The 72089-nt window shown below is 40.1% G+C and overlaps 5 protein-coding genes across 5 annotated transcripts in view; 3 read left to right on the top strand and 2 right to left on the bottom strand.

The window, feature by feature from the left end:
• The first annotated feature begins 20616 nt into the window (after nucleotides 1-20616).
• LOC125378517 lies at nucleotides 20617-28878 on the top strand. Its single transcript, XM_048393924.1, has 3 exons — nucleotides 20617-20728; nucleotides 27726-27924; nucleotides 28794-28878. The coding sequence occupies exons 1-3, from the start codon at nucleotides 20638-20640 to the stop codon at nucleotides 28876-28878; spliced, it is 375 nt and encodes a 124-aa protein (XP_048249881.1). The 5' UTR covers nucleotides 20617-20637.
• A 388-nt stretch (nucleotides 28879-29266) lies between these two features.
• Nucleotides 29267-33346, top strand: LOC124136256. The gene is made up of 4 exons (XM_048393927.1): nucleotides 29267-29429; nucleotides 30284-30473; nucleotides 32056-32144; nucleotides 33209-33346. Exons 1-4 carry the CDS (start codon nucleotides 29288-29290, stop codon nucleotides 33316-33318), a joined length of 531 nt encoding a protein of 176 aa, XP_048249884.1. The 5' UTR covers nucleotides 29267-29287; the 3' UTR covers nucleotides 33319-33346.
• Nucleotides 33347-37575: 4229 nt separating this feature from the next.
• On the top strand, nucleotides 37576-50276 carry LOC124136200 (translation initiation factor eIF-2B subunit gamma-like). The gene is made up of 12 exons (XM_046502060.2): nucleotides 37576-37721; nucleotides 38397-38594; nucleotides 39519-39676; nucleotides 40872-41037; nucleotides 42448-42553; nucleotides 43058-43147; nucleotides 43535-43662; nucleotides 44877-45067; nucleotides 46513-46596; nucleotides 46906-47054; nucleotides 48619-48722; nucleotides 48939-50276. Exons 2-12 carry the CDS (start codon nucleotides 38447-38449, stop codon nucleotides 48989-48991), a joined length of 1377 nt encoding a protein of 458 aa, XP_046358016.2. The 5' UTR covers nucleotides 37576-37721; nucleotides 38397-38446; the 3' UTR covers nucleotides 48992-50276.
• A 132-nt stretch (nucleotides 50277-50408) lies between these two features.
• LOC124136201 (sterile alpha motif domain-containing protein 15-like) lies at nucleotides 50409-53819 on the bottom strand. Its single transcript, XM_046502062.2, has 4 exons — nucleotides 53665-53819; nucleotides 53136-53234; nucleotides 52127-52214; nucleotides 50409-51438 (listed from the first exon to the last, which is right to left on the bottom strand). Exons 1-4 carry the CDS (start codon nucleotides 53782-53784, stop codon nucleotides 51275-51277), a joined length of 471 nt encoding a protein of 156 aa, XP_046358018.1. The 5' UTR covers nucleotides 53785-53819; the 3' UTR covers nucleotides 50409-51274.
• Nucleotides 53820-61274: 7455 nt separating this feature from the next.
• LOC124136198 (coiled-coil domain-containing protein 25-like) overlaps nucleotides 61275-72089 on the bottom strand; it is a 16451-nt gene continuing 5636 nt past the window's right edge. The window contains exons 4-8 of the mRNA XM_046502059.2: nucleotides 70178-70229; nucleotides 69588-69663; nucleotides 66172-66275; nucleotides 65639-65887; nucleotides 61275-63847 (exon numbers count right to left, since the gene is read on the bottom strand). Coding sequence (XP_046358015.1) covers nucleotides 63815-63847; nucleotides 65639-65887; nucleotides 66172-66275; nucleotides 69588-69663; nucleotides 70178-70229 — 514 coding nt within the window. The 3' untranslated portion in view covers nucleotides 61275-63814. The remainder of the gene's footprint in view (nucleotides 63848-65638; nucleotides 65888-66171; nucleotides 66276-69587; nucleotides 69664-70177; nucleotides 70230-72089) is intronic.

Below are 72089 nucleotides of genomic sequence, written 5' to 3'. Positions count from 1 at the left end.
AACGTACATCCCATACACACTCACATCCTTCAGAATGTACATCCCATACACACTCACATCCTTCAGAATGTACATCCTATACACACTCACATCCTTCAGGACGTACATCCTATACACACTCACATCCTTCAGAACGTACATCCTATACACACTCACATCCTTCAGAATGTACATCCCATACACACTCACATCCTTCAGAATGTACATCCTATACACACTCACATCCTTCAGAATGTACATCCTATACACACTCACATCCTTCAGGACGTACATCCTATACACACTCACATCCTTCAGAACGTACATCCTATACACACTCACATCCTTCAGAACGTACATCCTATACACACTCATATCCTTCAGAATGTATATCCCATACACACTCATATCCTTCAGAATGTATATCCCATACACACTCACATCCTTCAGAATGTATATCCCATACACACTCACATCCTTCAGAATGTACATCCTATACACACTCATATCCTTCAGAACGTATGTCCCATACACACTCACATCCTTCAGAACGTATGTCCCATACACACTCACATCCTTCAGAATGTATATCCCATACACACTCATATCTTTCAGAATGTATATCCCATACACACTCATATCCTTCAGAATGTATATCCCTTACACACTCATATCCTTCAGAACGTATGTCCCATACACATTCATATCCTTCAGAACGTACATCCCATACACACTCACGTCCTTTAGAACGTACATCCCATACACACTTATATCCTTCAGAACGTATATCCCAGAAACACTCATATCCTTCAGAACGTATATCCCATACATACACATATCCTTCAGAACGTATATCCCATACACACTCATATCCTTTCAGAACGTATGTCCCATACACACACATATCCATTACATCCAATATCCAATACACATTTCCATAATCCATACTCCATAAAAGATATACACTTCCATAACCTGTAGTCATTAAAGAATATACACTTCCATCGTCCATAAACAATACACATGTACACGTCCATAGTCCATAGTCCATAAACAATTTTCACTTCTATAACCCATAATCCATAAATGTTATACATTTCCATAATCCATAGTCCATAAATGACATACACGTCTATAATCCACCGTCCATAAACAATTTTCACTTCCATAACCCATAATCCATAAATGTTATACATTTCGACAATCCATAGTCCATAAATAATATACACTTCCATAGCCTACAGTACATTATTAGTACTGTTATCTATAAATCTTTTTTTATAATTGAGTTAGTAGATAGTAGATGAAAATAAGAAATGTGGACTGAAGTGATTTTAGTCAGAGATGGACAAAACGATAATATATTCATACCCAATTGCTCTTAGTTGCAGATGACGTCACATTGATTGATGACACTGTAATAGGCCTACAAAGAAAACAGGATATGTTGAAATGACATTGTGACAAATGGGGCTTAGAAGTTCACCGAGATAAATCATGTATTGTTGTTTGCGGAAATGTTGTTGAAATCGTGGAAAACATGGTGTTGAAACATCTATGTATTGTCTTCACATTCAGATTAATTTGGTCAAAAGCGTGTTCAACATAAGCCCTACCAGCTAGAAAAGCTTTATTTCATATCCTTACGTTATTAAGGGATTATCCAAACATTTCTCTAAAGGTAGCATCTCCAATATTTGATAGCAAAATAGTTTCCGTTTTGTTATAGGGCTCGAGATAAAGGGTTACACTTGTCGTGCAAATATTTAAAAGATTACTTCTTTTTTAAATACATTTATGTGTTAATAGAAAAATATCTACCAATGATTTACTTGGTGAAGTAGGTATGTGTTAATCATTTTAGTTATTGCATATAGTAGTGGTGCAGGCTTTCGTATATGAATGGTTATCGATACCAAAAATCATGTTCTGATATGTTAAAATCAAACTGGTTTTACATATGTTTGGATCGTAAATGATTGCGGCAATATATAAAAAATTATACAATGTTTTGAGTAAAGATGCAAAGACATAGAGATTCAGAATTGGCATGCTAAATTTACTTCTTCATCATTTCTAAAACATTATTCTACATATGTCTGTACTCGAACCAGAGCAATGCAATATGAAGGAATGTCTAAATAAAGATCTTATCCGCATATTATGTTATGAGACATAAGCTTCGTATTCAAAGGTTTCCTTACAATGACAAAGTCAATATCGATTTCCTTAAGTGCAATAAATGTTTTCATAATACAATCGAAGATGAATACCATTTCCTTCTAGTTTGTCCATTGTATACGGAAAAACAAACTGTACACCCCTAGTTGCTATACATGTGTCGATCGCGAACACAATTCAATCAACTATTAGCAACAAAGTATGTTAAGCTCATTAAAAATATTGCTATATATTTGAAAACAAATCTGCCTGCATAAAGGAACATTATTATTGTATTGAGATAATATAACATTGTATAACAAGTGCAAAAGTCTTGACTCATGTATTGTACTCTTCTTCTACTACTGCTTCTTCTTCTACTCCTTCTTCTTCTACCCCTTCTTCTTCTACTACTTCTTCTTCTCCTTCTTCTACTACTTCTTCTTCTCCTTCTTCTACTACTGCTTCTACTTCTACTTCTTCTCATTCTTCTTCTACTCCTACTTCTTCTTCTTCTTCTCCATCATTTTCTACTTCTTCTTCTACAGCTGGTAAGGAAATCAAACAAATGCAAAGCAACGATAAGATCTGGCGCTGAAGGTACGGACGTCGCTGATCTATTGGCACATAATTGATCCTATTTAAATCAATTCTGTTGTGTTTTGCTTTATTTTTTGTTTTTCATATATCACATCAAAGAAGTTGCGATTTTTAATGTTTTCGCTATCATTACGACCCATGTAGCTTAATCTGAATTAAACCAAAGAGATTTTAGAGAGCGAAAATATATGTAGTTGCACTCGTAAAGGAGAGATGAACTTGGCAGGACTCAACGTTTGAGGGTGATGGGTATATAACGAAGTGTCTATAATAATTTCTTACTGTTATTCCTGTGTATTTTTCTTTCCATGTGCTCTCTAATGTCTTTAGACATGTTTATTTTGGTTTTGTTATTATTACACAGCCTGACACGTTGTGACAAAATCAATTCAAACACTGTAGGGGTTTATTTATATTTCAAGTGTTAGGAGAGTTTACCCCAAACCAATAAAGATCTCATCCCCACCATGGCTAACAGCCAATTTAATAACACGGATTCCTCTGTGAAGGTTTCACCCGTTTTTCACTTTAAACTTAAATGCATGCACAAGCATGCTCTTTTTAAAGCATTGACAATAGAATATCGAGCGTGAAAACTAGGTCGATCTTATACAAATACCACTTAGAGTGTTAAAAGTTGAATTGCTGACACAACACTAGCTGGCGATACAAACATAGACAGTCACTCTACAGGGACACGTATTAGGTGTAACTCTAGGTGGAAATATGACCCTTCAGGTGAGGGATTCGATGTATGTAAATAGACAATACACTCAAACCCACCGTATATTTACGAACGGAAACTATTAGGAATACATTACCGAGTGAGTATAAAAGATCTCATTTAGTGAATAGGTTAACTGCATGGGAAAAATATAGTGATTCACTCGCCGTGGTGCCTTTTTATGTTTAAGTTAGAAGTAGGGGGTGAACAGAGGTGTTGTCCAACAGTGTCTGACTGTGTGTGTTGATTGTTAGTGCATCGACGAGATCGACAGCCGGCCACAGTGAACTGTTGTTCTCTATCCGAGATGAACAACGCATTACAGAGCTGAGTTGTCACATGAAGGGGGCACAAGCGGATTCCACGCTCTCACTGACCTCGACACACAGGTACATAGATAGATACACAAGTAGATGGGTGTGCAGGTAATTCAGGTAGGCATAAAGGTGTACGGGGAGCACACGTATGAAAGTCAGATGGGTGTGTTTGTAACAAAGATGGGTGTATGTACAGGAAATACATCCAACACGGGTACACATAATATTGTACATGTAACACGGGTAGACATAATATTGTACATGTAACACGGGTAGACAGGTCAGTGTACATGTAACACGGGTAGACATATATTGTACATGTAACACGGGTAGACAGATAAGTGTACATGACCCACAGGTAGACAGATAAGTGTACATGTAACACGGGTAGACAGATAAGTGTACATGACCCACAGGTAGACAGATAAGTGTACATGTAACACGGGTAGACAGATAAGTGTACAGGTAACACAGGTAGACAGATAAGTGTACACGTAACACGGGTAGACAGATAAGTGTACATGACCCACAGGTAGACAGATAAGTGTACATGTAACACGGGTAGACAGATAAGTGTACATGACCCACAGGTAGACAGATAAGTGTACATGTAACACAGGTAGACAGATAAGTGTATATGTAACACGGGTAGACAGATAAGTGTACAGGTAACACAGGTAGACAGATAAGTGTACATGTAACACGGGTAGACAGATAAGTGTACATGACCCACAGGTAGACAGATAAGTGTACATGTAACACGGGTAGACAGATAAGTGTACATGACCCACAGGTAGACAGATAAGTGTACATGTAACACGGGTAGACAGATAAGTGTACAGGTAACACAGGTAGACAGATAAGTGTACACGTAACACGGGTAGACAGATAAGTGTACATGACCCACAGGTAGACAGATAAGTGTACATGTAACACGGGTAGACAGATAAGTGTACATGACCCACAGGTAGACAGATAAGTGTACATGTAACACAGGTAGACAGATAAGTGTATATGTAACACGGGTAGACAGATAAGTGTACAGGTAACACAGGTAGACAGATAAGTGTACATGTAACACGGGTAGACAGATAAGTGTACATGACCCACAGGTAGACAGATAAGTGTACATGTAACACGGGTAGACAGATAAGTGTACATGACCCACAGGTAGACAGATAAGTGTACATGTAACACGGGTAGACAGATAAGTGTACATGACCCACAGGTAGACAGATAAGTGTACATGTAACACGGGTAGACAGATAAGTGTATATGTAACACGGGTAGACAGATAAGTGTACAGGTAACACAGGTAGACAGATAAGTGTACATGTAACACGGGTAGACAGATAAGTGTACATGACCCACAGGTAGACAGATAAGTGTACATGTAACACGGGTAGACAGATAAGTGTACATGACCCACAGGTAGACAGATAAGTGTACATGTAACACGGGTAGACAGATAAGTGTACATGACCCACAGGTAGACAGATAAGTGTACATGTAACACGGGTAGACAGATAAGTGTATATGTAACACAGGTAGACAGATAAGTGTACAGGTAACACAGGTAGACAGATAAGTGTACATGTAACACGGGTAGACAGATAAGTGTACATGACCCACAGGTAGACAGATAAGTGTACATGTAACACGGGTAGACAGATAAGTGTACATGACCCACAGGTAGACAGATAAGTGTACATGTAACACGGGTAGACAGATAAGTGTACATGACCCACAGGTAGACAGATAAGTGTACATGTAACACAGGTAGACAGATAAGTGTACATGACCCACAGGTAGACAGATAAGTGTACATGACCCACAGGTAGACAGATAAGTGTACATGTAACACGGGTAGACAGATAAGTGTACATGACCCACAGGTAGACAGATAAGTGTACATGTAACACGGGTAGACAGATAAGTGTATATGTAACACGGGTAGACAGATAAGTGTACAGGTAACACAGGTAGACAGATAAGTGTACATGTAACACGGGTAGACAGATAAGTGTACATGACCCACAGGTAGACAGATAAGTGTACATGTAACACGGGTAGACAGATAAGTGTACATGACCCACAGGTAGACAGATAAGTGTACATGTAACACGGGTAGACAGATAAGTGTACATGACCCACAGGTAGACAGATAAGTGTACATGTAACACGGGTAGACAGATAAGTGTATATGTAACACAGGTAGACAGATAAGTGTACAGGTAACACAGGTAGACAGATAAGTGTACATGTAACACGGGTAGACAGATAAGTGTACATGACCCACAGGTAGACAGATAAGTGTACATGTAACACGGGTAGACAGATAAGTGTACATGACCCACAGGTAGACAGATAAGTGTACATGTAACACGGGTAGACAGATAAGTGTACATGACCCACAGGTAGACAGATAAGTGTACATGTAACACGGGTAGACAGATAAGTGTATATGTAACACGGGTAGACAGATAAGTGTACAGGTAACACAGGTAGACAGATAAGTGTACATGTACTACAGGTAGACAGATAAATGTACATATAACAAAGGTAGACAGATAAGTGTACAGGTAACACAGGTAGACAGATAAGTGCACAGTTAACACAGGTAGACAGATAAGTGCACAGTTAACACAGATGGACAGGTCAGTGTACATGTAACATAGGTAGACAGATAAGTGTACAGGTAACACAGGTAGACAGATAGGTGTACAGGTAACACAGGTAGACAGATAAGTACATAGATAACACAGATGGACAGGTCAGTGTACATGTAACACAGGTAGACAGATAAGTGCACAGTTAAAACAGATGGACAGGTCAGTGTACATGTAACACAGGTAGACAGATAAGTGTACATGTAACACAGGTAGACAGATACGTGCACAGTTAACACAGATGGACAGGTCAGTGTACATGTAACACAGGTAGACAGATAAGTGCACAGTTAAAACAGATGGACAGGTCAGTGTACATGTAACACAGGTAGACAGATAAGTGTACAAGTAACACAGGTAGACAGATACGTGCACAGTTAACACAGATGGACAGGTCAGTGTACATGTAACACAGGTAGACAGATAAGTGCACAGTTAACACAGATGGACAGGTCAGTGTACATGTAACACAGGTAGACAGATAAGTGCACATGTAACACAGGTAGACAGATAAGTGCATAGGTAACACAGATGGAGAGGTAAGTGTACATGTAACATTGAAAGTGCTCGTGTATAACAATTTAGGGATGGGTTATCATCAGGTGTTGGCGTGACCCTACCTAGGCGTGGCGTGTGTATGTATTAAATAAACACAATTACAAGTAACATTGTACAGTTCCTTCCGTACAAGCACTGACGTCAACTACCACACTGATTAGCAGCAGCTTCGCTGAGCAGGCTATGTTCGCCTTGTTCAGGTTCATGTATATATTGGGGCGGTCGGGTAGCCTAGTGGTTAAAGTGTTCGCTCGTCACGCCGAAGACCCGGGTTTGATTCCCGACGTGAGTACAATATGTGAAGCTCATTTGTGGTGTCCCCCGCCGTGATATTGCTGGAATATTGCTAAAATCGGCGTAAAACCATACTCACTCACCCACTCATGTATATATTAACACGGATATAATCCAATAACATACACTCATAAAAGAAATATAAATTGCATGAATTTAATATTGTGTAATACTCCCCTCGTTTTGTGTTGATTGTAATATACGTTTTTGTCAAGTATGTTGGGTACGGATGGCTCCGTGGACTAACGCGTCCCCATTTTCTGTGCAGAGTTGTGTCCCTTAAATCTGAAAGGATCCTCTTGTCGTGGCTTTATATCACATATTCTTCCCTCTTAAGACCCTTGGTTTGTCCGTATCGTATTCGTGGTTGAAGGTTTAACCAAATTAGTTAGCGTCTACGACCTGGGCTACAATGGGGAGATAACTGACGTAATGTTTGAACATCGGTAACCTCAATGATGCACTCATTAATTTACTTCACAATAGGTCTGCTAAATACATATTCATTTCAGTTTTAGGTAGTTATGTTTGTATCGTGGGGTATAGACATGTTTCACGAATTGCACAAGTGTACGTCACTTGACCATCGGAAATATATACTGTGAACCTATTGAAGACATCTTTATTTCAGAAGACAGTATTTACAACTCGTACGCACATACAATTGTCTTTCCATAGAATATACCTTTCACTGGTAATGAGTACAAATGAAAAACGAGGTCATCCTACTTTCAGTGTCGAATGAATAAATTGAAATAAATGTTTAATGTTTTTTTCTTAAAAGAAGTTGTTTGTTTGAGTGAATATGGTTTTGTGCCGCTTTTAGTAATATTCCAGCAATATCACGGCGTGGGATTTCAGAAATGAGCTCTACACATTGTACCCATCTGGGGAATCCAATCCGGGTCTTCCTCGTGACGAGCGAATGCTTTACCGATTGGGCTACCCCACTGTGCCGGACACTGTTTGAACAAACATGTAATATTTGAAGCTGACTTTTGTCAATCCGGTCTATGCCGTCGCATTAACCCGTTTAAATTAACGCATAATGTTCACTGAGTTATGTACCTTTGTAGAAACATGCCAGGTAGACAGCAGTGGTCCAGGTTTCCGGAATGACCAGGTTTTGCTGTATAGAAATGATATAGAGTTATTAGCATAATTGTCATACATCATCAGAGTACGATTACAATCAGCTGGCGATCCACGTAACACCTGACCGGACTGGTCAATGAGACAAAGGGTCAGTGTATGCCAGTATACAACACACTGTGCAAGAAGTACTTCATGACCCCACCGCTCCACAGCCCGTACCCACAGTTCACTGAGTCAAACTGTATACATAATATTCTACCTGACATAACGTCGTTGCGAAGTGATAGCCTCGGGCGAGAGAAACACTTCATAAACAAATCATTAATCAAGGAATAAAAACACATCCGCGCCGTAACCTCTTCAACAAGTATTGCGACTGTATTGTGTTTACAAACTTTCATAAAACTGTGTCAGTGGTTAGTAACGGGTGAGGGGGTGGGGAACGGTACCCTCAGGGCGCCGGGGTACAGGAGGCACCTGTCCCCATTGTCTGTGTGACCGTCGCGTGTGATGTACCCCGGCGATCTGGCGTGACGTCACAGGGTGACAGGTACACAGGTGCCATAGCGGCATGGTTGAGTGACCTCTCACCGCACTCGCTTCTCCGGTGTCGCGGTGATACTGATAGCTTTGTCACCTACAACAATATGCAATTACAGGTGACGTAGTGTACAGGTATTGTCAGCCGCTATGCCATGGCCCCACGCTATCATCGGGTCGACAAAAGGTGTTTATTTTCCTCTCGGGTAAATACTTAACAAATCATATCTGGATGATCGATGGTATAATTCAAGTCATAAAGCGACCAACTTGGCCGTGTCTATGCACCATACAACATATTTAATAACTTTCCTGTAAGGTGCGTGTGTGCGTCATATCTTCTATTGAACTTCATGCAAGACGGATGGACCATTATTAACAATAAACACCAAAATTCCCATCCCAGAGTACGAATAACTGCACCAGATGGCTAACCTTATATTATTCAGGGACGCAGTGCTTAAGATGGATGGGGATAAACATGTATGTTTATGATCTAAACGGGTAAAAGAAAGTATACGCTTGAAAATTTCGCTTGACCCCAAAATTACAAACATTATCAAAACGCTACTAGGCTGAAAACAGCCTCCGAAACACTGTCAACTTAAGATACAAAACACATCTACGATACCCGTATCAAACACATCACCTTGGAATAACCATATTTTGTCTGTTTCATTTTTAGCGACCATTAAACATAGGTATATATTTTCTTTTCCCCGTCAGTTTATATCACCTTATCGCACGTGTTACACGTGTATATGTGATGGATGTACCCCCATGTGGGGATTCCAGGGCAGGTCTCCTGCAGCCAAAGATGGAGTACGTGGCGACTGCATATGTGCCTGGAGGCTCTGTGGCTTGGTTGATTACATGAGTGAGTGAGTGAGTTGGGTTTAATGCCGCTTTTAGCAGTATTCCAGTTATATCCCGGCGTGTCAACTTAATGTGGGAGGAAAGCCCGAAGTGATGCAGGTCTCAGACGTTTACCACTTCGGTGAAACCCACGAGCACGGGTATGGTGCTGACAAACCTAGAAACATAATCGGGGCGAACCAGGATTCGAACCCACAATCATAAGGTTTCTGGCGTGCCCAAGGGACGCAACTCTACACCGCGAATCGCGGCGCTTTAGACGACTGGGCCACCCTTGTCCCCTGGTTGATTACGTGCAGCGATGACGTGGGACGTTGCTTATAATATCAATCACTGGTCGGTCAAGTCCAGGCTCGATAATATATTAGTCGACGTCATATGGCTTGAGTGCGGTGTTAAACAACATACACAATCGTTGCTCATCATATCAGTCACCAGTTTGTCTGATTCAGACTCGATAATATATTGGTCGATGTCATATAGCTGGAGTGCAGCGTTAAACAACAAACACACACACGTTGCTCATCATATCAGTCACTAGTTTGTCTGATTCAGACTCGATAATATGTTGGTCAATTTCATACAGCTTGAGTGCGGCGTTAAACAACATACACACAAACGTTGGTCATCATATCAGTCACTAGTTTGTCGGATTCAGACTCGATAATATGTTGGTCGATTTCATACAGCTTGAGTGCGGCGTTAAACAACATACACACAAACGTTGGTCATAACATCAGTCACTAGTTTGTCTGATTCAGACTTGATAATATGTTGGTCGATTTCATACAGCTTGAGTGCGGCGTTAAACAACATACACACAAACGTTGCTCATAACATCAATCACTAGTTTGTCTGCTCCAGACTTGTTTATTTACAGCTGGAACAATGTTGAATGCAGAGTTAAACAAACAAAAGTATTTTGATGCCTTTTTTCTGGTACCTGTGTACAAACACATGATACACATTTTGGTAGCTGCACGAACGGATTCTAAAATATGAATAAACAAGTTGTCATATTGCTTTAATTTCCTACATTAACTGACCGCCTCCGTGGTCTTGTGGTAGAGCGTCCGCCCGGAGAGCGGAAGGTCCAGGGTTCGATCCCGGGCCGCGTCATACAAAAAGATGTTAAAAGATTGTACTTGTTGTTACCCTGTCTGGCGCTCGGCATTAAGGGGCTAAAACAAGGACTGATCGGCTCGGAGTCAGTATACTGTGTCTGAGTGGGGTATTCATGTTAAACTGCGGCATGGTATCTCAGTGAGCTAGCACTATAAATCGGCATCAGTCCGGACTAGTACAAGCAGCCACACACACACATACACGTGCATGCACGTCGCTATATAAGTGAAATAATCTTGGACGCGACGTTAAACCCAATTTCACCTCACCTCCTACATTAACTTCCAATATACCAGGTAAAGATGTGCTGCGTGTGTATTTTAGGGTGTATGCATTTCCCATTTTACATGAACGACTTGAACTATTTCATCGTATACCTACATCTATTTATTTTATTTCAGGACAACCCTGTCCCTCATAGTGCGTTTCTTTTTATACACGTTATTCAAAAGAAAATATATTTCGGTTTGATCAAAAGTACATAGTTTCTAAATCTGTTTCTTTCTATCTTTGTGAACATTTTATTACAATTGTTGGTTATAGAAAATATTGTTAAAGCCTAACCTGTCATAAATCTGTTTTATCTTTTCATCTTTCCTGTTGTCATAACGACATAGATCTCGGATCGCTCTGTGTCTGTCACGATGTTACACCAATCTTTTTAAAGGGAATTTATGATTCATTAAAAATATTTTTTAAAGAAATAATTGCGCAGGTAACATTCATGTATTGATGTAATCTGAGTTAATCACTTGATCATGACGCACATACTTAATACCCTGTATCTTCAACACAGACGGATGCACAGTAACCAACACGATCATCCAATAATCTAAATTGGGCATCTCATATTAGAAATTTGCTGTTTAGTTGAGGCTTCGGGCATGTTTGGATATCCCAGGGAGTTGGTAATGAAGACGCAACGTATGAAACAGCATATACTTGACTGTGCTAAACAAAACTGACATTCACTTCTCACAGGATCGCCTCCGTGGTCTAGTGGTAGAGCGTCCGCCCGGAGAGCGGAAGGTCCGGGGTTCGATCCCCGGCCGCGTCATACAAAAAGACGTTAAAAGATGGTACTTGTTGTTACCCTGTCTGGCGCTCGGCATTAAGGGGCTAAAACAAGGACTGGTCGGCTCGGAGTCAGTATACTGTGTCTGAGTGGGGTATTCATGTTAAACTGCGGCATGGTATCTCAGTGTGCTAGCACTATAAATCGGCATCAGTCCGGACTAGTACAAGCAGCCACACAAACACACACACGTGCATGCACGTCGCTGTATAAGTGCAATAATCTTGGACGCGGACGTTAAACCCCATTTCAACCTACCTCACTTCTCACAGTTACACGATCACTTATATTTATTCAAGCATGAAATCTCAGTTTGAATCTCTGTCCAAAATATTAATGTACTTAATTACAGAAAGGTCTGGTTAAAATTTAGAAGTGGGTACAATACATTTGGTGTTCAAAACGTACATAAAGGTAAATGTGATGTAGGTGATTAAGACTCTCTCTGCTCGCAATGTAAATGACCAGAAGTGAGTGAGTGAGTGAGGTTTTACGCCGCTTTTAGCAATATTCCAGCAATATCACGGCGGGGGACACCAGAAATGGGCTTCACACATTGTACCCATGTCGGGAATCGAACCCGGGTCTTCGGCGTGACGAGCTAACGCTTTAACCACTAGGCTACCCGACCGACCCGTAAATGACCAGAAGATGAAAAGCATGTTCTGTTTGTGTTTACCCTGGTTACCAATACACATACTCGTTGTGAAGGCGGAACAAACAACCAAGCCCACGGTATGATGTCTATTATTAATTACAAATACTTGAGAATATATTTCATCTGTCAAAATATATGTATATTGTATTTAAAATTAGAACGGAAATGTAATGTTATCCAATACCATGACGCATGTGCAATGTGATATAACTGAATGATATATATGTTTGTAATATGAGTCATATGACCTTGAAAAACAATAAACTGACTGATTGATAACAAAGTTTATTGTCATAACAGTTATTATGTCCACAGTTCAGGGGTATATGTTATTCTAGTGACATACCTACTGGCTAACATGGTTCTACAGGGGATGAGAGAGGTAATCATTACGCCACCTTGAACATTATTTATTTATATCACGACGTGTCAGCTTGGTGTGTTGTTTATGTTGTCGTTAACCATTTTGATAATACTTACAAACAAGAAAATGCTGCTGACCAAACAAATATGATGATCGAGGTGTATCTCGGATTCGAACCCATGACCAAAGGATACTGACAGCAAAGCGCGGTTACTCTGTACTGTGGTGCTTTTGACCCTTGTGCCCCCTTTGTCTCTCTTTAGTTCAATAGGAATGATTTAACAACAATGTATATAAAGCGTCCTGTAGTTCGATATATATATAACATATCGGAATATATAGCCGATTTTATAGTAATATTTCACTGAGATACTATGCCTCAAGTTTAACCCTGCTCAGACACACTATACAGAATCCGAGCCGACCAGTCCTTGTTTTTCCCCTTTATGTCGAGCGCCAGACAGGGTAACACAAGGGTTACACTCACTCACTCACTTGACACTCACTCACTCACCCCCAAAACACCCACTCACACACTCGCTCCCTCGCTCGTCCGCCCGCCCGATGCCCACCCACACACATTCACTCGCCCACTCACTCACTCACTCACACACTCACTCACTGCGGGTCCGAATAGATCCCAAATCTTGGGGACCTTCACAGCCAACTAACACTAACTTCAGCCGCCATTATATATCTGAAATATTGCTTAACAACATTCCCTCACTCACTCATTCTAGTTGCTAAGAAAATTATTGTCAGTCAGTTCCTGTATCTGTTGTTCTATTTGTCACCCGAAGTAGGAAATAAAATCACAGCGTCATGAACGTGATGAACCGCAGGCGTGGGTGGAAAGTTGGGGACGGCTATAGCACGTTGTCAGTGAAATCTCATCCATATCGTCGGAACCATGTTTTTTATCAAACACAACAATACACATTAATTCTCTAAGCCTTTTGTTTCCAGTGATAGGGTAAGTGCATGGCCCTAGGTGATACATACATTTTAAGAGAATGTTTACCTTTCTTGTGTGTTGACTCAGGTCAGGTCATCGTAGAGGGCGCTGTGTAGGTTAAAGGTCAAGGAGCTTCCGGGCGCGTGTTGCAGGTATCAAGATTACATACACATAAAGATCATTTGTTAGTGATCACTTTTTATGAGATTAAAACCCGTCACGAAATATCAGAGTCTCCGAAATAAGATAAAATATTTCTCTTACCGAGACGGCAGCCTCTTACCCGGTATTATAATCCCCCAACAGTTATACAAACAACTTCACAATTTCTAATCTCCAGCCATTACACGGAAACCCAATGCAGACGAGAAAATAATTTTATTACTGTTTGTATCGCGTCAACTTTGGATGTTGGAACCCGTGAAGTGAATTGACGTAACCTAACGTTGATTCCTATACGACTTATAGTCCGGCAACCATCATTTTGGCATCCGGTTTTCACAATTATTTTCTATTAAATACACAAATCACGAGACGAAAGTTTGTTATTATCGAATAATAATCATTGACCTAACGGAAAATAACTGTTTTGTGATATTACATGTCTGAATAAAAATATGTTCTTCATTGTTATCGTGTGTAGGCTATTAAGTGATAACTTTCTTATTTTAAACCTCATTCATCAATATTGACGTCACTATAAATTGTCAAATGATGATTGGAGTATAGTTTCAGTAAGGATGCATAATGTAATATTTCTCGGGGATATTTCTCTCAAAAACGTGGAGTAAGAGGGCATTTTTCCACCAAGAATACCAACACACACAACTGGGCACCCAATCAACTCGTCTCTTTATACAACGTAAGCTCTCAAGGATCATTTTATCTTATAAATAACTTTATATTATCATGATTCACGTGACAATTTAAATCTTATAGATATGTAATTTGGGGTAATTTTTTAATTGAAATTTGGTGTAATGTCAATTGGTCATGCTGGTGGGTATTAAAACATACAACCTTCAAATTGTGGGTGTTCTTTAACTTGTTTTGTGTAGTATATAATGCCAAAAATCAACCATATAATATCTCCATCAACCTCCACTGATGACCTAGCATTCAAGCACTATCTGACCGCCTCCGTGGTCTTATGGTAGAGCGTCCGCCCGGAGAGCGGAAGGTCCGGGGTTCGATCCCGGGCCGCGTCATACAAAAAGACGTTAAAAGATTGTACTTGTTGTTACCCTGTCTGGCGCTCGGCATTAAGGGGCTAAAACAAGGACTGGTCGGCTCGGAGTCAGTATACTGTGTCTGAGTGGGGTATTCATGTTAAACTGCGGCATGGTATCTCAGTGAGCTAGCACTATAAATCGGCATCAGTCCGGACTAGTACAAGCAGCCACACAAACACATACACGTGCATGCACGTCGCTGTATAAGTGCAATAATCTTGGACGCGACGTTAAACCCAATTTCACCTCACCTCAAGCATTATCTAACTATAAGTATTATGAACAGACATTGCTGTATCCAAAACTTAATATATATATATTCAAATTTTAGTATTATTTAAATCTTACATAAGATATCCCGGGTATGCGTCTTTCAAAGAGGAAGCTGAAGATGATTTTCCTGACTCTAAGGTTTCTGTCTATTGTCATCCTATCTTGTCACTGGCGATGATCAGTCATAATTTTACGTGCACATTCCTCGATGGTACAAGGTTATAAGTAACAAATAGCAATGACCAAAAAACTGAAATTATCAGATGAATACGCATCTACCGGTAAACAAGAATAATGATAACATCTGTCGTACACATGAGGCGTTTTAGTTTCTATATGAAAACGAGGTCATATATCTTATAAACAACTGTAGCGTTTCTTCTACAAAAGCGAAAATGATTTAGCTGCATTCCGTGTAAACAACAAAGGTTCTGGGCTGCTCTCGTATTTCAAAATTAACTGTCAACAGCAACAGTTAACATCAGAATTTATTAGATAGTAGGATAGTAGGATAGGATGGCACGATTGTGATACACACCATTTCTTAACAATGTGCACATATACCGGCCTTTCAAAACGCCTGCAGCAGGAGAGATATCGATGTCTGCACTAGGCACAGAACTTCTGCCGGTCTAAATGGTGGACATGGCATCCGAGGGGACGTTCGTTTTCACTTCGGCTTCTTTTATACAATGTCCATAAAACATTGCGATTCATACTTCATAATGACAGACAACATGCAAATTATGCAGTCCTTCTGATTTAGCCGCATGATAAGAAGGAATAAAGAGGCACCCACCCGGAATGTAGTAATACTATTTTTCTGTATTTCTATTCAATCCTTTCTCATTTGGTTGGGACATTATATTAGAAAACAGACCTTCTAATAACTTCAACCCACAAATCTTCATCATTTGTGCCACATGAGGTGAGGTGAAATTGGGTTTAACTTCGCGTCCAAGATTATTGCACTTATACTAGTCCGGACTGATGCCGATTTATAGTGCTAGCACACTGAGATACCTTGCCGCAGTTTAACATGAATACCTCACTCAGACACAGTATACTGACTCCGAGCCGACCAGTCCTTGTTTTAGCCCCTTAATGTCGAGCGCCTGACAGGGTAACAACAAGTACCATCTTTTAACGTCTTTTTTGTATGACGTGGCCGGGGATCGAACCCCGGACCTTCCGCTCTCCGGGCGGACGCTCTACCTCTAGACCACGGAGGCGGTTTGTGCCACATGAATAATGTTACTAAAGATGTGTTTGCTCCACTAAACACACAAGGAACTGGATGGGAATTTGACAGTGTCAGTACGTATGGTAAATGGGGTGGTTTGGTAGGCCAGTGGTTAAAGCGTTTGCTCATTGCTCGGAACACTTGGGTTCGAATCCCCACATGAGTAAAATGCAGGATGCACGGAAATCGTGTCATCCGTCTAGATCGGTTCGTCAAGAGGCTTAAATCGCTTATCATCTATTCCAATGATGACACAACAAACTGACCCGTGAAGAGCTGTGTTAGAATTGACCATCAGCAACCCATGCATGTGATAAGAGGCGACTAACGGGATCAGGTAGTCGGGCTCGATGACTTGGTTGATATACATGTATGTTGTCATCTATCTCAATCGCATTGATTGATGCTCGTGATGTCAATGTTAACCATGAAGATCCGAGTTAGAATAGGCCTTCAGCAACCCATGTTCGCCGTAAGAGGCGACTATGCTTGTCGTAAGAAGCGACTAACGGGATCAAATGGTCAGACTCGCTGACTTGGTTGATGCATGTCATCATATCCTAATGCTCATGATGTCAATTACTGGATTGTCTGGTCCAGACTCGATTACTCACAGACCGCCGTCATATAGCTGGACTATTGCTGAGCGCGGCGTTAAACAACAAACAAATACGTCAAACTGGTTGCTCCCCAAAGCCTCACCTACAAATAAATAAAGATAAATTACCAAAACCCATCGCTGTAACAACGAACTGTATCGCACCTCATCAATGAGTTCATTAATATTAAGAAACACATTTCCAAAACGACGCGCCGTTGGCCACTGCTGATTGCCTGGTTACCTAACTGTGAGCTTGTCGCCAGGCGACACTGCCAGATTTATGGGTTCACCGTGTGACAAGTTCGGCAATTGTCTTGTGGCAGTTTGACCTCTGACACGACTTTAATTTGTCTCCAAGCTGTCTCACTGAGTTGAAACAATGGTTGCCTTTTTATGTTGACGTCACAGTCGGCAAGCTGTAACCTTGTTCTGTCTGTACAATGTGTTTATACATGACGTACTTGACGTGTATCTGTGTAACATCGGTTATATCCGACTTGTACGTCACATTAACATATATGTTAATGTAGGAGGACAATAAAAGGTTTGTGTGGAGATCAATGTAGATGAATTAATTATGATTGTTAATAATACCCTTGACACAATCTAAATGATGCATCGCTATATTATGGGGACACGGACGATGATTTATATGAACAGGAAAAACGATGGGTTTATTAAGTTTGAAATACATCTCCTTTGATTTATTTCATAATTGCCTACAGTAAAATTCGTTCTTGTGCATACGGGTATAATACAACAGTGCAGCTATGGAAATAAGGAATTATATTTAAAAACTAAAATGTCGATTTTTTGGTTTAAAAAATGTTATTTACTGTAAAATATGTGCCAATAAATATATCGATTGAAAATGTTTTGGGTCGGCAAGCATTGGATACACGTGATGTTAGCCTAGTGGTTAAAGCGTTCTCCTGTGACGCCGAATGCCCGGCTTCGATTCCCAACAATGATCTGTACATATCTTGGTGATATTGCTGGAATATTGCTAAAAGCGGCGTAAAATAATACTGACTCACTCACTTTATTGATTTGATCACTTTTAAATAACTGGGTTACATTATTGGGCTATACTCCCGCTTTAAGATCAAATATTGTTATTGGGCGGATTCGAACGGTGATCAGGGTATCCTTACTCGGCAACGGAATGCATTTCTACCCTGCTAATTTCGGATCCGGGCCCCTAAACCTAACGAACTGTCAGTTACTTTCCATGCATAAAGTCATAACATAAATATCTAATTGGAATAATCTTCCAGTAGAGAATTTACTTTCATAACAAGCTTATATCAAATCATATACATGTACATTGAGCGTGCAACAATATAATTCAATTCTAGTCCAGTTAGTCAGCTAACGGTTATTTACACAAGCTATTTGTACATGATATTGAGTGGAATAAGAGGAGTGTCACAAATGTCACTCGATCAACTCGGGGTAGGCTGTACCTAAAAAACACAGCCTCGGGAGTGGTCATGAACAAATGAACAGTCAAATGAAATGATATTCACAAGCAACCTTGGCAGTTTGGGTTACTGGGAGGGTCCCTAAGCTAATAATAACGACCCTATCTACAAACGTTACTAAGCTTTAGCTAGTGTACTTGATAACGTGTTCGATGTTAAAGACAATGCGTTGTGGTTAACAAAACAAACATGATAATTTATTGTACAGCCAGTAATGTATTAATGGTTAAATTCATTGATAAGATATTGTACAATACATATGCACTGAGAAGACCTGGCTAAGTACACATACCGTCCTATGTACAGCGAGAACCCCGTTATTACGGACGGTTGTGTTTCTGATTAAATTGTCAGGGTGAACTTTTTTTCCGGATTAACGAATCATAGGTGCGTGGTAGTGAATGTAGTACTACGCATCGCTCGTTGGAATAAATATCGTCGTGCATGTCGCATTTTCGAAGTTAATATCGTCGTACTGTATCGTCATTTATATCGTTTTGAGTAGTAAATATCCTCATACACGTCTTATTCAGATGAATATCATACATTGTCATGTATATCGTATTGCGAGATGAATATCGTCATACCTCGTATTTAGATGAAAATCGTCATACATATCGTATTGTGAGACGAATATCGTCATAACTATTGTATTGCGAGACGAATATCGTCATATATATCGGTAAATATGACATGAAAATCGTCATATGTATCGTAGTGTGAGGTGAATGTTGTCATACATATCATATTGTGATATGAACATCATCATATTTATCTTATTATGAGATGAATATCGTCATATATATCATACACTGAGATGAATATAGTCATGTATATCGTATTGTTAGATAATATCGTCATATATATCGTAATATGAGATGAATATCGTCATGTATATCGTATTGTTAGATGAACATCGTCATATATATCGTATTTTTAGATGGATAACGTCATATATATATCGCATTGTTAGATGAACATCGTCATATATATCGTATTATGAGATGAATATCGTCATATATATCGTATTATGAGATGAATATCTTCATATATGTCGTATTGTTAGATGAACATCGTCATATATATCGTATTTTTAGATGAATATCGTCATATATATTTCGCATTGTTAGATGAACATCGTCATATATATCGTATTATGAGATGAATATCGTCATATATATCGTATTATGAGATGAATATCGTCATATATATCGTATTGTTAGATGAATATCGTCATATATATCGTATATATGGGCAGGTTAATAGTGTCATACGTACAACATCCTGAGGTATATACCGTACAAGCAAATCTTTGCGGAATTAATCTGCACTGACATCGGTACGGGATTCAAATACATATATAATACTAGTACCATGGTATCTGTCACTGTCTAGGCATGCTGTATCTGATGTAATTGCGACATGGCCTGCATATGACATAAATCTTTCTCCAAAACTTAAATCATAGGACCTTATTTCGAAAATAATTATTGTGATATATTTCAGGTTAACATCTCTTTCAACCTTTTGTCTCTGTAAAATAAGTACAGTAAACAACGGTTATAACGAACTCAAAGAGACGACTGATATAAGTTCGATATAACCGTAGTTCGTCATAAGCATATACATGTACACAGCAAAAGTCCGGGACCAAAAATATGTTCGTTATATCCGTCAGTTCGTTATAAGCGTGTTCGTAATAACTACGTTTCCTGTATTTATAACCTCTACAAATAGTGAAAGACTTTATCAGATTATTATCCGAAACAGGTGTCATACGTCCAGTGCTTCCCATCAGTTACTCAATCGGACAATATGGCGGCCACAACAAGTCTGGGGACATTGGTCAGTGCCATCTTGATTCTCACGTGTGGACTAAACGTGCAGGCACTCATAATGTCGACAGGTAATGACGTCAGCGCTAATTGTACCGTTACTACGTTTCAGTTGCCCCAGTTGGTATGTGTTTGTATCTTTGGATCAGTGCCATTCGTGACCAACTCATGTTATTCCGGGACAAGCCGAATAGCGACTCGTGCCCCTCTCATGGCCATTTTTGCGACTAGGTTCCGTCTTAGCGCAAACGGGCATACCTAAAACAATTGTCAACTCGTTGCGTAATGGTTCACATATATTTCCCCATATATTATATATATTTCTGATGCAATCTAAAGGACATCGGGACGTGCGGAATTATACAGTATGATTGAACACATTTAACTGTGTCTTGGGTATATTTTTAGGTGCAAGACATATGTAAAATCAAAAATTTCTGAGGGATTATTTGACAAAGAACTCGAAATCATACGCGCATTCTGATTGGTTTGTCGTATTTTCGCACATAACATTCATCGAGAGGGGGACGAATGGGTCAGTGTATGCCCTGGCACACGGACATCGCGAAGCAGGGGTGTCTCTCTCACATCTCGGCGTTACACGAGAAACAGCAGTTGGAAATTACTCACAAAACTAGTACACGCCTTTATACAAACTCGATAAACCTCCGTACCTAGCCGAGTCGCTGTGAAGGTCAGGGTGACACATAGGCTGGACAGGATGCTTACGTCACGACTTGCACCTTTCGATGAGTTGTTAAGTTAATGAGACAAATGATAGATCTTTTGCGACAAGTATTAGCCATCACGTCATGACTTTTGAGTTTATAATGAGTGTTGTTGACTTGGAGCAGGTGTTGTGGTATAATTAGCTCTGACTTGCAACATGCCATGATTGACGCGATGGGGCCTGTGTAAAAGGCGATGTGGAGTCAGCTGAAGAAGGCTGCTTTAGCAATGAATGAATGACGTCATTAGTCCACCATGTGACGTCGCTAAGCGTCATTGATGAGTGGTACATGAGAATATATTTCTGAATTTTCATTTTACGAAAGATGGGAATGGCAGGAGGAATTAGAATGTATGTGAGTGTGTATGTATTCGTGTCTGTGTCTGTGTGTGTGTGTGTGTTTGAAAGTGTGACGGTTAGTGAGTCTCTGTGTGTGTTTCTGTGTGTGTGACTGTCTGTATGTACGTGGCTATGTGTATGTGTGTGTGTGTGTGTGTGTGTCTCTCTCTCTCTGTGTGTGTGCGAGTGTATATATGTGTGAGTACATCTGTCGGTCTACATGTATGTGTAATGTTTGTGAGTGTCTGTCTGCATGTATGTGTCAATGTGTATGTGTGTGAGAGCGTATGCGTGTGTGAGTATATGTGTCTGTCTGAAAGTATGTGTCTATATGTGTGATAAGTGTGTGTGTCTATATGTGTGTATATGTGTCTATACATGCGTATATGTGTGTTTGTCTGTATACGTGCACATGTCTCTGTGTGTGTGTGTGTGTGTGTGTGTGTGTGTGTGTGTGTGTGTGTGTGTGTGTGTGTGTGTGTGTGTGTGAGTGAATTATATGCTTGTATTCCGAGCAACAAAAAAAGTCAAATCAGCTGCAGTAGGGAGCCACTCCTTGTTCTGTAGGCATGATCACTATATACGCGTATCTCTTGCATCAAAAGGATCACTATATACACGTATCTCTTGCATCAACAGGATCACTATATACGCGTATCTCTTGCATCAACAGGATCACTATATACGCGTATCTCTTGCATCAACAGGATCACTATATACGCGTATCTCTTGCATCAACAGGATCACTATATACGCGTATCTCTTGCATCAACAGGATCACTATAAACGCGTATCTCTTGCATCAAAAGGATCACTATATACGCGTATCTCTTGCATCAACAGGATCACTATATACGCGTATCTCTTGCATCAACAGGATCACTATATACGCTATCTCTTGCATCAACAGGATCACTATATACGCGTATCTCTTGTATCAACAGGATCACTATATACGCGTATCGCTTGCATCAACAGGATCACTATATACGCGTATCTCTTGCATCAACAGGATCACTATATACACGTATCTCTTGCATCAACAGGATCACTATATACGCGTATCTCTTGCATCAACAGGATCACTATATGCGCGTATCTCTTGCATCAACAGGATCACTATATACGGGTATCTCTTGTATCAACAGGATCACTATATACGCGTATCTCTTGCATCAACAGGATCACTATATACGCGAATCTCTTGCATCAACAGGATAACTGTATACGCGTATCTCTTGCATCAACAGGATCACTATATACGCGTATCTCTTGCATCAACAGGATCACTATATACACGTATCTCTTGCATCATCAAGATCACTATATACACGTATCTCTTGCATCAACAGGATCACTATATACACGTATCTCTTGCATCAACAGGATCACTATATACGTGTATCTCTTGCATCAACAGGATCACTATATACGTGTATCTCTTGCATCAACAGGATCACTATATACGTGTATCTCTTGCATCAACAGGATCACTATATACACGTATCTCTTGCATCAACAGGATCACTATATACACGTATCTCTTGCATCAACAGGATCACTATATACGTGTATCTCTTGCATCAACAGGATCACTATATACGTGTATCTCTTGCATCAACAGGATCACTATATACACGTATCTTTTGCATCAACAGGATCACTATATACACGTATCTCTTGCATCAACAGGATCACTATATACGTGTATCTCTTGCATCAACAGGATCACTATAAACGCGTATCTCTTGCATCAACAGGATCACTATATACGTGTATCTCTTGCATCAACAGGATCACTATATACACGTATCTCTTGCATCAACAGGATCACTATATACACGTATCTCTTGCATCATCAAGATCACTATATACACGTATCTCTTGCATCAACAGGATCACTATATACGTGTATCTCTTGCATCAACAGGATCACTATATACACGTATCTCTTGCATCAACAGGATCACTATATACACGTATCTCTTGCATCAACAGGATCACTATATACGTGTATCTCTTGCATCAACAGGATCACTATATACGCGTATCTCTTGCATCAACAGGATCACTATATACACGTATCTCTTGCATCAACAGGATCACTATATACGTGTATCTCTTGCATCAACAGGATCACTATATACACGTATCTCTTGCATCAACAGGATCACTATATACGTGTATCTCTTGCATAAACAGGATCACTATATACGTGTATCTCTTGCATCAACAGGATCACTATATACACGTATCTCTTGCATCAACAGGATCACTATATACGCGTATCTCTTGCATCAACAGGATCACTATATACGTGTATCTCTTGCATCAACAGGATCACTATATACACGTATCTCTTGCATCAACAGGATCACTATATACACGTATCTCTTGCATCAACAGGATCACTATATACACGTATCTCTTGCATCATCAAGATCACTATATACACGTATCTCTTGCATCAACAGGATCACTATATACGTGTATCTCTTGCATCAACAGGATCACTATATACACGTATCTCTTGCATCATCAAGATCACTATATACACGTATCTCTTGCATCAACAGGATCACTATATACACGTATCTCTTGCATCAACAGGATCACTATATACGCGTATCTCTTGCATCAACAGGATCACTATATACGTGTATCTCTTGTATCAACAGGATCACTATATACGCGTATCTCTTGCATCAACAGGATCACTATATACACGTATCTCTTGCATCATCAAGATCACTATATACACGTATCTCTTGCATCAACAGGATCACTATATACACGTATCTCTTGCATCAACAGGATCACTATATACGTGTATCTCTTGCATCAACAGGATCACTATATACGCGTATCTCTTGCATCAACAGGATCACTATATACGTGTATCTCTTGCATCAACAGGATCACTATATACACGTATCTCTTGCATCAACAGGATCACTATATACACGTATCTCTTGCATCAACAGGATCACTATATACGTGTATCTCTTGCATCAACAGGATCACTATATACGTGTATCTCTTGCATCAACAGGATCACTATATACACGTATCTCTTGCATCAACAGGATCACTATATACACGTATCTCTTGCATCAACAGGATCACTATATACGTGTATCTCTTGCATCAACAGGATCACTATAAACGCGTATCTCTTGCATCAACAGGATCACTATATACGTGTATCTCTTGCATCAACAGGATCACTATATACACGTATCTCTTGCATCAACAGGATCACTATATACACGTATCTCTTGCATCATCAAGATCACTATATACACGTATCTCTTGCATCAACAGGATCACTATATACACGTATCTCTTGCATCAACAGGATCACTATATACTCGTATCTCTTGCATCAACAGGATCACTATATACGTGTATCTCTTGCATCAACAGGATCACTATATACGCGTATCTCTTGCATCAACAGGATCACTATATACACGTATCACTTGCATCAACAGGATCACTATATACGTGTATCTCTTGCATCAACAGGATCACTATATACACGTATCTCTTGCATCAACAGGATCACTATATACGTGTATCTCTTGCATAAACAGGATCACTATATACGTGTATCTCTTGCATCAACAGGATCACTATATACACGTATCTCTTGCATCAACAGGATCACTATATACGCGTATCTCTTGCATCAACAGGATCACTATATACGTGTATCTCTTGCATCAACAGGATCACTACATACACGTATCTCTTGCATCAACAGGATCACTATATACACGTATCTCTTGCATCAACAGGATCACTATATACACGTATCTCTTGCATCATCAAGATCACTATATACACGTATCTCTTGCATCAACAGGATCACTATATACGTGTATCTCTTGCATCAACAGGATCACTATATACACGTATCTCTTGCATCATCAAGATCACTATATACACGTATCTCTTGCATCAACAGGATCACTATATACACGTATCTCTTGCATCAACAGGATCACTATATACGCGTATCTCTTGCATCAACAGGATCACTATATACGTGTATCTCTTGCATCAACAGGATCACTATATACGCGTATCTCTTGCATCAACAGGATCACTATATACACGTATCTCTTGCATCAACAGGATCACTATATACGTGTATCTCTTGCATCAACAGGATCACTATATACACGTATCTCTTGCATCAACAGGATCACTATATACGTGTATCTCTTGCATAAACAGGATCACTATATACGTGTATCTCTTGCATCAACAGGATCACTATATACGCGTATGTCTTGCATCAACAGGATCACTTTCTATACACGTATCCATTACATTATATGGTAGAATGTGTCTGAACGACAATTTATTCATGCTCGTACATGGAACTCACGTATGACGAACAAGAAAAAAGCTTTCACTCATGAATGGTTGTGGAATTTAACAAAATATCAATGAAATCGGTTGTTTGACAAACGTGAACATTTTTTAATACATTTCTTTTCCCCCCTAACGGCATATCACATGCTGGTCGTCCCAATTCCCACATGTCGGTAATACAAACAAGTCATAGAAAGGTTTACTTTTTATGTTGATGTAAGTACATCTGTATAGTGAACAATCGTCATTCACCGGAAGGATGACTCATCACACCTGCTGTACCGACTTTCTATTTTGTATGAGAGAAGTTTTCTTTTTGATAATTTTTTTCTTATCCATACAAACCAAAATCCTCTTCTCCTGTTTCTATTGTACATACGTTACACTTGACTCGTCTACAAAAACAGCGCCAAACAGACCCTCTGCATGTTATAACCAATGTCCATCTGTTCAGCTATCTAAACACACGTGTGTTATGGTCAATATGTACCTTACAGGTCAGTGAACGAATGTTAACAACGTAAAGTTTGTGTGTGGACAAATCCATTGCCCCTCGCCATGTTTGATCTCATTGAAATTCTCCGAACCGCTGGGCTGACCACGGCTCCGGTTCTTTATGTCGGATGCTCCCACACCAAGCATGTCCAGTCATGTATAAGGGGGCGCTGTGTAGTAGCCATTACCCTTTGGTCACTCTTGTGTTATATTCCCTGCCCCCGATTGGTCATTGTGTTTAATTTCTTTGGCGTTAAACGGGATTTATTCACGTACAAATATTCCCATAATTTCCGAACAAATTGCTGTTTAAGAAGGCTGCGTATTTCGCTTCGGATCCTATGGGAAAACATGGCGTAAATAATAAACGACTTTTCGCGACAAAAGAAGTCGTAGATTATAATACACTCCTTTTGATAATGTAGCTGCTTCATACTTTATTAGTGGTGTTCAGATAGAATTATCTTAAAGTGCCAGGTTCCCAATCTAGTCTGGGCACGTCGCAAACCAACTGTTCCATCAAGTCCCGGAGTCATGTGTGATCTTAATGTATCTGTTCTTTGTTCCAAATACAGCTCGTCCCACAACGACTTAGTAAACGTATGTCCCAAATCACATTCTCTGTTCCGCAACCTGTCACAACATTATTCCTTGACACAATATGACATCGCTGTTACATTGTGTCTTAACACAACATGACATCTCTGTTACTTAGAGCCTTGACACAGCATGACATACATGTGCCCCAGTGCCTCGACACAACATGACATCTCTGTTACTTAGAGCCTTGACACAGCATGACATTCATGTGCCCCTGTACCTTGACACAACATGACATCTCTGTTACTTTATGTCTTAAACACAATATGACATACATGTGCCCCAGTGCCTTTACAAAACATGACATCTCTGTTACTTTATGTCTTAAACACAACATGACATACATGTGCCCCAGTGCCTTGACACAACATGACATCTCTGTTACTTTGTGTCTTAAACACAACATGTCATACATGTGCTCCAGTGCCTTGGCACAACATCTCTGTAACTTTGTGCCTTAGCACAACATGACATCTCAGTTCCCCAGTGCCCTGAGTCAACATGACAATTCTATTAATCAGTGCCCTGTCCCAACATCGCCACCAACTGCGTCACCGACACTTTCAACGCCGTCATGCCCAACCTGGGGTGTCTGGGGTGTCAGGGCGGGTGTGTGGACGGCTATATGATGACCACCAACCCCCGACATCGCCGCGACACCAACGACACCGGCGGCCACTACACGTACAGGACCGTCCCCATCCGCAACACCGTCGACGTGTACGTCAATTCTAAATGGCATAAGTGGAATTAAGGAATGCACGCTATGTATTGACAGCTGCTTACCAACAAAGTATATGTTAAACATTTCTTTATATTATTTTTTCACGAAAAGAACTTGATATACTGGCAGTGGGGTAGCCTAGAGATTAAAGCGTTCGCCAAAGGCCTGGGTTCGTTATCCAACAAGAGTACAGTGTGTGAAGTTCATTTCTGGTTTGCCTTGTCGTGATTTTGCTGGAATATCACTCACTCACTCACTCACTCACTCACTCACTCACTCACTCACTCACTCACTCACTCACTCACTCACTCACTCACTCACTCACTCACTCACTCACTCACTCACTCACTCACTCACTCACTCACTCACTCACTCACTCACTCACTCACTCACTCACTCACTCACTCACTCACTCACTCACTCACTCACTCACTCACTCACTCACTCACTCACTCACTCACTCACTCACTCACTCACTCACTCACTCACTCACTCACTCACTCACTCACTCACTCACTCACTCACTCACTCACTCACTCACTCACTCACTCACTCACTCACTCACTCACTCACTCACTCACTCACTCACTCACTCACTCACTCACTCACTCACTCACTCACTCACTCACTCACTCACTCACTCACTCACTCACTCACTCACTCACTCACTCACTCACTCACTCACTCACTCACTCACTCACTCACTCACTCACTCACTCACTCACTCACTCACTCACTCACTCACTCACTCACTCACTCACTCACTCACTCACTCACTCACTCACTCACTCACTCACTCACTCACTCACTCACTCACTCACTCACTCACTCACTTTAATGTATTGCCTGACATTTGTCCTTGTAGGATGGAGCCCCAGTGGATCTGTGTGAAGGGCGACCATTGCCTGACTGGCTTCTTCCACACTCAGATGGGCCCGCAGTCGTTGTGAGCAAGAAGGATAACTAACACTATTAACAATTAACACATCTATTGCTGCTTCATATACCTGGATGTTGTTAAGCTTTGCATCTTAACTGCCCGTCAAACGTATACACTTAAAAATTGGATTTGAGCAAAATATTTCAAACGTTATCAAAACGTTACTAGACTGAAAACTGTCACTTCGCACTGCATATTTAAGGTCCAAAACACATGTGTGTTACCCGTATCAATACATCAACCATTTCTTGTTTGTGTCATAAGTAGGCACTATCAAACATGGGTATATACTTTCCTCTGGTCGGCAGTTTAGTTGGGTGTTCTTAAGCCGTGCATCTACAACCGGAAGTACATAAGGGTATCGGGAATACAGATTCTTAAAATACTGAAGAACGTCACACATGTATAGAGCAATATAGATGTATGTTTCTTCAGGGTGCGGTGATGGGTGTTCCACCTGCTCTAGCTACAACAACTGTCAGTCCTGTTTCTGGGGGTACAACATGGTCCGTCACACTCTCCCCGGGGGTAAACAGACAGCAGTGTGCAAACCATCGGGAGGTGAGTGAAGAGATTATGCCTTAATTCCCACTGATCCTTCCTGGGGGTAAACATTGTTCTATCTAAACTCCCTCGGGGATATTTTTTTGGACACCAGCTTAATTGTGTGTGGAGGTAGCATCACATCTGCAGATACCTATGTGGTATGTGGCGAGGTCTGACATTCGTCTGTAGACACACCTGTGGCACGTGGTGAGGTTCTGTCTCATTTGCAGACCATCATTTGGTACGTGAAGAGATACACATCTCGTTTAGATACAAAACAGGCGGTATGTTGGGACGTTCAGTCTCATATGGAGAAGGCCGTATGTTGAGATGTTCAATCATCTGCAGAAGGCTGTACGTATGTTGAGACGTTCAATCATCTGCAGAAGGCTGTACGTATGTTGAGACGTTCAATCATCTGCAGAAGGCTGTACGTATGTTGAGATGTTCAATCATCTGCAGAAGGCTGTACGTATGTTGAGACGTTCAATCATCTGCAGAAGGCGGTATGTTGAGACGTTCAATCATCTGCATAAGGCGGTATGTTGAGACGCTTAGCCATCTGCAGAAGGCGGAATGTTGAGACGTTCAATCATCTGCAGAAGGCGGAATGTTGAGACGTTCAATCATCTGCAGAAGGCGGTATGTTGAGACGTTTAGTCATCTGCAGAAGGCGGAATGTGAAGACGTTTAGTCTCATCTACACCATGTGGAGAGGTAAGAGACCGAACATGTTATAGTCTGTAAGGGGGCTGTTTTTTTTCTGTCAAAGACAGAATAGTTATTTCTGTTCAAACCAGTAAAGATTATTTGAAATTATTAATGAGTAAAGCTCGTCCAGTCCCCCGCCTGTATTCCCCATGTTTTAGTGAAGTGTCCCAGCAAGAACTCCCACTGTTCCTACACCATGTACGTCCGGAGCTCGGTCGGCTGCCTGGGCTGTACGTCATGTGACGAGGGATACCTCCCCACCTTCAACCACCTCTACTACCGCGTCACAACCGACCCCCACGGCAGCTACACCTTCAACAACATCACCATCAAGAACAATAGGGACGTGTAAGGCGATGTTTCCTTGTGCTTGGTACATACAACTGGACATAACACATTTTGAATATGTATATAGTGTGCGTCAAAGGACAGAAGTGCCGTGATATAGACTTGCAATAAAGTTAAGCACCGCTTACTATTAATTTCCATATATAATAACCATTATTAAGAATCGATTTTTGTATTAATATTCTGACGAAATAATTTGTTTTTGTACCAAGAGGTGAAATACTTATTTTGTAATTCAGAAACCGAAAGTTATTTTGTAACTGTTTCATAACAATAATTATTTGACTTCCGTTTTATTTTCTTCCTCTGTCTCTTTGCATGATATGATGCACTAAGTGCCAAGTGCCAAGTTGTCACCTCGTATCTGTGGTATATTAGAAATATGTCAAAAGGAGATAGATTTATACACTAATCCTTAAGTTAGACAATAAGTGAGTTGAGGAAGAATTTGACACAAGGGAAATCGTCTTCTTAAATCAACCAGAAATGTGATACCGTATTCAACGTAATAAGCACCCACGGCGGTATTTACTAATATATTGGCTAGTGAACAATCCCAATTAGCACCCCTTCCGATCGATGTAAAAAAGACTTATTTATTCGCGTAAAATACACACTCGTGTGTTATATGCACCCTTAATTATGGGCAATTAAATTCTGGAAAATATATATCTGTCGTATATAAACATTTTAGGCTGTCAGCATAAACCACGAATTTTATCTTTCAAATCTTTTTTTTTTCACCAAAATAATATTCTAATAAGAGCCCCCTATTTCTAATTTTGAGAGCGCCCTGGGCGCTTATTGCATCGAATACGGTAATCACATTCCCAATGGTGGTAATCGCCAACACGGGATTTTAGTGGTTCGTTATATCAGAGTGCTGGCTTCCATTGAGTTTGTTATATCCGAATTCGACTGAACTGGGACTGTTTTTATCAGATTATTTTGGGTGGGTGACATGTTTTAGTTGCATGGCCCTTCAGTTAGCTGTACAAATTAACGTGTCTGGTCAGTGGTTCGAATCCCAGATTCGCCAAGATTAATATGATCTTTGGTTTGTCAGTACTAAACCTGGGCTCGTTGGTGTCAGCAAAGTGGTTTAAATCTGAAACCTGGAATACTTGGACTTCCGCCTTCGTTAATCTGACAGCCGTAACAACTGAAATACTGTTCAATGCGGCGTTAAACCTAACTCACTCACTCACTCGAGATAGGAGAATACTGTATGGTTATAACTACAACATAGTTCAGGGACGACGTCAATTTAAACGTCGGTACTCAAACGTTTTGTTTACGGTTCATTTACTTGCTTTCTTACCCATGAAGATCCGGGCGACTAACGAGATCGGGTGGTCAGACTCGCTGACTTGATTGGTGGCTGTTATCGTATCTCAATTAAGTGGATCGAGGATCATGATGTCAGTCACTGAATTGTCTGGTCCAGACTCGATTATATACAGACCGCCGTAATATAGCTGAAATATTGCTAAGTGCGGCGTTAAACAACAAAGAAATGATTGCTGGTAAAGGCAGGCAATGTATGCAATATGAATATACACATGAATACTATTCACTGTAGGAATGAACCCCGCTTAGTGTGCGTCAAGGGACAGGATTGTCGTGATGGTTGGTTCAGGAAAGACACACAGAGATCGTCTTTCTGCGACTGTAAGTTACGGCCATCAATACACTATTTGTGTCACAAGTCATCGCTAGGCATATGCCCATGCTTACTAAGCCAGTCTCTATTTTATTATCACAAAATGAAATTATATTAACGATAACTTCAACAAGGTAGACACAATTTTATGGATAACAACTTCTTTAATACTGTGAAAAGCGACGTTTCGGTATGGATCCGTATACCGTTGTCTTGCTTGATCTATACCGAAACGTCGCTTTTCACAGTATTAAAGTTGTTATCCATAAAATTGAGTCTACCTTGTCATCCGACAACTTCTAAGTAATGCCTATCAAACAATTTGATAACTTCAACAATAACTGATCAACAATAGGTAAATATTGATTTGATTAATAATCTAATGCACAGGACACGTTGACTAAAAATAAAAAATACCTCGACTTCTTTTTATAGAATTTTATAAAAGTTTGGACCGCTGGGATGCTTTTGGTAAAAAGTAATTTTGCCTCAGGTTAAAAAAGAAATTTGACTCATCCTTCAGAAAAAGAAGCAGTAACTGAAAATTTTAATATATATATATTCTTACAAACATTCAAGCCCCAACACCGTCCCTAATCACTGTATTCTAAGCAGCACCCAGGCCTATAGTACAGGTATAAGCGTTTGTGTATGTACATGTGACATGGCTGTGACCTCACGGTGGGGGTTGAGAGTGTTTACTCTTTACACAGGTTGCCTTGTCTTCACGTGTTAATTCGGAAGTCCCTGATCCCTTTCAAATCCACCCCTGAGTGTTTACATATCTTTGGTAAAAAGCGTCAAAGAAGAACGGAACACGTTTAAATGTTAAAGCAGATCAATTCACACTTTCATTTCATTTAAACCGAATCCACTTTGGGTGTAAAACATTCAACATGTATTGAGTGCACCCTTTATTGTGATAAATATATGCATGTAGACATGCACCTCTCAAACTGAATAGCAAGGGGTTATCATGTATGTCACCGGCAAAAAAACATCAGCTTCTCTTCTTTTTTTTATCACGATGTAATATGTAATAGGCATACAAACCAATGTTTATCTATTACAGGGTGCGGAGAAGGATGTAGCCGGTGCACAGACAATACTTCCTGCTCTAAATGTGATCCGGGATACACTTTAAACCAGACTGGTACCAAGTGTACGGCGAATAGTACATGAGACGAATAAAAAAAGTACTTCTGAAAAATCTCTTCTCAATGGTGTCTCATTGTAATGGCATCAGCTGGCAATGAACCGCGTTTGGTTTAGAGTCCAATTGTTAACCCTCGACACATACGATTTATCATCCAAAACTGGCTCCCACGGGAGATATTGCTTGGATGAGATCAAGCGATATCTACACTGTAGATATCGCTGCAATGAATTTACATCACAATGCTTTGCAGACCATTGTGACGTCTTTGGTTACCATGACGCCACAATCAAATGACATCACTAATGGCTCTGCTACTGAAGCCGTTTTCAGTACTTTTTACACTGAAGACACTGCTAATTACTGTCTACAAATTGAAAAAGTTGAAAGAATGATGTTGGATGATAAATAAAATCTCACCCTCGTGTCTTTTGATATCAAATATATCAACACTCGTTGATAAAAGTGGCAAAAATCCTCGGCAAGCCTCGGAATTTTTCCACTTTTATCAACTCGGGTTGATATATTTGATATCAAAAGACACTCGGGTGAGATTTTCTATGTATATGGCAACGTTAATATTGATTGAACGTCTGTTGGTATGACGCGACCGGGGATAGAACCCCGGACAACCGCTCTCCGGCTGGACGCTCTACCACTAGACCACGGAGGCGGTTGATGCTAGTTGGCCACAAAGTAATACACAATCATGTGAACGACAATTATTCAACAAGAATGTACAGTCATAAATAAAGAAAACAAAAAGGCTTGAGTGAGCAATGTTAGTGTACGTTTATTATGTAATACGTTTCCCTAATGCCCTTCCCTCGTTTACGTTACTAAATTGCATTATTTTAAATGAGCGTACAGTAAACTACGGTTATAACGAGCTCAAAGGGACCACTTATTTTAGTTCGTAATAACCGTAGTTCGTTATAGGCATATATACAGCATTTATACAACAAATGGTCGGGACTAAAAAATAAGTTCGTTATATCGGTCAGTTCGTTATAAGCATGTTCGTTATAAACGTATTATACTGTATCTGTAAATAAATGGGTCGGAATCTGAGTTGTCATACCTTGTGCCTAATCCTTTTCATGTGAATAAAAAATGTTTAAATTAAATGTAGTGGCCCACTATATTTATCATGTACATGTATTTCTACTGCCATTATCTTCTCGGAAGGAAGTGTCCCTTGTAGAATTACCCTAGTTAACCGTATGCATCGTGATATATATGTACGTTTAGATCTGCTTTTACTGGTTGCTGCTGTTGAGCTTCGCCGTTGGACTTGGTGGTGAGAGGGTCCCCTGCATCCTATGTGTGTCGGATGAGGCGTCTAAATGGATCGGGTGGTCAGGTTCAGTGACTTGCTTGATAGCGTGTCATACCCCACCTATTATCAATAGCAGGTTTGTCTGGGCTAGACTCGATTGTATACAGATAGACGTCATATAGCTGGAATGTTGCTGAGTGTCGCGTTAAACAACAAATAAACACATTGTTTTTTCGACATTTTATTAGACATCATACAACTAGCTGTACATGTGTTTCGTAACGAATGGATTAATGAACCAGTGGTCAGAGTTGGTTGATTGCAGGAGTTTGTAGCCCGGACGAGGGTATCAGATTATGCTAAACACGAGACGTTACTTTTGACGATAATTTACATTTACATTTACATTTACATTTACATTCACATTCACATTTACATTTACATTTACATTTACATTTACATTTACACTTACATTTACACTTACGCTTACATTTCATTTCAATTTACACTTACACTTACATTTACATTTACATTTACGTTACTTTTGACGATAATTTACATTTATATTTACATTTACATTTACATTTACATTTACATTTACATTCACATTTACATTTACACTTACATTTACACTTACATTTACATTTACATTTACACTTACATTTACACTTACATCTCATTTCAATTTACACTTACATTTACATTTACATTTACATTTACACTTACACTTACACTTACATTAGAACGCAGTACGTATACATTAAACCTATAGGTCCAGTCATAATGATATTTGATATCATAGTTCAATATTAACAATACAACCTTTGGTTTTTCATGAAGCAAGCTATGGAAGTACGAAAAGATATAGTTTAGGATTTGACGATATTGTAATATGGGATATAAATAAAACCGATAAAACCCTTAAAGTGCCCATAATCATAAGGGTTCTCTGCTAGAAGGAGAGTCTATTGTACGATTCCGACTATATCATGAGCATATGTTAATGGATCACAATGAAATAGTGATGAATGATGTTCGCGAAAAGATAGGCCTGTTTTAGTGAATACCTCTGATACACCACGGTGAAAAGTAACTTATCTAGTCCTCTATGGATGCCGAAACAGCCATGTTGTATTTATCTAGTGTAGGCTATAAGTCGCATGCAAACTTTCAGTCGATATCACAGTTTGGTCTTCTCGCATCCATCAAGCAATCGAAGTCTGAAGCCAAAAGTATGCGAACAGCCTCCCCTGTAAGTCCAGCGAGGTCGCTACATTGTATACATACACTCACGCTGATACACTTCACGTGTCACATCACACTTGTAGACAAGGTGAAAGTGGCAATCAGTCCCCAGTATAGCCACAGCGTCATCACATGACGGTTCCTTGGAGATATATTTAAGTCTATGCCGAACGGTATATTTGTATTGGCAGAGCTTTAATGATACCTGGCTAAGGGTCAAATCACGTCTGCAAAAAAGAATGTTCAGCTATTTCAAAGATAAGGCGAAGATATATATGCAACCTTGTTTTGAATTTAGTGGATCATGTATATAAACATCTTCACGTGGCAAGAGCGTCCACTAGCTTTTTTATGTTGTTAAAAGCTGCTTTGATATAGGCTAGTGGACGCGCTTGCCTCCGGAAGAGACAGGGATAAGAGATGGTTAAATAGACGTTATCAAATTTAACAACTCTTTTTTTCAGTTTTTAGTTACATAAAAATCACATTCGGTAGACTTTCTTTTGCCCCCAGTTTACATACATGTACATGTATACATGTTGACCTTGACATTGAAAGGGCATAACGAGCATGTACATGTACTCTCTTTGCTTGTTTTGGGTTTCCGGAACAGATTAAAGGGAGGCTCAGCTCCGACAAGTTGGCATCCGTAGCAAAAGACGAGGAAGGATAGGATCCTGTGCGGCCCACTGGAAATGTCGTATTTTAAAGTTGCGGAAAGCATTGACATATCAGTATAAATATTTTCAGACTTACATATGACTGACAGCTGGCATTTGTTTCCTACACTTGCAAGTTTTGGACTGGCCAAATACACAAATACGGCTAAAATGAGTGAAAAAGTCAGACTCTCAAAACTTCAAAGTGAAAATCCGTGACCCAAGATGATATTTTTAACACTATGTTTGTACTGTTTTTGTGAGCATCTTCAGTGAAAATCAGCTCTTGTTCAAATATTACAAAAATACTTCATGAAAACCTAAAATCAACCTTTTTGGCGCAGTTCATCCTTACCTGTGCATTTAGTGTTGTCATAAGTCTCAAACATGACATAAACAATGTTTAGTTTTCATTCATAGGAACATATGTTTTAATTAAGGGTTTTTATCCTGCCTTGTCCTTGAATTGTGTCTGATATCTCTTATATGATTAAGATCATTCAGTCAGTTAATCATGTTAATTAGTACACTAATTACAGAAATATGTCACATGTCTCACTTTGACCTAGATGGGAAATAAGATTAGTTTGTTTTAATTATTAATTTTAATTACTTACTTTATTCATAGGTGTTTAATAAATGTCTTTGTTATGCTTATGTTTAAAAGTAATATTACTCTACAGATTACGGCCCGAACGCATTTTAAGGTGTTAGACAATACAATATTTAAGAAAGAAATCATATTCTGATAAAGAATTATTTCATTACCACTTAATACTTGTTAAAGATTATTTTAACAAGAAGAAGAAAAGGAAGAAAATAAAACCGAAAAAACAAGAACACTTATCGCCATTCGACAAACAACGATGACGTGTGATATTAAAATCGGACGGTGTAGTAAGGATTTATAGGGCGCTTCATTAATATAAAACTCGGTTTTTGAAATATCACGTACATTTCTGAGAAAAAAAGTGGAACCGTTCACCATTAAATGCCTCTTAATCAAGACACAATAATCATTTTAGAAATACACCTGTATCGGGATAATTAAAAGAATATCTTACCTCGACATCCACGCTAACGACTGAGTAACGACATCAAACCACTTTACGGCATAAGATCGATTTACGTTAGCACTTCCCATGTGCGGAAACTGTTTACAGATTTCGTCATTTGTCACATATGTTTATGTCAGTAAGAGATGATTACAATTACATGTATATGCGAATAAGTATCTGGATCTCAGGTATGCCCAGTTCTATTTTTCACTCGTTTATGCTCATACGTGACCACTGTCGTTGCTTTCAGCAAGGCTACTAATAAGTAAACAGTTGGTCAACTTATGGTTTAACCAGCTGAACTAAACTAAAGCATGGCAGCGGCATGATCAGTTATTCTGTTCGTCACTATAGTATCAGAATATACTGCCGTGTACCTTTGGGCTTTTACTATAAAACTGGAATCCGAGGGGTGCATATACTCTTGGTACAAAATTGCATTGAAAAATATATAAGTTCCAATTAATAATCTAGATGATTTATGATTCCCTGAAAGAAAAGAGTTTTCTACTGCTTTATCAATGTGTACAACAAACTTGGTCGAGTAAAATGTGGACAAAATGGCAACATATAGATGTCAATTGGAAATGTCCACGTTGTGATCATTGTATGAATCACTGGACCAGACAATCCAGTTATTGACAGGATGAGCATCCATACGCTCAACTGGGATATGACATACAATCAACAAAGTCGGCGAGTCTGACCACCAGATCCATTTAGTCGCCTCTTACTATGAGTTGCTGAAGTTGTTTTTGCCCAGGATCCCCATGGGTTACATAATTTTGATAGATGTCATGACATGACAGTTTCTATATTGTGTATATATATATGTTACCATGAATCATCCATATTTTTCCCAGAGAGAGAAAAGTACATCCTCATTTGATTGAGATACGCCAACATAAGAAGGATGGAATTTCAGCCGGTAGTAATGGCAGCCGGGTCAGGGTCCAGGATGACGGACCTGACCACCCGGTGTCCGAAGGCTCTCCTCCCAGTAGGGAACTTCCCCTTGGTCTGGTACCCAGTCAACATGCTGGAGAGGGCAGGTTTTGAAGGTGGGTTGTCCACTCAGTTTGTTTCTTTGCAGGCAAATTCTTTAAGCAGATCTACCAAATGACATGATGTACAATATACATGATCATGATGATTTTGTCATGAGTTCAACGTTTAGTTCCAACTTCCATGGAAGCACTTCGTGAACAATACTGTAGTTCATTAAGCATTTATCAGTGTTTATGGTAGGTAATGCTTACCATTTACCATTTAGTGGTGAAAAATCAAAGCTAACTCAAACCTCAAGGACCAAAAGGAAATCTGTCACCAAATCTTTGTATTGGAAAATAAATTCTTTTCAAAATTTGTTAGGTTGCACCAGGGACATGCAGGAAGTTTCGGTTACTTTGATAAACAAGAACATGTTGAATATATGTTTTTGATGTCACAGTCAACAATATTCTGGCTACCATATTCAACATAATAAGTGCCCAGGGCACTCTTAAAATTAGAAATGGGGGCTCTTATTAGAACATTATTTTGGTGAAAAAAACAGAGTTGAACGATAAATTTCGTGGTTTATGCTGACAGCCTGATATGTTTATGTATGACAGATATATTTTTCCAGAATTTAATTGCCCATAATTATGGAGCAGGTCATGCATTATTCTCCTCATCAGTCTGATCTTAGGGAACCTTCATGGGGAGAGAAACAGGAAGAAGCAATAAATTTTTCAAATGAAATTGATCAGTGAACTATTGGACACTAAGCATGGTAAAATAATCATAATGATGATTTAAACTGATCATTTTGTAATCAGATAGAAAAGATTAGAATGAAATTATGATTAACATGTTTATCTTGTTGCTATCATCTTTTCATCATTTTTTTCATTTATTTTCTCTGATCATAGTGATGGTGAATGGCTGTCAGCATGGCCAGGATGTTCTTCTTTCTCTTTATGATCCTTTGATACGTTTTACAGAAGCGATCATAATCGTCTTAGAATCATTTGCGGGCGATGCCCAAAAGGCCTTGTGTGATGTGTGTGATGTCAAAATGAGGCTAGACTTCGTCAGCATCCCCGACAATGACTACATGGGCACAGCGGATTCCCTCCGCTTCATCAAAGATAAAATCAAAGTAAGATTGCAATGTGACTTATCTTCTAACCCATGGCAATATATGTGAAGTCAAAGTTCAATAGAATTCCTCTAGATGTACATAATATTTGCTGTATACTCAATGGACTCACCATACTTTAGCATTGTAACATCTGAGTATGCGTGTACTGGTACTTTCTATTCTGATACAGTAGAACACGGATAGAGCAAACAAACGGATACAACGAAATGTTACGAAATCCCTGATTTATCTCCAATATGTTATCATATAAACATGATAAAATTTATGTACATAACAAACTCTCCCAAATACCACTAATTAGTGACATGTATAGCTAACTGAGAAATCTCACTCAGTGTCAAGTGTCACTGACAGTTGGCTGTATGCAGTCAGCGGTGAATCAACAAAATCGTGCCGAATCAACACAATCAGCGGCAAATCAACACAATCGCAGCAAATCAACACAATCAACCAATGTTCTAAAAATGCTGTGAGACCGCCTCTGTGGTCTAGTGGTAGAGCGTCCGCCCGGAGAGCGGAATGTCTGGGGTTCGATCCCCAACTGCGTCATACCAAAAGACGTTAAAAGATGGTACTTGTTGTTACTCTGTCTGGCGCTCGGCATTAAGGGTCTAAAACAAGGACTGGTCGGCTCGGAGTCAGTATACTGTGTCTGAGTGGAGTATTCATGTTAAACTGCGGCATGGTATCTCAGTGAGCTAGCACTATAAATCGGCAACAGTCCAGACTAGTACAAGCAGCCACACAAACACACACACGTACATGCACGTCGCTACATAAGTGCAATAATCTTGGACGCGATGTTAAACCCCATTTCACCATCTAAAAATGCTATGAATTTAATGTTATTAAATGAATGTTATAAAATGTTATCAATTGAATGCATGAAGTGATCACTGCTAACAGAAGTCAATGCTGCAATTACGTGTATTGTGTTTTGTTTTATCCAAGATGGCAGATGTGCCCAAGCGAAAACTTATATAATGAACTGATTTCTCAGTAGTTTGTTATATCCATATTCTACTGTATTTGTAATAACACATGGTATAATAGTCATATAGCATCTAAGTTTGTTCCTATCATTGCTAAGGTAACCAGGACACATCATGCATTTGCCATGTTTTGCTGAATGAAAAAAGAATATTAATTCCACTAGTTTCTTCAGAAAGCATGTTTCTTCTTTTTCATTCAGACGGATGTGTTGATTGTTAGTTGTGACCTCATCTCCGACATCAGTCTCCACCAGGTGGCCAATGTTCACCGAGCGTATGACTCCTCCCTCACCATGTTGTTATCTCCCCTTCCGGAGCAGTATGCCGAGGTCGCGGTGCCGGGCATCAAGTCCAAGAGGAAGAGAGGTGAGTTATAGAGGAAGTGGTGTTTGTAAGGAGGAAGATAATAGTAGGAAATTGCACTAGTCTGATAGTCCCAACCAATTGCTATAATGGTGGAGGTAGCCATGCTAAGAAGTCTGCTGTTGGATGACAGGGTGAAAATGGGTTTAGTGGGTTTGGACAGAGGTTCCCTGATATTGCAGTGTGTCAGGTTAAGTGCATGATGTAGAAGACAAGTCATATTGATTCAAGTCTCAGATCTTTACCCCTTTGGGGAGTCTCACAAACCAGGGTCAGGTACAACACTGACAAGCCAAGTACAAAGTCAACTCCAGCTAAGGGACACAACTCTGCACAAACCACTGGAGACTTTGTTTGTTATTTAGTGCTTCATGCGGCAATATTCAGGGTAAATGATGGCGGCCTGTAAATAATCAAATCTGGACCAGACAATCTAGTGATTGACATCATGAGCATCAATCCATGCAATTGGGATACGTTGACAGGCATCAACCAAGTCAATGAGCCTGACCACCCGATTCCGTAAGTCACCTCTTACGACAAGCATAGTTGCCCTTTCCAGCAAGCATCTGTGGCGGAAGACCCAGTTTAACCCCAATCTTCACAGGTTACTGGCGCCTGTCAGGGGGATGATATGCAAAGGGCTGACAGTAAGTTAGAGGAATGAGGGGGAAAATGGAGTTTACGGTCACTTTCAAGTGAATGAGTACATGCATACCTGCTCTTGTACTAGTCCAGATAGTGCTAGCCCATGGAGATACCATGCCACAGTTTAACATGATAAGCACATTATGCTGACTCTGAGCCAACCAGTCCTTGTTCCATCTCCTTAATGCTGAGCACCAGGCAGAGTAACAACAAGTACCTCTTTAATGTGTTTTGGTATGATGGAGCAGGGGATCGAGACCACTGACCTTCTGCCCTCAAAGCAGACACTTTATCAACTAGACCACAGAGGCAGTCTTGATGTAGTGAGGCATCTATAAGGGGAAGGATTTGGTTGGTTTGTTGTTTTGTTGTTTAACGCCGCACTCAGCAATATTACAGCTATATGACAGCGGGCTGTAAATAATCGAGTCTAGACCAGACAATCCAGTGATTAATATCATGAGCATCGATCCACGCAATTGGGATACGATGACATGCATCAACCAAGTCAGCGAGCCAGACCACCTGATCCTGTTAGTCGCCTTTTACGACAAGCATAGTCACCTTATACTGCAAGCATGGTCACCTTATACTGCAAGCATAGTCACCTTATACTGCAAGCATGGTCACCTTATACTGCAAGCATAGTCACCTTATACTGCAAGCATGGGTGTCTGAAGACCTATTCTACCCCGGAATATAAGGGGAAGGAAGGATGGGAGGACAACGAAGGGACAATGTTGTAACACACACTTTCTGTTTCAGAGAGGGATTTTATTGGCTTGGATGAGAATGGGAAGCGGGTTCTGTTCTACACCTCTGAAGTCGACCTTGAGGAAACTGTCAATTTTAGGAAGTCTGTTTTAAAAAAGTAAGCAGAAGTTTCAGTTTTCCAAGATAGCCATTGGCAGAAGGGGTAGTTTTCTTATTTCATTTATTAGGTAGAAGTGAAAATTGGAGCTTGTGCATATATATTTCTGTATAAAACCCAATGTTGTGACAGTAGGCCTAGAATTTAGAAATGGTTTAAAGACAGCTTTCCAGACACCCTACATAATATATATATATCTGCTTAGTGAGACCTAATGATATTGTTTCTGTATACTATCTTACTTCTGGGGCTAGTGGTTAAAGTGTTCGCTCGCCACGCCAAAGACCTTGGTTCGATTCCTGACATGGGTACAATGTGTGAAGCTCATTCCTGGTGTCCCCAGCCGTGATATTGCTGGAATGTTGCAAAAAGCGGCGTAAAACCATATTCACTCACTCACTATCTAACTTCTCGTTTTGACACGTCTACATATATATCTGCTCAGTGAGACCCTATTTTATTGTTTCTGTATACATGGTATATGATCGAACTGCTCCTTTCCAGACACCCGTGCATCAGTATACGTTCCAAGTTGACCGACTGCCATTTGTATATATTGAAGAAATGGGTTGTGGACTTCCTGGCAGAAAACACGTAAGACACCATGTAGACTATGTGCACTTACTGATAGCCCTCAGCTGCTGGAGCCATCAGAAGACTTGCACAAACAAAAAACACCTGAATCCCGTTCCACAAAGCGATCTTAGCGCTAAGACTGCCATAAGTCTATGTTAAAGTATGGGAGATACAATCGTCTTAGCATGCTTAGCACTACAATCGCTTTGTGGAACGGGGCCCTGATTCATATCAATTGCTTTTGTAAGTACCTTATATTTATTTGCATTTATTTCCAGTTAACAGCTTATATTTATTTGCATCTATTTCTAGTTAACAGCATATCATTTACAATTATTGTAGAATGAGCCATACATTATTATTTGGGGTGTAGTGATCTGTACAGTTACATTGTGTTTACTACAGCAAAATCTCAACAATAAAGAGTGAACTCCTGCCTTACTTGATCAAGCGCCAGTTTACCAAACCAAAGCCTCCTGACACAGATCTCCACAACACCAACATGTCACTTGTCTCCATGGATACCAAGACAGGTAGGGTTATCCATGTGATGTAATAATGGCACACTGGTAATGTTACACATTGATATCAGAGCTCTGTAAATGTATAGACTGCTTCTGTGGTCTCGTGGACAGAGCATCTGTATGGGGATCACCAAAAGACGTTTGCTGGTACTCACTCAGCATGTCACTCAGCATTAAAGGGATACAACTAGCACTGCTCCGCTCAGAGTCGGTATTCTGTGTCTGAGTGGGGTATTCATGTTAAACTGCTGCATGGTATCTCTGTCGGCTAGCACTATAAAACAGGCATAGCACAAGCAGCCACACTCACATACATGCAAGCACCTCGCTATAAAAGTGCAGTAATCTTCAATGCGTCATTAATCCTTTTTTCATCTGACCTCGCCTTGTAACTGTATACGACATTGTTGCAGTTCACTGTTAAGAGTTGCTTCCCCCTGCTGCCAGGAACCAGTTTGTGGGTTCCATTCAAAACTCACCCCAGTTTATGTTCTTTGGTTTGTCAGAGCTTTTCCTGTGCCCAGTGGTTTCAGCTAGTTAGTAAACACGAATTGCATTATCTTGAACTTCCCGTTCACATTAAGAATGTTGAGCAGACATCCCATACTTTTACTTAATTACTTGTTAAAGCAATAATCATCATTATATAGTTATATTTCTTGAAGGCTGTCAATTTTGTAGAACTGAGATACTATTAAAACATCAAAACCAGTTATAGTGACCACATATCTCTGGTCGCCTCTGTGGTCTAGTGGAAGAGCATCTGCCCACAAAGTGGAAGGTCAGAGGTTCGCTTGTCACACTGACCACCCGGGTTCGATTCCCAACATGGGTACAATGTGTGAAGCCCATTTCTGGTGTCCCATACCATGATGTTGTTGGAATATTGCTAAAAGCAGCGTAAAACCATACTCCCTCACTCACTCATAACAAACTTGGTACTTGTTGTTACCCTGCCTGGCACTGGGCATTAAGGGGCTAAAACAAGGACAGGTCAGTTTTCTTTGTCTGAGTGGGGTATTCATGTTAAACTGGTATCTCAGAGGGCAAGCACTATAAAATCGGCATCAGTTAGGACCAGTACAAGCCGCCAGACACATACGTGCATGAACATCGCTTATCTTGGATGCAAAAATAAACCCCATTTCACCTGACCACCTAACCACATATTTCTGCTGCTGTAATGTTTGATAACACTCAGTGTTGCCTGTCCTCATGTCCAGATGTCCATGGCTACAGAAAGGGTGACGAGATGACCACACTGATCGAGGAACTCTCCACATGGATTGACCATGATGGCGACATGGCTGACTGTTTCCATGGTGAAGACATCCGGTGTTATGCTTACATACAGGATAAGGGTTTCTGTGTGCGAGCCAACACACTAGCCACGTACTGTGAAGCTAACAGACAGGTAACTCATGAAACATTACTTACATAGGTCACCATTATATATACATGTACTTGGATTTATTTTAACACCACACTCAGCAGTATTCCAGCCATATGATGCTGGCCTGTAAATAATGATGTCTGGACCAGACAAACCAGTGATTGATATTGTGAGGATCTATCCACGACATCGGGGTACAGTGACACATAATGAACCAAATCACAGTCTGTCTGCCTGAACCATTACGTCCATGAAATATCTTACGACCAATCTATCCTGGTGTCTGCATGGGTCACCATTGTTTAGTTATAATAGCTAACTGAAGCATTCAACATTCTTTCACTAAATTATGTAACCCATTGCCATTAGGCATGTTGGGTTTATGGTTTCTTTGTGTGGAAAGTTCAGGTCAGTAGATGGGGAACAGATAAAATAGATATTTGAGATATATATTTTTTCGTTCTTCAAAAAGTTATTTGAATAAGTTGCAAATGTGTTTATTAAGCTTATCTCAGGAACCAATGCTTGCCGTAACAGGCGACTTTGCTTGTCTTAAGAGGCGACTAACGGGATCGGGTGGTCAGGCTCGCTGACTTGGTTCATGGATCAATGCTCATGATATTAATCACTGGATTGTCTGGTCCAGACTCGATTATTTACAGACCGCCGTCATATAGCTGGAATATTGCTGAGTGCGGTGTTAAACAACAAACACACACAGATTAAGCTTATCTCGTCAATGAACCTTTTGTAACCTAATGTTCTTTTTTTTTAAACTATAATATGTATTCACAGGTTTTAATGAAGTACACACAGGTTTGCATTCATTTGAAAAGAAACAATACAGCATTTCAGATACAGTAAACAATGATAACGAACTCAAAGGGAGCACTTGTACTAGTTCGTTATAACCATATTTTATTATAAGCATGTATACAGCATATACCGGGTGTACAACCAGGATATCCCTTTATATCCATCAGTTTGTTATAAGTGTGTTCGTTATAGACGTAGTTTTCTGTTATATTTCTTCCACTTTTAATAATTTTATGTATTATTCTTGGTTGGTTTGTTTGTTGTTAAACGCCGCACTCAGCAATATTCCAGCTATATAATGGTGGTCTGTAAATAATCGAGTCTGGACCAGGCAATCCAGTGATTGAAATCATGAGCATCGATCCACACAATTTGGATCGATGACATGTATCAACCAAGTCAGCGAGCCTGACCACCCGATCCCGTTAGTCGCCTTTAACGACAAGCATAGTCGCCTTTTATGGCAAGCATGGGTTGCTGAAGACCTATACTACCCCGGAATCTTCACGGATCGTATTATTATCGGAGGTAACTGTTACACTTATCCTGTTTAATAACACTTTGTATTGTGGAAGCTTGCACTCATTGTGATTCGTGACCATCAGTATTGTCATCACGTACGTAATAATGTTCTTGACTTCGGACTTCAGATTCCCAGGCTGCTGAGTGTGCTAGCCCCGTCCAGGGAGATTAGCAGTGTACATCCTTCAGCAACTATCAAAGAAAAGTCACAGGTTGGAATCTAGATGCTGTGTTGTAGTCCGATTCATTCATAAAGTGTAAATTAGTGTGAAATTGCAGGGACATGCTGAATTCTTTTAACACTGTTTGAAAGTCAATATTCAGTGTGTTGCGGAAAAAATTCAGACTCTCAGTCTGGCTTGCTTTCCAGTACCCTTTTGTGTGTATCAGCTAGTTTAAATCAAATTACTTGATAAAATTCAGTTTAATTTATTGACAGAATAATTTATTGACATATTGACAAATTGCTTTTATTTATGGATGTCAATGTACATCAGTATGGTACGTGTGTATCTGAACAGGTTGGATCCGACTGTCTTGTCAGTGAGGGAGTGATGGTTGGAGAGCGGTCATCCATCAAGCGGTCAGTCGTCGGCCCACATTGTACAATAGGTGACAAGGTCAAGGTCACGAACTGCATCATCATGGATCATGTGACCATTCAGGAGGGGTAAGGTTAATTTGTAACTGGATCGCAAACGCAAAGATTATAACTGGATTTAAAATAGTCTAACATTCCGTGAATGTATGGATTTATTGTGGTGATGGGTCATACAGTACTAGATAGACACAATTTTATGGATAACTTCTTTAATACTGTAAAAAGCGACGTTTCGGTATAGATCCTTATACCGTTGTCAAGCAAGACTGAATGAGGGACATAGTGCAGAATATATATAGCAAGTGGAGGATTAACAGTAGAGGATTAACAGTAACAACAAGGGCATACATGAGTGGGATAACATAGGTAGGTGTGACAACAAGGATGATGCTATCACAACACGATGGACAGAAAACACATAGCTAGAAGCCAATGGGGCATGAAGCCAATAAACAGGTGATTATTGTTTGATGAGTTCATAGTAGGCGGATGGGATGAAATAGCCTTGATCTCTGTTGATTGTTGGGTTGTGGCGGCGAATGTGGACTGCTTCTGTTAGTTTTCTTTTGGTGAAATCATGGAGGTTGTTGGCGAGGATTTGGACGTTGTCCCAGTTGATGTGATTGGGACAGTTGTTGATATGGGCCGAGATGGCTGATTTGCTGTCGGATTTGATGGTGGAGGTTTTATGCTCTTTGATTCTAGTGTTGGTTGGGCGGGAGGTTTCACCTACGTAAGATTGCCCGCAGTTGCAGTCAACTTTGTAGACTATACCTTTAACCTCTTGGGGTTTAGATGTGTTCCTGCCGTTGGCTCTTAGCAGGGTGTTGAGAGAGTTGGAGCTGGTGAAGTGGGTGTCGATGTTGGCTTGCTGTTTGAGGAGGCGGCTGATGATGTGGGAGGCTTTTCCTATGAACGGGAGGGCGATGCGGAAGGGCCCTGATTCGGGTTTAGGGGCCGCATGTCTTGGTGTGGGATAGAGTACAGAGGCGATGACTTTGTCGACTAGTTTGGCTGGATAATTGTTGAGGTGGGTGAAGACTTGGCGGAGGTGTGCGATCTCAGGTTTGGGGTCAGCAGAGGAAAGGTTGATGGCACGTTTGGTAAGGGTGGAGATGATGCCAGTCTTGGTTCTGAGAGGGTGGTTAATTAAACAATTATCCGGCCAAACTAGTCGACAAAGTCATCGCCTCTGTACTCTATCCCACACCAAGACATGCGGCCCCTAAACCCGAATCAGCGCCCTTGCCTTGGGAAGATGATTTGTTGTTTCTATTGCATATATTGACTGTGTACACATCTGTATAAATTGTTATGATTTGTATGTTTGTAAAAAGCAGTATTACAGCCATTTGATGGCAGTCTGTATTTAATCTAGTCTGGGCCAGACAAACCAGTTATCGATATAGTGTGCAGCGATCCATGCCGTCAGGGAACAGTGGCACACATTGAAACAAGTCACCAAGCCTGACCACACGATCCACTGATATCTTACAACCAGCATAGGTTGCTGGGGACCACTTCCAACTGAGATCCCCCATGGAGAACCTTGTTAGATCTGGTAGTTTCAGCCTTGTCACCTGCGGGATTTGTGTGAGATGTGCATCATTAAGTGTGTGTGATTGCTTTGCAGGTCCAACCTCCAGGGCAGCATCGTGTGTGGACAGGCTCATATCTCTGAAAAGTGCGAACTTAAAGATTGCATCGTAGGTCACTCTCAGAACATCATTGCCATGGGTACGTATTATGTATTATATCCTAGTGTCACCTAACAGGTTTAATGTATGTAATTATTAATATTATAAACATTTATGTATAATAAGTGTGTATGTAGTTTCTTGCCACATTTGCCTGGATAAAAACCCATTAAACAAGAAAAACAATTTATTACAGCTAAACATGCCAATAAGAAAGTTCTTTCAATCCAAACATCTCATGTTATCTCTGTTTCAGGCAAGTTCACGAATGAAGCCATCATTGATGTGGACCGCATGATGGAGATCTGAATACTATGTGATATATTGGATGTACAGATTGCTATTTTGGCTTTTGATAAATATGTCCTCATTCTACCAATAAGATTGGTAGTGACTGCTCGACGTTTTACTGTACTTGGCCTCAACCTTAAGATTGATATTCAGCTCAATAATATATGGTAACCTGGTCTAAACAGTGCCCCAAGAAATATATAACACTGTGTTGTACAAGTACTGGACTGAAGACCTTCCTAGCGGACTTCTAGTAATCTGCTATGATACTGGACTGGACAACCAGTGCTATTGCTGCAGACATCACATGATAATCTATGATAATTTTCCCCAAGTCCATACTTGGTGAGTGAGTGAATGTTTTGCATCAGTCAGCAATATTCATGCATTATCACTGAAGCCTAAATATTAAAACTCTTGGCCTAGCAGAACTGGCATGGGCAGCGATACATTCAGTTTAGGGGTATAATGACACACAATCAGCCAGGTCATACTGGGACAGTCCAATCTTCATAGAAATTATCAAGTTTTTACATAACGCATGGGACAGTGGGACCGCTTCTATTAACATGGTGACCTACATTTCCTTCGACTATGGTGCAGTCGTGATGCACCCAGACTGCAGGAATCTTGCAGTTTTCTACATCATTGCATTGAGCGGGGCAGAGCCTGTTTAAGAATTCTCCAAAATGTATAGGTTTGTTTTCACCTTGGAGTCAATGATGAGGTCAATATACAAAAGCAAGTCATTCAGTATTGTTGTTGACACCAACATGTCCGTGTGTCTTTTGTCCATCCTGGGCGGTCGGGTAGCCTAGTGGTTAAAGCGTTCGCTCGTCACGCCGAAGACCCGGGTTCGATTCCCGACATGGGTACAATGTGTGAAGCCCATTTCTGGTGTCCCCCGCCGTGATATTGCTGGAATATTGCTAAAAGCGGCGTAAAACCATACTCACTCACTCACTCAATTTTGTCCATCCTGGACCTTTTGCCTCGTTGGGGCAGGTGGACACTCCATTGGAAGAGACAGGAACATCATATTGCATCAATGATGGAAACTTGTCTCATTGCAAGTGACTAAGTGTTGTGTCTCTGTGAACTGTATGTATGACAAACTACTTGATATATTTAGTTTTGGGTCACTGAGTGAAACATATACCTTTGAAATTAGATCAAGACAGCAACACTCTTTTACAATATTCTTTCTACTGTTACCTGAAACCGGTTTACTTCAGTTTTTGTTCAGATGAACCAATCAACACGAGTCAGTGGCCATTTGTATAATTAAACAAATCAGTGCTGATGACATGTTTCTGTTGTTTGTGGACTTGAAGAATACAGTTATTCACCTTAAAGTCCCAAGAGTGTGCTTTGCTCTCAAAGAATATTGAACACACTTGTAAATATGACAAATATAATGAACAGACGTCTTCAGTACTCGACACATCAGATAAAACTTTATTGACAACAACACTATACATTCAGCAACTGTTAAAACATTAATATTTACTTTCATCTAAAACTCTCAAAACATCAGGATCTTCAATGAGCAGACTTCTCACCAAAGACTTCAATATCAATATTCTTCGTACACAATAATCACCCTGATAATGTAGATGGTACCAGGTAAACTGTTCCAGGAAGCCACAGGAAGGGAGTGGTTTGTTTGTTGGGATGGATTGATGAAAACAAAGTTGAGATTTTGTGGTAATTCAGTGGAAGCAGTTATATGGGTTAACATGGAATGTAGAGAGAAACACTGTTATTAGCACAGCATATAGGGCTCACTGTGCATACACTTGTCAGGCTATAAATTTGAAAATGGAATGGTCATGAAATATGGTGATTATTCTATCACAAAAACGAACAATAATTTGGCCAAAAACAATTAAACTAGTTTTAATATCGGTGCAGCATGATTGCTTTGAGTGCATCTCGAACTCCGTCCTATTTCTATGGTAATCTATTTCATAGTCAGCTGGTGTCAGTAATGCTGTACCTTTTCTAATATATATTACAATCAGTAGTGATGACCACAGAGGGATCCCAATGCAGAAGCTGGCATGATCTGGGTGAAATATAAGTCAAGAAGTAAGGCAGATGCCAGTGTAATGGCTATATTGTAATAAATACAGAAAACGTTTATATGGTATAAGAATTCATGTCCAGACTTCTTTGATAGGAAAACTGAACTTGGTGTCAGTCAGAAGTAAGCAACTGATATGAGTGTTATCCATGGAGGTAGCCGCAGGATCTCAGCTGTCTGTAGGTTCCCGTCAATCACGGCAGGTGTGGGTGGTGCTATGACTGCGTGATCTCCGCAGGAGGGGGGTCGTGTGGCAGCAGCAGGCAGTGGTTGGAGAGGGGGGGCTGCCACTTGGCGTTCTTGTGTTCCAGCAGAAACTGCTGATATGTCATCATGTTGATGATCTTCCCTCGTTTACTCTTCTTCTCCAGATACATACCTAAACATAAAAGACAGTAAAAATTGAAGTGTGTTATGACTGGAATAATAAAACACTCAACTTGTACTAGTTTACAATAAAAATTTCATTTCAAAAGATGACAGTTCCCATGGTTACACAGCTACAACTCCATAGAATTAACAAATCATTGATCAATAAATACTACATGTATGTCAATCCAGACACATCTTTTATTTCCTTATATAATCTGGCACAAATCAACAGACACCTAATGCCAGCAATGTCCAAACAATTTCTTTCATTTTGTTGAATCAATTAGAAATTGATGCAGCCTACTGTTACCATATATACCATTCAATCTAGTTAGTATATTGCCAATGTCTATTGATAAAACTGAGTCCTTTCAGAAATATTGTGTTTATAAACATTGTTTAAGTTTTACTTTTTTTTAAATTTTGTTCAGTTACAAAAGATAAGGTTTCTGTACTTCAAGATGAGAATGTTACATTGTGAACGAAAAAAACTGAGTTTTGATGATATGTAATTATATCTGAAGCATTGATGAGCATTTTTCCAGGTCTGTATTAAATATGTGAAGGAAAAACACACAAAAATCTGATCCTAGTTTACTATGGATGTTGTGAGATTAACAACTATAATATAACCACACATGCCTAACATCACGTTTCAGTCAGTGTAAATGATGGACCAACTATTTCATCCTTACCCAAGTCACTTCTTGGTGGTATGGAAATACTTCTTGTCCAGTCTGGTTCCTCCAGCAGGAGTAAGTCTCTTATACTCTTTGCAATTATCTGGAAAACAGAATTAAAGTCATAAAATAACCATGCCAACACTGAACATACTGAAAGGATAGAAAAGTTTAGTTGCTAAACAGGTTCTACTACACCAAATCAGAACCAGTTTGGACAGTGCGGTTTTCGTAGGGAGCCTTCAGTGCAGATCGAGAGATATCTGCAGGCTGTGATTGGAGGATATTCTGTAAGATTTTTATGTCTTTCAAATGTACATCCATCCAGTTATTAAAACTGACCATGTTTTTCTATATTTAGTACTGTCTTTTTCAACATGATGACTTATGCTGAATGTGACCACAGCTATTTTCAAGTAGGTGACATTTGGTGCGAAACTGGGGGTGGTGTGTTTAGCTTCCGGTACTCGGAAAAGGAGCTGACTATGCTAGTCATTTTTATTTTTTTTATTGCTGCTCTAAGGCCAAACTGTGCACACACGCACAGGTAATAGCTGTTGAATGCTTAGTTATTTTAAAAAAAATCATAACGTTACTATAGAAGTCTATGGGAAAACATTTGGTTGTGTGTAACCTAAAATGTCCCCTGCCTCAACTTGGACCACATACATCAATACATACTTGTTCCATCTTAAAATATGTAGATATAAGACGAGGTGAAATAAGATTCAACATCTCGTTCCAGATTATTTCACTTATATAGCAATGGACATGCATGTGTGTAGATGCTTGTACTAATCCAGCCATTTTTATAGGGCTAGCCATACCATGACATCGTTTAACATGGATACATTATACTGTGTCCGAGCTGACCAAGCACTAGGCAGGATAGGAGTACCATCTTTTAACGTCTTTTGGTATGACGTGACCAGGGGATCGAACAACCAACCTCCCGTTCTCCAGGATGTCGCTCAATTGACAACCACGGAGACAGTCATTTCAAAAATTAGTAATTCAACCATACCTTTATATGTTCAAAGTCTGTAATACCAATATTTGGGAAGGCAGATGCTTCTATTGCGACTAGTTTTCTTCCGTCGATCATGTTTGTTGTGAAACATGGCTGAAATAAAAGGCAACAAGTCGTTACATTTCATAGTCCATTATTATCTTCAAGCCATAAGAACTGACAGTTATTTCTTAATCACTAAGTTAGGCAGGTGAAACAGATCGGTGTTTTGCCTCAAATAGTCGGCAACAATATGCGAAACTTCAAAGACACCATTGAAAACTTAGCATATTAACATTACATCCATTTTACCGTGTAGGGTGTGGGACCGTTTACATCCTGGGCTAATGGTTTCTTCGTGCAGAATATCTACTTAATCAAAATATCTACCTGTTAAATGTTAATAGATAGCCTAGTTCCATAACAATCAATATGAAGACGATTAGGCCTACTGATCGAAAATCGGACTTCGAATATTTATGCTACGAAATACACTCAACCATTATGCAAAACAAATATTTATTTTCGAGTATTCTCGACAGACCTTGTATTGGGGAAATCCTAGCTCTTCTATCCAATCTGATACTTGATCATTTGTCCATTGTATAGCAGGTGGGACACGTTCATCTTTCAAGTCGTTGACCAAGGCTTCCTTCTTCGCCATCTTGTTTATGGTTTCTAGGTAGTGTCACGTGACTGGGGAGCACTCTTTGCGTTAGGCTTCACAGGCTCCCTCTGGGAAAACACTAGCAACGTGAGTGAGTTAATATTTAACGTCGCATCGGCATTATTTCAGCCATATAGCGACGAGAACAAGTTGATATATACACAAGTGAGTCATTAATACAAAGCACAAGCAATATATATACAATATATGTATATTGATTATATATTATAAATGAAAGAATGCAAATTATATCACCTTATTTTTAGCAGATGCGTCCACATAAGTAAACTTGCCGTTTGAATTGTATAACGAACTACAGATTCGTTTAAAGGGTTTAGTTTTAACTAAAATTGATTTTGAATTTGTACCTTTCGGGTGATAAGCTCCATATATCAATCTGTTAAGCAACCCATTTCGCTATATGGCGAAATAGATGCATGGTCGCGCACAAACGCACCAATACTTATTAGCAACCAAAAGAAATTATTTTAAGGGGGCACGTTCGAGCAAACTTGTGCGTAATGGCTGAGTGAGTGAGTATGGTTTTACGCCGCTTTTAGCAATATTCCAGCAATATCACGGCGGGGGACACCAGAAATGGGCTTCACACTTTGTACCCATGTCGGGAATCGAACCCGGGTCTTCGGCGTGACGAGCGAACGCTTTAACCACTAGGCTACCCCAACGCCCCACCGCCCCGTGAGTGTAATGGAGATAACGATGAAGGCTTCACAACTTGTGTCTAATTCTTGTGGGGTTTTTAAATTTTTTTATTATAAAATATTTACATCAACCCAGTCTTATGATAAATTTAGACATTTGTCTTGGTGTAAGTTTGACCATGCAACAGTTGGGTTACAGACACGAAAACAGACAGAGTGGTGTTTTGGAAGACTTGCATCCAACTTGCTGCCCCAGGCCCGGGTCATTGCATTCGTCACCACTCGCCCCTTTCCGTAACCTCGGCTTGTCCCGGAATAACACGAGTTGGTCTCGAATGGGGGTCATTGATGACTATCCGTCATTGCGTCCCGGCGATGTGGATAGTTGCTCGTAATTTCAGGCCGCCGTGATTTAGTTGGAATATTGCTGATAGCGGCGCTGAATATCATTGCTCCAATGTGTTTCCGAAATAAACATGATTGTTATCATTCCCCAGACACCGCAAAGTACTTGATCAAATAATTCAATTCGTGTAAAGGAAAGCAGTTTCCCAGCTATTGGTAAACTTTGATAGGGCGTTTAACCTCACTCACTCACCCACTCACTCATTCACTCACTCACATGGCCAAGTAAACAAAGAACTGCACATGGCAATTATATAACTATTGATGTAAAACCTATTTGCAAATGGACGGTGTATTGTAAACTGGTATTTGCTTTATATTTCTTTAAAGGGGACGAGTTTGTTAGGTGAACGAGCAGACCAAGTGGCGTGGAGAGGCAGCCTGGTTCCCTGTAGCGCCAGCGCAGCATACCCAGGGAACCAGGCTGCGTGGAGAGGCAACTTAGCCTTTTCGAGTACGTTCATTCTAAGTTAGACAGGAAAAGAAATACGATCGTGATACAATGTCCTCTGAAAATGTCCAATCTTGTCCAGCATTGCGTAGTTTTGTCCACGCTGATGTGACTTTATGTAATAAATGGTTTTCGGCGTTTCTGAAGTTAGGGAATTGATTTGAATTTGAGTAGAACCCTCTAGTTTTGTTAGAGTGAGTGAGTGAGGTTTTACGCCACTTTTAGCAATATTCCAGCAATATCACGGCGGGGGACACCAGAAATGGGCTCCACACATTGTACCCATGTCGGGAATCGAACCCGGGTCTTCGGCGTGACGTGCTAACGTTTTAACCACTAGGCTACCCGACCGCCCCAGTTTTGTTAGACAAATAACCGCAAGTATTACCAGTTCTAGATCTGTCCATGTCCATATATATCGGTCTGACATATATACGAAATGCATATTCGCGTTTTAGTTTTTTTATACATATTTTCTGTAATGACAATGTCAATACAAAACTTAATTTTTTTATAAGGATTTCAAGAAATGTATTTCACATTTTCAGTATAATATTATTCTGGGTTTGATTTTGTTTCAAATGTTTTTATTTCGTTTTTTACGTAAACAGTTTTAGGAAAATAACTTGAACTGCCATAGATTGAAACAAAGCACTATCTATATCCTTCCTGGAGGATTAACATTTGCATGGTTGTCGTTAAAACGCAAATAAAATAACGTCTTGAGTGAATGTCCGGTCATCAGGTCGACTTTGCATTCACCAAACAACCGAAATCTGTTTTCAGACCAATATTTCATGGTTAAATTAATATTTTGATACTTATGATATTATCAACGCTTAGCATCTTCTACGACTAATCCGAATAACCTAAGATTTACCAACCAACGAGAGAATTTGGTTTATGCGGCTTTGAACATCATTTCCGTTGCATCAATTCATGACATTGATTGAGGTGGGAGGGAAGCCGAAAAAATGTAGTTCTTTGACCTTTACCATTTTGGTGAAACCCCAGCACGTGTATGGAGCTGAGAAACATTGAAACATATTGGGAGAATTGTGGGTTCTGATTCAGGATCTAAGGCATGGTAGCGAATATTTCCAGGGTATTCATTGTTGTACAATGGTGAGTGAGTGGGTTGGGTGGGTTTAACGCCGCTTTTAACAGTATTTCAGTTATATCGCGGCGTGTCAGCTTAATGTGAGAGGAAAGCCCGAAGTGATGCAGGTCTCAGACGTTTACCACTTCGGTGAAACCCACGAGCAGGGGTATGGTGCTGACAAACCTAGATTCATAATCGGGGCGAACCGGATTTCGAACCCGCAATCCCAGGTTTCTGGCGTGCCCAAGGGACGCAACTCTGCACAGCGAATTGCGGCGCTTTAGACGACTGGGCCACCGGTGACTCCTCTATCGCGCGGCAATTGAGTAATATATAGAATAACCTACTCATAACTGGGAATTACGTATTATCCGCAGCTCGTGATATAATGTACAACATCGGTAATTCCTTGTAGCTTGTAACTGGGTATTTTCTAATTCATTTACATCTCTTTATGAACAAGACAACAAAGTCAAGGAGTCAGTTTTAGAGTATTTTAATTGGTTTGTAAGTGCACATTGGGCACAGCCTTTGCATGGTAAGGTTTCATCCTCAACAGCCAAGTGTGGTTGTGGTGCACATGGGGGTTGTCTTGTGTGAGGTTCATGGCGGGTACATTCCAGTTAAGTTGTAATGAATAAAACACTGAATTTGCACCCTACATCATATGTTGTTTATTCACTTTATTGAAAATATTATATTCACGTGAATATGTTTTAGATCACCTAGGAGAATAAGTCTTCAGCAACCCATGCTTGCCATAAGAGGCGACAGTGCTTGTTGTAAGAGGCGACTAATGGGATCAGGTGGTCAGGCTCGCTGACTTGGTTGAAGCATACATCGATCCCAATTGCGGGGATCGATGCTCATGCTATCAATCACTGGACTGTCTGGTCCTGACTTGATTATTTACTGACCGCCGCCATATAGCTGGAATATTTGTGGGTGCGGCGTAACAACACACACACACCCCCCCCCCCCCCCCCCACAAAAAAAAGAAAGAAAAAAAGAGTTAGTTTCACGCTGCTTTGAACACTCTCAGTCATGTCAGTTTAATGTGGGAGCACAGACTGACGTGATTCAGGTGCTGACATCTAAAACTATAGTGAAACAACAAGCATGCTGCTGACACACCTATGGTTATTATGAGGGCAAATAGATTTATTTATGATGTTTCTGTATCTACATGTAATTTTATATCAGTCTTTGTGAAGGATAATTGTTCTAGTCAACATCAGAGTTATTATTCTTTTCTTCTATTTTGGTGGGGGTGTGTTTTCGGATTTGGGGCCTATGTGGGTAGGTCAAAATATGTTTTTTAGTTTCAATTTCAATATATTTTTTACCTCAAAATGTTTGTTAGGTAGGGGAAAGGTGGAGGTCAAGAGGAGTGGGGGAAAGAAACATGGATAAATGTCTAGGCTGAATTGGCAACAGTTAATGAGTCAGTGTTCTTTAAATTGCCCTTATTTCAAGTAGGCGGAATAGAAAAAACATTGCTTTTCATATAAATTTTTCACATTTAATTTTGTTTTGGGGCGGATACGTAACCAAGTTTGAATCACAGTCTGACCTAACTCTGTTAGCTACCATGAGGAAGATTATGGTGCTGAGGAACCAATGATAAGAAGGATAATCAATATCCATTTCTGATAGCTAGCATTATCATATAACATGCAAAGGATTAATGTAATTTAAGCAATATGAGTGAGTGAGTTGGATTTAATGCCGCTTTGGACAGTATTCCAGTTATATCATGACATGTCAGCTTGATGTGGGAGGAAAGCCCGAAGTGATGCAGGTCTCAGACGTTTACCACTTCGGTAAAACCCACGAGCACGGGTATGGTGCTGACAAACCTAGAAACATAATCGGGGCGAACCGGGATTCGAACCCACAATCATAGGTTTCTGGCGTGCCCAAGGGACGCAACTCTGCACAGCGAATCGCGGCGCCTTAGACGACTGGGCCACCCGTGCCCCGCTTGATGTTGGAGGAAAGCCTGAAGTGATGCAGGTCTAAAATGTTTACTGTTGTCTACAGTTTCTGTTGAATAATGATTAAATAAGCAGTCTGTGAAGTTATTATCATCGACATATATATTTAGAAGATTGTTGTAAGTGATTGAATAATGATAATTGGACTGTAGACTATTGTGCGTAAAATACCATGGCGACAATTGAATTGGATGATTCAAGGATACAAACACACATATATTTTGTATTCCATGGTATTCGCTGTGCAAATTATTCAGTTCGTTCTCAAACTGTATGGGGATACATGGTATAAGATATTTTTTTACATGAAAAAGAAGAATGAAAATCGAAAAACTTTTTTTTGCCTACACAAGCTAACAATAATATTTTCAACTACGGTTTATTCATCACTTTAGGTACTTGTTAATTCTTTGTCTTCCGGCTTGGCAGTTTGCATGAATCAGATTCTCTTATACACTAATACAATTGCAATGGCAGTCTTGCAACAACTAGATGTGTAAACAGTCTTGAAATAGCTAGATGTATATAGCAGACATACTGTGTTTCACAAAGCTTGTGTGTTTTTTAACTGTGTAACCAGAGCTCCAGATAAGCTGCGTATCTGCGTAAAATACGCATCAGAAATGCAGAAATACGCAGTAAAATAAAATCCAAGCGTATCAAATACGCAACGAACATTACAGATACGCTACAAAAATAAAACTTGTGCGTATCATCAAAATATTGTGAAGTAACCCTGCGTATTCGATTAGCAAATCACCAACTTATTTTGAAATTATAAACGGACATTCCGTCAAGCTTGCCAAACTCCACGATGACAGTTACATCATGATCATTTGCCATCACACTTTCTTGTGGAAGTATCGTCTTATAAAGATCTCGAACCCACACGCCACCAGTTTGCGGGGACTAGATGAATAATGTTTTGAAATATTTAACTTAAATACCCACATGTGTAAAAACTAGTGGGTAACAGAAATTTGAATACCCAGATAGAATTACTGATACCCAATGATTTTAAAATGCATGGGTAAAATACCCACAACACCAAAAGCTTATCTGGAGCTCTGGTAACAAAGAACATCCCTGATTATCCAGCATCAAATCTCCATTCTGTAAAGACAAATACCCTGTACCCATTAGCCACCAAACATTTGGGTTTTTTTTCAGTCCAGTTTGAATGACATGACACAAAACATAGTCATCCAATCAAATTACACGATAATAGTTACAGGAACTCGGTTACTAGGGATGTAACGAATCACCCATACTTGACTTGTGTTACTATGTACCTCTTAAATACACACATGGTAGCATAAGGACTTCTCTTCCCTGTCTAATACTCCAAAAAATAATATTTTCAAGCTAGAAGTTCATTCTGATTCCGAGTAAAATTGTTTATTCGAAATAAATCGAGGGTTCGATTGAACAGCCATGTTTAATGTAGATCTATGCCAAAATCTTGTTAGAAAGAGACATTTTGATTGGTTGTTAAGTCCAAGCTCTCAAAGAGACAGGAAATTGTGTGCTAGGTTAGCGGGTGATGGATATCATGACGCAATTTTTGCAACGAAGCTTTGGCGCAAATATGTCCAGGGGTATATCATCATGGAATGGAGATATAATATTATGCTGAATAGAGGATGAAGAAGAAAGGAGAGAGGACACTACTCTGACCACCATCTGCACGGCCATCTTGGTAGTACAGCCAGCATGACTGGGCTCTATCTAGTACAAGGACAAACAGTGATTGCTGTAGGACCAAGACTGGACACATTATTTGTATACTAATAGTGAGTTGGGTTTAACGCCACTTTTAACAGTATTCCAGTTATATCGTGGCGTGTCAGCTTAATGTGGGAGGAAAGCCCGAAGTGATGCAGGTCTCAGACGTTTACCACTTCTGTGAAACCCACGAGCACGGGTATGGTGCTGACAAACCTAGAAACATAATCGGGTCCAAACCGGGATTCGAACCCACAATCATAGGTTTCTGGCGTGCCCAAGGGACGCAACTCTGCACAGCGAATTGCGGCGCCTTAGACGACTGGGCCACCCGTGCCCCCTGTATACTAATACTACAGGTCATAGTGGTGTAAGTCTCATGAATAGACAACACAAAGAGAACAAATTCTCAAACCCCACTGATTTCAATATTGGAGAGACCACAAAAAATTGACAAATTGTTGGTCAGATTTCTTGCATTTGTGTGCATTTGGTAGTGTGTTTCTGTTTCAAATAATGTGTTCTTTGGAAACAATAATCAAAATTTATTATTTCTCATTATTGATGTATACATCTTATACTTAGTCAATGTTGTCAAAACTTTAACATATATGTAAGATTAGTTAAAAGACTTAGTTTTTTTTTAATATTAGAGTGAGTGAGTGATTTGGGTTTAACGCTGTTTTAAACAGTATTTCAGGTATATCATGGGGTGTAAGTTTAATGTGGGAGGAAAGCCCAAAGTGATGCAGGTCTGAGAGGTTTTGGTAAAAACCACAAGCACAGGTATGGTGCTGTCGAACATAATCAGGGTGAACCAGGATTCAAACCCATGATCATAGGTTTCTGGCGTTCCCAAGGGACACAACACTGCACAGCGAATTGCAATGATTGGGCCACCCATGAAAAGTGGTCAAGGTGATTTGATGAACATGAACAAATAATCAATTTGTTGTGGCCTAATCAGCATGATCAGTCTTGGATATTTGACCTGTTAGTGTCTGAAACTCAGCAGAGTTACCCGAGAGCCTTAAGAGCCAGCTCATTTAAAAAACTGTAGGCCCACCAGAAAAACTGTTGGCCCAAACATTTTAGCTAAAGCAGGGAGACATACTCTTGCAATATAAATTACAAAACACAACCAGTCAACCAGAAGCTTTTACTGCTATCACGTCGAGTTCCCAGAGACTCAGTGATGAGACATGAAGCCTACATTTATCAGGAAAGTATCAGCATGTAAAACATCTTTGCGACTACATATCATACACCATTTGAAAGGTCTAATCCTACTGTTTCTAAATATGAAAGTTAGGCTTATCACATTACTTAAATAATGCTTAACAAATCATTATTAAAATAAACTACAGGCCATAAGTGCCTGCTGAAATTTAAAACAATCAGCCCGAGAGCAAATCTGTCGACCTCGGACCTTCGGGCTGATGTCTCTTACCAATACACAATCAATGATCAAGTGGAATGTGTTTGAGATACTTCTATACATTTTGATTTAATACCAAACTGGGCTCTCTTGTCCTGAAAATATACTTCTATCATGTCGTGGTACAGTAAGATAAAAACAAAGAAGCAAATTGAAAAAATCTTATTCACATACCAAAATATGAGTAATTAAATGTTTGAATTTTTACAAATCCCATTCAAACAAATTTCTTAAAAGGGTTTTACTTTGATCAATATGATCAACATCCCCAGTGGAAAGTGTACATTCTCTCAGAAAGCTCACAATAAAGAGTATGAAATACACCAAAATCACATAACAAACCATTGTTATCATGGTTATACAATCGGATCATTTTTATTTGATTAAAAAATTCTGACATTTGACACTGTCGTGAAATAAAGTGTGGAGAGTTGGCTTACAGATTCAGTTACCACAAATTTCACTGAAAATAACTGAATTTATTTTACAATAATATCAGTCGTTTATCCATGCTAGTAAATGTATTTACGTTTGCCATGTTTACATCACTTCACCATATAAACAAAGGGAAGTAACTGGGAACTCCGGGGACATTTCATCAATGAGTTTTTTCACCGAAAGTAAAAGATAGTAAAGATAGCAAATACCAACCAGTGTCAGTGAGGTATTGTCTCATGAATGTATCAAATCTGATCAGATGCTCTGAGCTGTCATACACCACTTCAGTGTTCACCAAATAGTATCCTTTCTAGTTACATGATAAGTTTGTAGGTGTGAGTGAGTATGGTTTTACGCCGCTTTTAGCAATATTCCAGCAATATCATGGCGGGGACTCCAGAAATGGGCTTCACACATTGTACCCATGTTGGGAATCGAATAGTAGGTGTGAAAGAGAGTCTTAGACCATGGAAATGTTCTACTTTTGTATTTCTAGTTATTTGGTAGAAACCCCAAAAAATGTAGCAGGGATCATCAAAACAGTATCAACATATCCGTTTTAAAAGTTTTTATACATCTGGTTTCTCCTTACTGAGATTCTACTGTATTCTAATATTATTTTGCACTTCCCTAACTTAAAAAGTCTTCAAGAAATGATAGAAAGGAAAAGTGGTTCTTTTCTTAGGCCAGATTTTCTCTTTTTTTGGTGGGCATTTACGGATTTTTACGCAAAAGATTTGGACCCACTTGCACAAAGCGATCTTAACGCTAAGATGACCGTAACTCCCATACTTGAACATAGGCTTACAATTGTCTTAGCGCTAAAATTACTTTGTGCCTTGGTCAGTAAAACAGAATGAATTGTACAGTATTCTTGTTATCATCTTAAAGTTTGATTGGATACGTACCGTAGGTGATAAAAATTTTTTTTTAAAAAGATGGAAAATCCTAGCCTAGTTTGGGTCCTTATAAATATAATAAATAAAAAGTCTGACAGCCGCATTTCAGCGTCATTTTATTGTCTAAGCAGTCTTTACCATTGGCCGAAACAACCCTTGTTATTCTGGTTTTATATTTTTTCTGAATTTCAATTTTTAAGGTTAGCAGTTACAAAAACATGCACGGCTTTATTTAGTTTTTTCAGTTGGAGTAGCAGGAAGGCTTGAGAAGAAATAATCTGTAAACCAACTCTTTATAATCAACCTGTGTGGATGGGATTGTTTGACAGTGAGAAGATGAATCAATGTGTTCCAAGAGATGCATGCTGTAGCCTTGAGACTTGGGCAGTAGAGGACAACAGTCACTGTGGCTTGACATTACTAGCGTGACATCGAATGCTGGCATTTCCCCCTCAAGGCACAAAGCAGGGTATATCACACATAGATATCTGATGTCAGATACTGACTCCTTTATCACTGAAGTCAATTAACATGAGCAGGTAACACATACAACTCAAACACACTTGATCTCCTAATCACATGTAGGCCTGGTCCATATAGAGATCACAGTTGAATGAATGTCCACCAGGTGATTTCTCACCTATAAGGATGTCAAATCTCACTAGCACTCGATCAAATCGTCTCCCCATCTGGCCAACTGGTTCCATGCTTTGATCCATGTGTAACCCTGGGCGTGATTGGTCGAAACCTCATCCCAAGGTAGGAGAACACAAGGTGATTGGATCATGGTTGGCATGTGGCAGAACTGTTGGCCTTCCCTGACCCATGAGCATGTTGGCGGATCACCTTGATGTTGTTGAATTGATCCGTCCAGAACGTCATGGGTGTCCTTCATCTTCATGTCTTCCAGTCACATGAAGTCATCTGAGTCGTTGCCATCATCCTGAAACAAAGAGACACAAGTGACACAGCCTTCTACATATCCTGAAACAAGGAGACACTAGTGACAGACACAGCCTTCAACATATCCTGAAACAAGGAGTCACTAGTGACAGACACAGCCTTCAACATATCCTGAAACAAGGAGACACTAATGACAGACACAACCTTCAACATATCCTGAAACAAGGAGACACTAGTGACAGACACAACCTTCAACATATCCTGAAACAAGGAGTCACTAGTGACAGACACAGCCTTCAACATATCACAAAACAAGGAGACACTAGTGACAGACACAGCCTTCAACATATCCTGAAACAAGGAGTGACTAGTGACAGACACAGCCTTCAACATATCCTGAAACAAGGAGACACTAGTGACAGACACAACCTTCAACATATCCAGAAACAAGGAGTCACTAGTGACAGACACAGCCTTCAACATATCCTGAAACAAGGAGACACTAGTGACAGACACAGCCTTCAACATATCCTGAAACAAGGAGACACTAGTGACAGACACAGCCTTCAACATATCCTGAAACAAGGAGACACTAGTGACAGACACAACCTTCAACATATCCTGAAACAAGGAGACACTAGTGACAGACACAGCCTTCAAAGATATCCTGAAACAAGGAGACACTAGTGACAGACACAACCTTCAACATATCCTGAAACAAGGAGTCACTAGTGACAGACACAGCCTTCAACATATCCTGAAACAAGGAGTCACTAGTGACAGACACAGCCTTCAACATATCCTGAAACAAGGAGACACTAGTGACAGACACAGCCTTCAACATATCCTGAAACAAGGAGACACTAGTGACAGACACAGCCTTCAACATATCCTGAAACAAGGAGACACTAGTGACAGACACAGCCTTCAAAGATATCCTGAAACAAGGAGACACTAGTGATAGACACAGCCTTCAACATATCCTGAAACAAGGAGACACTAGTGACAGACACAGCCTTCAACATATCCTGAAACAAGTAGTCACTAGTGACAGACACAGCCTTTAAACATATCCTGAAACAAGGAGACACTAGTGACAGACACAGCCTTCAACATATCCTGAAACAAGGAGACACTAGTGACAGCCTTCAACATATCCTGAAACAAGGAGACAGTAGTGACAGACACAGCCTTCAACATATCCTGAAACAGGGAGACACTAGTGACAGACACAGCCTTCAACATATCCTGAAACAAGGAGACACTAGTGACAGACACAGCCTTCAACATATCCTGAAACAAGGAGTCACTAGTGACAGACACAGCCTTCAACATATCCTGAAACAAGGAGACACTAGTGACAGACACAGCCTTCACCATATCACAAAACAAGGAGACACTAGTGACAGACACAGCCTTCACCATATCCTGAAACAAGGAGACACTAGTGACAGACACAGCCTTCAACATATCCTGAAACAAGGAGTCACTAGTGACAGACACAGCCTTCAACATATCCTGAAACAAGGAGACACTAGTGACAGACACAGCCTTCAACATATCCTGAAACAAGGAGACACTAGTGACAGACACAGCCTTCAACATATCCTGAAACAAGGAGTCACTAGTGACAGACACAGCCTTCAAACATATCCTGAAACAAGGAGACACTAGTGACAGACAGCCTTGAAACACCAGCAATGACAGAAGACATACACATCATTGTATGCATATGCCATTTGGAAGCAGCATGGTAAATAGTGCACACTTGACGACAATCTTAAATATACTGAGAGCTAGTTCCGTTATTATGGCACTCCAAAGACCCTACCACATTAGACTTCATGTTTTCAGGCTTCATGAGCGTGTTGTAGGAACGCAACTCCGCCTGTTCCTTCCGCCGTTTCTCATCCTCCTTATCTCGCTGCTTGATCTCCTGTTCCTTCCGTCTCTTGTCTTCCCGCTCCACCTTATCCTGGTTTTCTCGCTCCAGTCTCAAATCAGGGAATCGCTCCTCCTTTGTCTTGTTCAACCTGTTCACTATTTCATTGATCCTCTTCTCTATTCTAACTTTCCTCACCTGAAATGTTGATTGTAACTCCATCACAATAAGCAGGACTTAATGCCACAAGCACAGTCAGAAACTTTGAAGTAAATTAGCCAAAGCCTACACAATAACATCCACAAAGTCGTTCGGTTCAAAATTCAATGTTGCACGATTAAATCTACAGGTAACCCAGCTCTACATTGAAAACACAGTATGTTTATCTCCTATGTTTGGCTCCACCTTTCAGGGGAAGGAAATGGATGCCAGGATGCCAGTAGTTTTGAAGACTATCAGTTGTCAGCACAGAGCACACTCACCTCCTTCTGTCTGTGGAAGCCCACCTGACCTACATCCATCCCTGCTGTCTTCTTCAGGTTGTCCCACATTGTGTACACAACATCAATGTTGTTCATCTTGTTGCCTGTGGAAGAATACAATTTACATGATTTTTCTGCTTGAGACATGCTTACTGCAATTGTCCAGAAAAATGCATAACTAATTTGGTAAAATGCATGATTAATCTGTAAAATGCATGATTAATCTGTAAAATGCATGATTAATCTGCAAAATGCATGATTAATCTGGTAAAATGCATGATTAATCTGTAAAATGCATGATTAAATCTGGCAAAATGCATGATTAATCTGTAAAATGCATGATTAATCTGCAAAATGCATGATTTATCTGTAAAATGCATGATATTTATAAACATGATTACCCTGAATAAGGCATAATTATCTTGTGTACTGCTTGGTCATCGTGACAACCCTATATATTGCATTATTATTCTGCTCAATGCATGACTGCCCTGTATAAAAATGGGATAATGCATGCCTACTGTGACTACTCTTTATGGATAACAACTACATTAATTCAATAATATCTAACATATTTTATATTTAATACTTATCCTGCGTTACATATTGCATTCCCTCCCATTTCCAGGAACAACATGACTGGAAATGTCATCCCTAGAGAGAAGACCTGTTCCTGAACGTAGTTGAAACTGCTCGCCCAAATAAATCCTGCCCTCAACGAACCAGCCGAGATACACGTCACTTTTCTGTTTGAGGAAGCAGCAAGGTCCACAGAACATACAGGCATTTCAGTCTGGGTGGGCCAATTTGTCATGTAATACAGGATAAGTAATAAATATAAAATAAATTAGATTTAAATACATTTATGCTTAACCCAGTATTACATATTGCATTTTATCCGAAGGTAGCAGAAGGGCATACCCTCAGCGTAGACTTGTTATCCGAGCCTCGTGTGTGGGTAGGAGTAGTAACATCAGGTGAAATTCTTTGCACACCAACAGCTCCTGCAACCTGCACACAGGTTGAGACTGGATCAGGACCCACAAGTGCTTGGTACACTCATCAAGGATCTTACCTTCGGTAAGTCACTTGAGTCGTAATACAGACAAATAACATCAGTACAGCAAAGGTAAGGAGATTTTGAAATGGATTTCATTCTGGTAGCTTTAGAGGTTGTAGTTCTGCTAGCTATAGAAGGTCTGGGAACCGACTGCTGTCTGGCCAGAAAGGCTCCATGAAAATCAGACAAGGTTAGATGTCATTTTGATTTTCTGAAGAAGGGACAGCAGGAAAACTGGAGGAGGAAAAGCATTCGCACGTAACCCTTCCAATGAGATGGCTTGAGAACCGGAGAGACGTAAACCGGAAGATGACGGTTGAGGCTCATTGCAAACAGGTCGATGTTCGGCCGTCCTAGCCTCTGACAGAGGAAGTATTAGGCATCCTGGTGCAGCATCCACTTGACGGCTTGCCTAGCCTCCACATTCATCGGAGAGGACGTTCCTGTACCCTGGAATGTGCCTGGCCTGGGGATGGTGTCGACAAGGTCAAACAGGAGAAAGGTCAGGGCCAGCAGCGTGTCCGAGTGAGTGGAACCCTGCTTCTGGATGTACCAAACAGCTGTCCAGCTGTCAGTTGCAATCAGCACTCTTGCATGAATAAGTAGATGCCTCAAGTGTTGTACTGCCAGAAAAATAGCCTCTAATTCCAAGTTGTGAATGTGCCACATTTTTTGTTCGTCTGACTACAGCCTAGAGACTGGTCGTGAAGATGTGTCCTCCGTCCTTGAACGGACGCATCAACAAATAAATGATGGGTCGCTACGAACCCCTGCAAAAAGACTCTGCTCAAGACATTTGATGGGATCGTCCACCACTGGAGAAACTGTTGAAGAGACGCCGGGAGAACAAACATCACCTGGAGTGATGACATGGTGTCGAATTCCACATATCAGGAGTATCAGGCGCCGAGCTCCTTTCCGACTAACTGGAAAACGGCTTCTCTGCTCATGCTGGGAATCGAAAGCTGGTTCTTGCGATTGACGGGCACAAGTAGCCTGGCAACAAGAAGGACACCTCTGGGGGTAAGGTTCCTGAGCCCCGCAGAGATCGTGATACACTGGGAACTGTAGCAGTTGAAGGAGGGGAAGTCAGCAGCGGAGAAGAATCTACCATCGTTGAACAACGTCGTCGAAATTGTTGCAGCCATCTCTTACAACAAACTCATAGATAATCGAAAAATTGAAAAGATACTCAAGGGTTGACAGATGTCACACAGTGGCTTACAACCGGGGCAGAACAGGCGTGGGTCCTTAGCACTCGACAGTGAGGCATGTTAACCACAAAATTGGCAATCAAAACATGTACACAGAAAAGTCAGAATAACATTAAAAATGTTAATCTATACAAAGAAGAAGATGACTGAAACAGAGCCAAATTGTCGAAGACCAACTGCCTAAAACTAACACATAGGCCACAAACAGACAACAAAAGGTATATTGAAACACCTAAGAGGTTCCAAAAATGTGTGTCAAACTAAGCACAACACAAGCAAAACCCAACAGCATTTAGAACAAAACAATTCCAAAAATGGTGGGAACAAAACAAGAGCTACAAACTCACAGAGTACTAGACGACACAGCCATGTGAAAAGAAACAAACATGTATGTAAGAATACCCAAGTGAATAAACAAATCAATCTGTATTTGACAGAAAACAAACATTTCATATCCACAACAATGACAAAGATAACGTTCACAGACGTTCTGCTTTCGTCAGTGAAAACAAGAAGAGTGACGTGTATGTTGGTTGGTTCGTTGAGGGCAAGATGTTTCAACTATGCTCAGGAACAGGTTTTCTCTCAAGGGAACCGTTTCCAGTCATGTTTTCTTAGGAAACAGAAGAAAATGCAGTATGTAATGCTAGATTTAGCAAATATGTACTATTATAGTAAACTTCGGTATAGATCTTTATATCGTTGTCAAGCAAGAGAAGAGAATAAAGATCTATACCAAAATGTCACAATAAAAGTACATAAAAGAAGTGCTATCCATATATTGTGTCTACTTTGTCATCCGTCAACTTCTAATAAATGCCTGTCAAACAAAAGTGTTAACCCTGTATGTTTGTTTATTGTTTAACGCCACACTCAGTAATATTCCAGCTACAAAAAGACTGTCTGTAAATAATCCAGTCTTAAGCAGACATACCAGTGACTGACATGAGCATCGATCTACACAATTGGGATACAATGACATGAATCAACCAAGTCAGTGAGCCTGACCACCTGATCCCATTTGTAACCTCTTATGACAAGCATAGTCGCATTTTACGGCAAGCATGGGTTGCCGAAGACATATTCTAACCCTTATCTTCACGGGTCAATTAACTTGTATGAGAAACATCATGATAACACACCTTGAATACTGTTGGCCTTCACCAGCTGGGCACACTCATCCACCACAACCTGAGGAACATCGTCCAACGTTTCTCCCTGGAAAAAACATTCCAAAAACACTTCATTGTTTGTTTGTTGTTTAAAACCGCACTCAGCAATATTACAGCTATATGATGGCGGTCTGTAAATGATCGAGTCTGGACCAGACAATCCAGTGATTGACATCATGAGCATCGATCCACGCAATTGGGATACAATGACATGCATCAACCAAGTCAGCGAGCCTGACCACCAGATCCCGTTAGTCGCCTCTTATGACAAGCATAGTCGCCTTTTACGGCATGCATGGGTTGCTGAGGACCCCTTCTACCCTGGGTCTTCACAGGTCCAAAACACTTCAACAGCTATCCTATATTTGGCTTTTGATCATGTTGATGAAACTAAACATAAGAGAACTACCAAGCTTTCACAAGCAACATGTTGAATGAAATGTGGTATGTGAACAGATTATGTGATTATATCTATAAAATATTTTTGCACACATTGTCTTAACTCTTTTTGCACAATTACGGAATTTGCATATGTAGGAATGAATGTCAAGGTCACTTACTGCATGGAGCCGGAGATAGACGTGAGCTGAGGACACCTTGTCTACATGGAACCTGCAATGTTGCACAGCTTTCATCACCACAGAGGGGAAAACTCATATTTCCTGGATTTTCAGTTTTTTATTTGACATTCATCGAGAAAATGACAAACAATAGTATTTATTACAATTTGAACAGTACTGTCACAACCACCGATTCAGACAGCCATTGAACATATAATTCCAAAGGCTAATTACTTATGTCCCCATCACTTAATTGCCGTTATTTATATGACGCTGATCCCCATCACCAATGCATTGTATAGTGAGTGAGTGAGTGAGTGAGTTGGGTTTAACGCCGCTTTTAACAGCATTCCAGTAATATCACGGCGTGTCAGCTTAATGTGGGAGGAAAGCCTGAAGTGATGCAGGTCTCGGACGTTTACCACTTCGATGAAACCAACGAGCACGGGCATGGTGCTGACAAACCTAGAAACATAATCGGGGCAAATAAGGATTCGAACCCACAATCATAGGTTTCTGGCGTGCCCAAAGGACGCAACTCTGCACAGCGAATAGCGGCGCCTAAAACAACTGGGCCACCATTGTATATTGACTGTCAGCCAACCTGTGCTACTATGTGACTTCTCATTAATTACTGTTAGTTATATTATGACATACATAGCCTTAATCAATTATCCCCTAGGCTGTGTCGGTAACCAGGCCCATACATTCCATGCCTAGGACAACATCATTGTCTCTTCGTCTGTCCATCGTTGTCCATTACTATGTATGTTGTTTGTTTGTTGTTTAACTCCGCACTCATCAATATTCCAGCTATATGACGGCGGCCTGTAAATAATCAAGTCTGGACCAGACAATGCAGTGATTGAAATCAAGAGCATCGATCTACGCAGTTGGGATATGACGAAATGCATCAATCATGTCAACCAAGTCTGACCACCCGATCCTGTTTGTTGCCTCTTACGACAAGCATACCATATTCGACGTAATAAGCGCCCCGCTCTAATAAGCGCCCACGGCGATATTTGCTAATATATTGGCTAGTGAACAATCCCAATCAGCACCCCTTCTGATTGATCAATGTACACAAGACTTATTTATTTGTGTATACTACGCACTTGTGTGTTATTGGCACCCTTAATTATGGGCAATTAAATTCTGGAAAAATATATCTGTCGTATGTCAACATTTCAGGCTGTCAGCATAAACCACAAAATTTACGATCTTTCAGCTGTTTTTTTTTTCACCAAAATAATATTCTAATAAGAGCCCCCTATTTGTAATTTTGAGAGCGCCCTGGGCGCTTATTTCGTCGAATACGGTAGTTGCCTTACCATGTATGTGTTAAATTGGTATTTCCGAGTGCTGGTGTACTGACAACCATGAGCAGGATGTACCTCTCGTACAGCTGGAAAGTCCGCTCATCGTTGTTTGTGTTGTCAGAGCAGGTATTCCACTCATTGTGCACTTGCTGTTAAGTGTATATATGTGGCGTATTCAATGTTCCGGGGACAGTGATGGCAATGTTATCCTTGATACCCCAGGAGCTTATCCCCGAGTTGACATGCGCATTGACAGTAATATGATACCCAGTCTTTTAACATAATCATGATAACAGGAAATCCAGATAAGTTTGTCTACTAAAAGTTTATTCACCACCAAATGAGTGAGTAAATATTGCTAAACATGCATAATGCACCAACATTAGAGCCATTAATAGCAGTGTGTAAAATTCTCCAAATTTTCAGTCAGACAACCAGACAGGCAACTTTGCAGAGTTACCAGACCAGATAAAACATTGTCAGTCCAGAATTTTCTAGACTTACGAAACGAAAGTAACAAAAAGGTAAATATAAGAATGGTGTAAGGACAGTCTTGATGTCAATATGACCGAATAATGTGATTAATGTTG

Source organism: Haliotis rufescens, unplaced genomic scaffold (assembly GCF_023055435.1).
Source record: "Haliotis rufescens isolate VD_foot unplaced genomic scaffold, xgHalRufe1.0.p SCAF_121, whole genome shotgun sequence".
NCBI lineage: Eukaryota > Metazoa > Mollusca > Gastropoda > Lepetellida > Haliotidae > Haliotis > Haliotis rufescens.
This window is presented reverse-complemented; position numbering and strand designations above follow the sequence as displayed.

Bases quoted from the DNA above. Each gene is read 5' to 3' on its own strand.
- LOC125378517 (XM_048393924.1), top strand. From the start codon at position 20,638: ATGGCGGCCACAACAAGTCTGGGGACATTGGTCAGTGCCATCTTGATT. The intron at 20,729-27,725 runs GTAATGACGTCA...TCTATTAATCAG, and splicing joins GGCACTCATAATGTCGACAG to TGCCCTGTCCCAACATCGCC. The intron at 27,925-28,793 runs GTACGTCAATTC...TTGTCCTTGTAG, and splicing joins ATCCGCAACACCGTCGACGT to GATGGAGCCCCAGTGGATCT.
- LOC124136256 (XM_048393927.1), top strand. From the start codon at position 29,288: ATGTATGTTTCTTCAGGGTGCGGTGATGGGTGTTCCACCTGCTCTAGC. The intron at 30,474-32,055 runs GTAAGGCGATGT...TATTCACTGTAG, and splicing joins ATCAAGAACAATAGGGACGT to GAATGAACCCCGCTTAGTGT. The intron at 32,145-33,208 runs GTAAGTTACGGC...TATCTATTACAG, and splicing joins GAGATCGTCTTTCTGCGACT to GGTGCGGAGAAGGATGTAGC.
- LOC124136200 (XM_046502060.2), top strand. From the start codon at position 38,447: ATGGAATTTCAGCCGGTAGTAATGGCAGCCGGGTCAGGGTCCAGGATG. The intron at 38,595-39,518 runs GTGGGTTGTCCA...TACGTTTTACAG, and splicing joins GGAGAGGGCAGGTTTTGAAG to AAGCGATCATAATCGTCTTA. The intron at 43,663-44,876 runs GTAGGGTTATCC...CCTCATGTCCAG, and splicing joins CTCCATGGATACCAAGACAG to ATGTCCATGGCTACAGAAAG.
- LOC124136201 (XM_046502062.2), bottom strand. From the start codon at position 53,784: ATGGCGAAGAAGGAAGCCTTGGTCAACGACTTGAAAGATGAACGTGTC. The intron at 52,215-53,135 runs GTATGGTTGAAT...TCTGTTTTCCAG, and splicing joins CAGACTTTGAACATATAAAG to ATAATTGCAAAGAGTATAAG. The intron at 51,439-52,126 runs GTAAGGATGAAA...TTTTATGTTTAG, and splicing joins ACCACCAAGAAGTGACTTGG to GTATGTATCTGGAGAAGAAG.